Raw genomic sequence first — 72,089 nt, 5'->3', positions numbered from 1 at the left:
GTATTTTCGGATTTTCGATCGGGCGAAAATCCATCACGAAATCGAGGAGAGAGGGAGAGAGAACGTGAGGAGAGAGAGAGAGAGAGAGATTACAGAGAGTTGCAGGAAAGTAAAAATAAAAATAAAAAAAGAAGAAGAAGAAGAAGAAGATAGGAAATAGGGGGGGCCTGCCTGCCAAATGAATTCCTGAAGCTTCTAGCTTCAGGAATGATAATAATAATAATAATAATAATAATAATAATAATAATATATTTTATTAATATAATAATAATATATTTTATTAATAAAAGTAAAAATAAATTTTAATTAATTTTTTTTCTTTTTCTTTTAAATCCGATTAATTAATTAGTTAATTAATTAAAATTTTAATTATTTATTTATTTTTTTTTATTTTTTTTTTATTTTCTATTTTTAGAAATCATTCTATTAATCTTCTATATCTCTTTTTTCGGGTTTTTACAAGAGAAGTTTTCCACTTAAAAAATTGGCTGTGCTCTTGTGGCTTGGTGTGATTGATTATTTTTCTTATTATTTTCAGCACGTATAAAAGTAGAGATATACTATATTTGCTTGCATATAGGGAGAAGAATTATTCCGCTGTGGTTGTTTGTTGATATCTCTCCCAACAAAGTGGTATCAAAGCCCGGTTGACAAATTGTCAGGTTGGCAGTTTGAGTTATGGAAGCAAATAAAAGTAGAATGATTAATATCAATGATTCAAATTATCACATATAGAAAGGAAAAATGGAAGATCTTCTTTATGTGAAAGATTATTACCTACCGGTGTTTAGTGCTGAAAAACCAGAAAAAAAAAAAAAAAAAAGTCAGATGTGGAATGGACTTTGTTACATCGATAGGTGTGTAGGTATATCAAGCAATGGGTAGATGATAATGTTTTGAACCATATTAGTAGAGAAACAAATGCACATTCTCTATGGAGTAAGCATGAATAGTTATATGCTAGAAAGAGTGGAAATAATAAGTTGTTTCGGATTAAACAAATGATGACTTTGAGGTACCAGGACGGGACTCCTTTTTCTGATGACCTGAATACATTCCAAGAAATTATTAATCAATTGGCTGGAATGGGTATTAAGTTTAATGATGAGATACAAGGGTTATGGTTGCTTGGTTCATCACTAGACTTGTGGGAGACGTTCAAAAGTTTTTTGTCTAACTCCGCTCCAAAAGGTGTAATCTGTAACGACATGCTAAATAAATTTTTTTTATATATACATATAAACTAATATTTACACTGCTCTGTTACCTACTGATATAAATTTAATTATAACCTAAGCAGCAAGAAGTTGAAGTTAAGTATCCACAACCATATACATATAGAATACAATACCAAAGTGCTAAATACTCCCAAAATAAATACATTACTGAACTAGGGCTACACAAAAATACCCTCTTTCCCAAAAACGCTCACCCTCTTGGCAGGGTAACACGATAGCCCCTCTACCTGCGAGCTTGATCTGCTCGCCTAGCTGGATTACCTAAAAAATATCAATTAAATGGGATGAGGCGATGCTTAGTAAGAAGAAACATGCTATTACTAGGGTGTAGCAAGTGAGTCATATACTTGGAAAATCTGATCTAAACAAAATAATAACATGTATAACAAAACTGAGACAACCTGTATACTTGTTATCATAAAAAACATGCTTACGTAGCTTAATATAAACTAATTATTCAAAATGTTCTATTCATAAAACTGATAATACTTATAAGTATAACTATCGTCTATAAATCTGATCAATATATATATAAATAATAACTGTGAAAATTCCCTGGATGGATAACTGAAGTCATGAATTAAACCCTCATGACAGGGTTGTGCGGCCTAAAGTCGGGACCTAACCTGACTGGCTGACCAAGGTAAGTCAACTGAACTCCGATAGTCAGATCAACCCCCTCAACCCATATTTGGTGGGGAGCCTGTCCACAACAAAGGCACGATCGACTTCTAAATACCACTTATTATCTGAATAGGGGTTGCACTCTGCTACTAAATATGGTCCATTAGGGTCCGATACTATATATGTAACTGATATTTCTAAAATACTGTTTTTATCATGATTCTGTAACATTTGAAATAACCATTACATCATACAAATTGTTGAGTAAACTATAATAACTGGGATTCTGAGATATCTGTTGAACTGAATAACTGAAATATTTGATTTACTGTATGAACTGAATGTTATGGTTTTGAAATAGATATATCATAATATTCTGAAAATACTGCAAAATACAAGTTCGTGCGCATATGCTGAAAATCATGGTATTTTGAAAATTATGGAAATCTTGTGCTGAAATAATAATAAACTCATGTCACACAATTAAATATTGATATTATCAGGCTCTGAAACCGCATAAATAATCTGAATAATAATTTGCTGAAAAACAAATAATTTATACTGAATCATAACAGGTTTGCCTAGCATAGCATATTTCCCTTACTTGATTTCTGCTAAAATCTCCTACTATATCGGGTCCTACACCCGCAGGGCTTCCCACTCAACACCCTAAAAACCATATATTCCTGAACAAAATATCACTATTTCTACGTCTACTGCATTCCCTACAACTGTTGGAAAGTCAAATTTTAACAGAAGGGTCTTACCCTGAATCTGGGATGAAATCCAACTTCGTTCCACCGACGATCCACTCCGACAGACTTAGGGAGAATTTCCCCAGGAGCGTCATGGTGGCCTCAGATCGTCAATCTGGCGGTTAACGGGACCGAAATCGAGGAGAGAGGGAGGAGGAGCCATAGGGAGGAGAGAGAGAGAGTGAATTTCTGCCTTTTTCTACATAAAAAAAATTGAGTTTCACACTATTTATACTGCAGCCTTCGTCAATAAGCCACGTCATCTCGTCGACGAGGTCATGAAGAAGATTTGTCAACGAACACCATCTCCTCGTCGACGAATTTTAGAATTTAGAAAACAGTCTCTCGGTATCTTTTCATTGACGAAACATACCCTCGTCGATGAGACCCTGTGTTATCCTCGTTGACGAATCCCTTGTATTCGTAGACGAGTCCTTGATTAAATTCCTAGGTTATTACACTCAAAGTGCAACGTCGTTGCGTTCGTCGACGAAGTCTGCTGCCTCCTTCTATTTCTATTTTCATTTCCCTCCCTCTTTATTATTTAAATACCATTATTCTTCAGGTCATTACATTCTCCCTTCCTTATAAAATTTTTTCCTCGAAATTTACTATTCATATAACTCATCATCCTTTAAAGGCAAAATGGTCTACTTATTTTATTACCTGCCCTCACTTATAGCGGAAGAATACTGTGGTCCCACTTTCATTCAGGAATGAAAAGTGGCTGCAACTGACCAGTCGGTCTCTGGTGCTCTGCCTTAACCTCCTGGCATGTCAAGTATTGCTACACAAATTCTATTATTTCCCTTTTCATGCCACTCCACCCTAAATACTCCCGCGGATCTTTATACATTTTTGTACTATCAAGATGAACAGTGTATAGAGATCTGTGTGCCTCTTCTAGAGTCATCCTCCTAATACTGTCATCTGCAAGCACACACAATCTGGTGCGAAATCTCAGAGCCCCATCGTCAGAAATGCTGAATTCCTCTCCCTGACCATCCTGTATTCTGGCTATCACTTCTACTAATTCTGAATCATCCCCCTGAGTAGCTTTAATCCTTTCATAAAGTGTAGGCTATACAACTAGAATGGAAATAAGCGCCTAAGGATCATCCTCCACTAATTCCACACCAAGCCTTTCAAAGTCCATCTGAATTGGGTGTTGAACTACTGCTGCTAGCTGTGCTATATCTTATGATTTACGGCTCAAAACATCAACAACCACATTTGCTTTACCTAGGTGGTAACTGATGGTGCAGTCATAATCCTTGATGAGTTATAACCACCTCCTCTGGGGCATATTCAACTCTTTTTAAGTAAAGAAATACTTCAGGTCAGAAAATATTTCACATCTCTTACCGTATAAGTAATGTCTTAAGATCTTCAGTGCGTGCACCACTACAGCCAATTCTAGATCTTGAGTAGGGTAGTTCTTTTCATATTCTTTCAATTGCCTGGAAGCAAACGCTACCACCACACCATGCTGCATTAGTACACAACCAAACCCTCTCAAAGACGCGTCACTGTAAATCACATACCCATCACCTCCGGATGGAATCGTCAGTACTGGTGCAGTGACGAGCCGCTGCTTTAGCTCCCGAAAACTTTGCTCACATTCTTCATCCCACAAAAACCTGGCATTTTTCATAGTCAAATGTGTGAGAGGCCCTAACAAAGTCGAAAACCCCTCAACAAATCGATGGTAATAACCTGCCAGTCCTAAGAAACTTTTGACTTCTTGCACATTTTTCGGCCTGGCCCAATTCACCACCTTATCAATCTTGCTGGGATCCATTGAAATATCATATGCTGAAATCACATGACCCAAAAACGCAACTTACTTAAGCCAAAACTCACACTTGCTAAACTTAACATAAAGCTTTTCCTCCTTGAGTGTCTGCAGTACTAGCCCCAAATGCACCCCATGATCCTCAAAATTCTTTGAGTACACTAGTATATCATCAATAAAAACCACTACAAACTGATCTAAATACTGATGAAAAACTCTATTCATCAAGTCCATGAACACAGTTGGGGCATTCGTCAGACCAAAAGGCATAAAAAGAAATTCATAGTGCCCGTACCTGGTCCTGAAAGCTGCCTTCACGACGTCCTCTGCTTTTACTTTCACTTGATGACACCCTGATCTGAGGTTGATATTGGAATACACCCGTGTACCCTGGAATTGATCAAACAAATCATCTATACGAGGTAGAGCATATTTATTCTTAATAATAACCTTGTTGATTTCTCCGTAATCAATACATCTTTCTTCTTTACAAACAACACTGGAGCTCCCCATGGCGATACATTAGGTCGTATAAATCCTCTATTCAGCAAGTCTTGCAACTGATTCTTCAATTCTCCTTATTCATCTGGAGCCCTACGATAAGGAGCCTTAGAGATCGGTGCCGTCCCTGGAGGTAAATCTATGGAAAAATCCACCTTGCGTTCAAGAGGCAACCTTGGTAGCTCCTCTGGAAAAAAAATTTGGAAATTCTCGTACGACCGGGGTACTGTCGAGCTTCAATTCATTCTCTGATGCTTCCTTTACAAAAGCCAAAAACCTCTGACTTCCGTCCCGAAGTAGTTTGCTTGCCTGTATAGCTGATACTATCAACAACGAAGCAGGTACACATAAACCAACAAACCTGAATTCTTGCTCACCAGTGAGTCTAAAAATTACTTCCTTCTAATGGCAATCAATACTGGTGTGATTAATTGCCAACCAATTCATTCCCAATATTACATCAAACCCACACATAAAAAACACAATCAGATCTGCTGGTAGCACTCTCCCTTGAATTTTTATTGGATAATCCTTTAGCACCCTCTGACACCACATTACTGACCCTAACGGTGTAACTACTAATAATTCTATATCTAATGATTGAGTTTCACTTCCAAATAATTTGACATTGGATGCAGAGACAAATGAATGTGTAGCACCTGAATCAAATAAGACAATAATTGGATATGATAACACAGTAAAAGTACTTGTCACCACATCTGTGGCAGCCTCAGCATCACCTGGCGTCAAAGTGTAAACCGTCACCGGGGCTACATTCCTCTGCTAGCCTCTACGAGGCGCCTGATATCCTCCTCGATAAGGCCTGGGAGCTAGAACCTGATCAGGTGGTTCTGGGCATGCATGTGCCATGTGGTCGGGTCTCCAACAGTGATAGCACACATCTCTTCCTGCCCGACACTCCCCCAAATGACGTCTCCTGCACATCTGATATTCCGAGAAAGTCGGCGTACCCTGATTCTCGCGAGGTCCTGTTGTCTGCCGTTGATCTCCCCTATCACGACCTCCTATCCATGAACCCCTATTGGAGCCAGCCTGAAAACCCTGAGGCACAGGCCTCTTCCTCTGACTTTGAGCTGCTATACCCCTCTGTATACCACTCTCAATGATCGCAGCTCTGTCTACAACCTCCGTAAATGTCTGAGCCCTAAAACCAATCACCTGTCTAAACAAGTTCTGCCTCAGTCCCTCTTCAAACTTCCTTGGATTTTTCTCTTCATCAGGTGCTAGATGTGGAGCAAAACGTGACAACTCGATAAACTAAGTCGCGTACTGAGATACGGTCATATGCCCTTGTACCAGGTGCATAAACTCTGCTGCTTTCGCGCTCTGAATGACCGAGGAAAAATATCGCTCTAAGAACAATTCCTTGAATCGGTCCCAAGTCATGGGGACCAAAACCGGCCTCTGCTCCTCTATCAATCGCGCTGATCTCCACCAGCGCTTCGCCTCTCCTATCAATTTAAATGCTGCAAATACCACCCTTGTGCTCATCCATACAAGGAAGCACAGCCAACGTCTCTTCGATGTCCTAGACCCAATTCTCAGCTACAACCGGGTTGTCTCTTCCAGCAAAGGATGGGAGCTTCATCCACTTAAACTACTTAATCGAGCAGCTACGCTCCCCTGAGCTCCTGGCCATCTCAGCCATCACCTGCTGGGTGACGCTACGGAGTACTGCATTCGTATCACCACCACCCATGCTGGAAGGTCTTGGCCTGTCTCTCCCAGAATTAGTGCTACTGCTTCCTGGGTTCATCCTGAAAACAAAGAACACGCTTTAAGAATCTTATCTCCTGCATAGACCTAATCTATTTTATTCCACTCAAATCCCATATTCATAACTAACTACCTTCCCTGATCTTAATTCAGAATCCAATTCTGCAACCTAGACACACGACCCGACGATAGTTTACTATGGTTTTCTTAAAATCGTCACCCTAAGAAAAAAACAGAAACCACCACGGAAAAATCATGTACCCAAACTACAAAACAAACCTCAAATTAATTCATATGGTATGGTATTGATTTCACTGCACTCTAAAGTCTACAAAACCTAGCAACTTAGGCTTTGATACCAAATTGTAACGCCCTGAAAAATAAATTTTTTTATATATACATATAAACTGATATTTACACTGCTCTGTTACCTACTGATATAAATCTAACTATAACCTAAGCAGTGAGAAGCTGAAGTTAAGTATCCACAACCATATACATATACAATACAATACTAGAGTGCTAAATACTCCCAAAATCAATACATAACTGAACTAAGGCTACAAAAAAATACCCTCTTTCCCAAAAACGCTCACCCTCTTGGCAGGGTAGCTTAGTAGCCCCTCTACCTGTGAGCTTAATCTGCTCTCCTAGATGGATCGCCTAAAAAATATCAATAAAATGGGATGAGGCGACGCTCAAGAAGAAGAAACATGTTATTACTAGGGTGTAACAAGTGAGTCATATACTTGGAAAATCTTATCTAAACAAAATAATATCATGTATAACAAAACTAAGAAAACCTGTATACCTGTTATCATATAAAACATGCTTACGTAACTTAACATAAACTGATTATTCAAAATGTTCTATTCATAATATTGATAATACTTATGAGTATAACTGTCGTCTGTAAATCTAATCAATATATAAATAAATAATAAATGTGAAAATCTCATGGATGGATAACTGAAGTCATGAATTAACCCCTCATGATAGAGTTGTGCAGTCCGAAGGCGGGACCTCACCTGACTAACCGACCAGGGTAAGTCAACTGAACTCTGCCAGTCAGATTAGCCCCCTCAACCCATATCTGATGGGGAGCCTGTCCATAACATAGCCACGATCGACTTCTAAATACCACCTATTATTTGAATAGGGGTTGCACTCTGAACTGAATATAGCTACGGTACCGTTCTCTGCTACTGAATATGGTCCATTAGGGTCTGATACTATATATGTAACGACCTACTTAATAAACTGGGATATATATATATATATATATATATATATATATATATATATATATATATACTTTTGACATTCTACATGCTCTAATACCATACTGGGGGTAAACCCAATCATTAACCTAAGTAGCGAGAAGCAGAAATCAAATAAACATAACCATATGTAAATATATATATATATATATATATATATATATATATATATATATATATATATATACACACACAATACTAGAATACTAACATATTTCCCAAAATATACACATATATATATTCCCCAAAATACCCTCAACTATGCTGGGATATACAAAAATCCTCCACAATACTCACTTCACTGACAGGGCACTACTGAAGCCCCTCTATCTGTGAGTCTAGTCTGCTCACCTACCTGGATCACCTGAAAAATGATTCAATACTGGGATGAGTCAAAACTCAGTAAGACGAAATATGCTATTACTAACGTGTGGCAAATGAGCTACAATATTATGAAAATATGTTTTCATATAATCATGTATAACTGAATATGTAAATACAGTACATGTGATAAAATCCACCACCCTTTCCATGTTACTTAACATAACAGTATTGTAGGTTATTATATAAAATACTTCTAGTGTACATAAGTATGCTCCCTGTTTCTATAAATCTGTATATACGTAATAGCAACTGAAAATTTTCCCTCTGGATAACCGTGTGTCATGATTTAACCCCTCATGACAGGGTTGTGCGGCCCGTAGGCGGGATCTACACTGGCTGGCCGACCAGGGTAAATCACTATACTCCATTGGTCTGATCTGCCCACCTCAACCCATATCTGATGGGGAGACTGCCCACGTCAAGGGCCTAGGTGATCTACCTACTACCATGTATTTTCTAAATAGGTGGTTGCACTCATAACATAATATAATATCTGTAGCAACGGTACCGTGCTCTGTAACTGCATAGTCCAACAAGGTCTGATACTATATAATATATATCTATATACAACTATCTGATTTACCATGATTCTAAAATAACCGTAATAACCATGATACTGCATAAACTGTACTGTAATTCATACGTCATAATACTGAGAACTGTATAATCATAACACTGAAACTGCATAATCATAATACTGAAAATTTGTATAATCATTGAGATTCGTATAATCATGGTGCTAGAATTCGTATAATTATGGTACTGAAATTCATAAAATCATGGTATTGAAATTCGTAAAACATATCTTCGTACTATATTCATACTCTTAAGCCACACCATACTTTAATACATAATATTCATAATTTAATAAACTGTATAATATTTTAAAATTACCTACCATAGCATATTTCCCTTACTTGACTACTAAAAAGCCCCTATGGTTTACTAGCCTAACACCCGCAGGGCCTCCTACATAACACCCTGAAAATAATATTTTTCAGAACAGAATATCAGTATTTCTTCCCCTACATCATTCCCTATAATTGTCAGAAGGCCAAAAATGGGCTAAAAGGCCTTACCCTAAATTTGGGATGAAATCTAACTTCGTTTCACCAACAATCCGTTCCGGCAGACTTGCAGAAAATTTCGTCAGGAGCGTCATGGTGGCTTCAAATCATTGATTCGGCGATTAGCGAGGCCGAAATTCTAAAAGAGAAGGGAAAGGGACCGTAGGAGAGAGAGAGAGAGAGAGAGAGAGAGAGAGAGAGAGAGAGAGAGAGGGCACTGAAAATATGATAAAAATTCGAGTTTTCACTATTTACAGGGCCAGATTCATCGACGAGACGCATCACCTCGTTGACGAGTCTTTCAGTAAATTCGTCGACGAACCTTACCCTTCATTGATGAAATTTAGAGCAGCCCAAAGCCTTCACTCGGTATTTTCTCATCGACAAAATGGGACCTTGTCGACGAGATCCTGAAGACCTTTGTCGACAAATCCCTGTATTCGTCGACGAAGCTTGGAAATTCTTTAAAATTATATTCTCCAAAATGTAATGTCGTTGACGAAGTCTACTGCCTTCTTCTGTTCCTATTTCCATTTTACTCCCTCTTATTATTAAATACTATTATTTTTCGGGTCACTACATTCTCCCCTCCTTATAAAATTTTGTCCTTGAAATTTACTATCTGTATTTCCTTTTATCATCCCATAAAGGCAAATGGTCTACTTATTTTATTACCCGCCCTCACTTATGGCGGAGGAATACCGTGGTTACATAGGTAGTTATGGGAGATTACAATTATAAAAGAAAATTTCCCTTAAAATCAAAATACTACCTAACCTATACTCTACATTACAATTACACTGAACTCAACAAAATAAAATTACCATATTAGCATATACATCAATATTATAATTCATCAAATAAATAGGGATATTTCTGTCTGATTTCATCTTCAACCTCCCATGAGGCTTCTTCAATCGCGTGGTTTCTCTGTAGAACTTTCACTAGTGGTATCCTTTTGCTGCGTAATTCTTGTTCTTTTCTATCTAAAATCTGTACTGGAACTTCTTCATATGCTAGATCATCCTTGAGTTCCAAGTCTGCATAGTTGATGATATGGGAAGGATCAGGGACGTATTTCCTTAACATAGAAACATGAAACATGTCATGAATCCTGGATAGAGATGATGGTAAAGCTAGTCGATAGGCTACTGACCTAATCTTCTCAAGAATCTCAAATGGGCCAATGAACCTAGGGCTCAACTTACCCTTCTTCCCAAACCTCATGATTCCCTTCAATGGTGCGATTTTCAGAAATACATGATCACCCACTTCAAATATCAGTTCCCGACGGTGAGTATCCGCGTAGCTTTTCTGTCGACTCTGCGCTGCACTGATCCTGTCTCAAATAAGTCGGACTTTATCGTACGCCTACTGTACTATTTCTGGCCCCACAACTTGCCTCTCACCCAACTCACTCCAATATAAAGGGGAACAACACTTCCTACCATAAAGTGCCTCATAAGGAGCCATACCTATGCTTGCTAGATAGTTATTGTTGTAAGCAAATTCCACCAATGGCATATACTGAGTCTAGCTACCCCCAAAATCCAAAACACACGCCCGCAACATATCCTCGAGTACCTGAATGGTCCTCTCTGTTTGACTGTTAGTCTGAGGATGGAAAGTCGTGCTGAATGCTAACTGAGTCCCCAAAGCCTCCTACAGACTCTTCCAAAATCGTGAAGTAAAATGTGGATCACGGTCTGAGACTATGGATACCGGCACTCCATGGGGTCGAATAATCTCCTGTATATATATATCTTTGCTAACCGGTTTATAAGGTAGTTGATCTTAATAGGCAGAAAGTGCACTGTCTTCGTCAACCTATCAACAATTACCAAGATAGCATTCTAACCATGCGGCACCGGCGGCGGACCCGTAACAAAATCCATGGATACGTGGTCCCACTTTCACTCGGGAATGAAAAGTGGCTGCAATTGACCAGCCGGCCTCTGGTGCTCAGCCTTAACCTGCTGGCACGTCAAACACTACTGCACAAACTCTGCTATCTCCCTCTTCATGCCACTCCACCAGAAATGCTATTGCAGATCCCTATACATTTTCGTACTGTCAGGATGAACAGTGTATAGAGATCTATGTGCCTCCTCTAAAATCGTCCTTTTGATGCTGTCATCTGCAGGCACACCAATCTAGTGTGAAATCTCAAAGCCCCATCATCAGAAATACTGAATTCCTCTCCCTGACCATCCTGTATCATGGAAAGCACCTCCACTAACTCCGGATCATCTCTCTGAGCAGTTTTAATCCTTTCATATAATGTGGGCTGTACAATCAAACTGGAAATAAGCGCCTGGGGATCATCTTCCACTAATTCCACATCAAGTCTCTCTAAGTCCATCAGAATCGGATGCTAAACTACTGCTACTAGCTGTGCTGTGTCTTCTGATTTATGGCTCAGTGCATCGGTTACCACATTTGCTTTACCTGGGTGGTAACTAATGGTGCAGTCATAATCCTTAATGAGTTCCAACCACCTCCTCTGCTACATATTCAACTCTTTTTGTGTAAAAAAGTACTTTAAGCTCTCATGATTCGAAAATATTTCACATTTCTCACCATATAAGTAATGTCTCCAGATCTTTAGTGCATGCACAACCGCAGCCAATTCCAGATCGTGAGTAGGGTAGTTCTTTTCATATTCTTTCAACTGTCTGGAAGCATACGCCACCACCTTATCATGCTGCATCAGCACACAACCGAGCCCTTTCAAAGACGCGTCACTGTAGATAACATAACCATCACCTCCTGATGGAATCGTTAAAACTAGTGTAGTGACGAGCCGCTGCTTTAAGTCCTGGAAACTCTGCTCGCACTCTTCATCCCACACAAACCTGACATTTTTCCTAGTCAACCGCGTGAGAGGACCTGACAAAGCTGAAAACCCCTCAACAAAATGACGGTAATAACCTGCCAGTCCTAAGAAGATCCCGACTTCCTGCACATTTCTTGGCCTAGCCCAATTTACCACCGCATCGATCTTGCTGGGATCCACTGAAATACCGTCCCCTGATATCACATGGCCTAAAAATGCTACCTTCTCAAGCAAGAACTCACACTTGCTAAACTTAGCATAAAGCTTCTCCTCCCCGAGAGTCTGCAACACCTACCTCAAATGCTCCTCATGCTCCTCAAAAATCCTCGAGTACACCAGTACATCATCAATGAAAAATACTACAAACTAATCTAGATACTGGTGAAAAACTTTGTTCATCAAGTCCATGATCATGGTCGGGGCATTCGTCAGATCAAACCGCATAACGAGAAATTCATAGTGCTCGTACCTGGTCTTGAAGGCTGTCTTCGCGACGTCCTCCACTTTTACTCTCACTTGATGATACCCGAATCTGAGGTCAATCTTGGAATATACCCGTGTACCCTAGAGCTGATCAAATAAATCGTCTATACGGGGTAAAGGATATTTATTCTTAATAGTAACTTTATTTATCTCCCTATAATCAATACACATCCTCATGGACCCGTCTTTCTTCTTTACGAACAACATTGGAGCTCCCCATGGCGATACACTGGGTCGTATAAATCCCTTGTTCAGCAAGTCTTGCAACTGATTTTTCAATTCTCCCAACTGATCTAGAGCCATATGGTAAGGAACCTTAGAGATCGGCGCGGTCCCTGGAGGTAAATCTATAGGAAAATCTACCTCGCGCCTAGGAGGCAACCCTGGTAGCTCCTTTGGAAAAACATTTAGAAATTCTCGTGCTACTGGAGTACTGTCAATTTTCAATTCATTTTCAGATACTTTGTTCAAAAACGCTATAAACCCCTAACCTCCATCTAGAAGTAATCTACTTGCTTGTACGGCGGATACCAACTGCGCTAGAGCACATACCCATGAACCAACGAATCTGAATTCCTGCTCTCCAAGAGGTCTGAAAATTACTTCTTTCTTGAAACAATCAATGCTGGCGTGATTGATAGCCAACCAGTTCATACCCAGTATTATATCGAACCCACACATATCAAACACAATAAGATCTGCTGGTAGCACTCTCCCGTGAATTTCTATCGGATAGCCTTTAAGTACCTTCTGACATCTAATCACTGATCCTGATGGTGTAGCTACCGACAGTGTTATATCTAATGACTGGGTCTCATTCTCAGATAATTTAACATAAGATCCAGAAATGAAAGAATGAGTAGCACCCAAGTCAAAAAGAATAATAACCGGATATGATAAAACAGTAAATGTACCTATCACCACTTCCGTAGCAGTCTCTGCATCTCCTGGCGTCAGAGCGTATACTCGTGTTGGGGCCATATTCCTCTGCTGGCCACCACGAGGCGCCTGGTATCCTCCCCGAGCTACTTGATGTCCTCCCTGATAGGGCTTGGGAGCTAGGACCTGATCTTGCTGACCTGGGCATTCCCGTACCACGTGATTGGGTCTCCCACAACAGTAACATACACCTCTGCCTACCCGGCACTCCCCTAGATGACGTCTCCCACACATCTAACATATCGAGATGATCGGCGCATCTTGATTTCCCCAAGGTCCCGCCATCTGCCTCTAGTCCCCCCCTATCGCGACCTCCTCTCCATGGGCCCCTACTGGAGCCTGCTTGAAAACCCTGAGGCGTAGGCCTCTTTCGCTGACTCTGAGCCGCTATACCCCTCTGAATGCCACTTTCAATAATCGCAACTCTGTCTACGACCTCTGTGAATTTCTGAGCCCTGAAACCAATTACCTGCTCAAACAAATTTTGCCTCAGTCCCCCTTCAAACTTCCTCGCCTTCTTCTCTTCATCAGGTGCTAGATGTGGAGCAAAACACGACAATTCGAAAAACCAAACCGCATACTGGGATACATTCATTTGCCCCTGTACCAAATGCAGAAACTCTGCTGCCTTTGCACTCCGAATGATAGCAGGGAAATACCGCTTAAAGAATAGATCCTTGAATCGGTCCCACGTCACTAGAATTGGAACCGGCCTCTGCTACTCTATCAGAGGCGCTGCTCTCCACCAGCACTTCGCCTCCTCTATCAGTTTGAATGTTGCAAATGCTACCTTCTGCTCATCCGTACATGGAAGCACCGCCAACGTCTCTTCAATATCCTGGACCCAATTCTCAGCTACAATCGGGTCATCTCCTCCAGCAAAGGATGGGGGCTTCATACGCGTAAACTACTCAATCGAACAGCCACGCTACCCAGAACTCCTAGCCATCTCAGCCATCACCTGCTGAGTGACGCTACGCAGCACAGTATCAGTATCTTCTCCACCTATGCTGGAAGGTCCTGACCTATCCTCCCCAACATTCGTGCCACTGCTTCCTAGGTCCATCCTGAAAACAAAAAACACACTTAAGCACTTTATCTTTTATATAGACCTATCATGTACCAACTCAAAATTAATTACCTTTCCTAACCTTAACTCAATATCCAATTCTGTCACCTAGACACACGACCTGACAATAGTTTACTATGGTTTTCCTGAAATCGTCACCCTAGGAAAAACACAGAAACCACCATGGTAATCCTATACCCAGACACAGAACAAACCCTAAATCCTTTTCCTATACTCTGGTATTGCTTCTGCTGCACTCTAAAGTCCATAGAACCTAGCAACCTAGGCTCTGATACCAAACTGTAACGACTTGCTTAATAAACTAGGGTTATATATATACTATGAAATTCTATAAGCTCTGATACAATACTGGGGGTAAACCCAATAATTAACCTAAGCAGCGAGAAGAAGAAATCAAATAAACATAACCATGTGTAAATATATATATATATATACAATACCAGAATACTAACATATTTCCCAAAATATACATATATATCTATTCCCCAAAAAACCGTCAACTATGCTGGGATATACAAAAATCCTCCACAATACTCACTTCCCTGACATGGCAATATTGAAGCCCCTCTATCTGCGAGCCTGGTCTGCTCACCTACCTAGATCACCTGAAAAATGAATCAACAGTGGGATGAGCCAAAGCTCAGTAAGACGAAATATGCTATTACTAGTGTGTGGCAAATGATCAACAATATTATGAAAATTTGTTTTCATATAATCATGTATAACTGAATATGTAAATACAATACAAGTGATAAAATCCACCACCCTTTCCATGTTGCTTAACATAACAGTATTGTAGGTTACTATTTAAAATACTTCTAGTGTACATAAGTATGTTCCCTGTTTCTATAAATCTATATATACGTAATAGCAACTAAAAATTTTCCCCGTGGATAACTGTGTGTCATGATTTAACCCCTCATGACAGGGTTGTGCAGCCCGTAGGCGGGATCTACCTTGGCTGGCCGACCAGGGTAAATCACTATACTCCATCGGTTTGATCTGCCCACCTTAATCCATATCTGATAGGGAGCCTGCCCACGTCAAGGGCCTAGGTGATCGACCAACTACCACGTATTATCTAAATAGGTGGTTGCACTCATAATATAACATAATATTTGTAACAACGGTACCATGCTCTGTAACTGCATAGTCCAACAGGGTCTGATACTATATAATATATCTCTATATACAACTATTTGATTTACCATGATTCTGAAATAACCGTAATAACCATGATACTGCATAAACTGTACTGTAATTCATACATCATAATACTGAGAACTGTATAATCATAACACTGAAACTGCATAATTATAATAATGAAAATTCGTATAATCATGGTACTGAAATTCGTAAAATCATGGTAGTGAAATTTGTAAAACATATCTCCGTACTATATTCATATTCTCAAGTCACACCATACTTTAATACATAATATTCATAATTTAATAAACTGTATAATATTTTAAAATTACCTAACATAACATATTTCCCTTACCTGACTACTGAAAAGCCCCTATGGTTTACTAGCCTAACACCCGCAGCGCCTCCTACATAACACCCTAAAAAAAAAATTTGTCAGAATAGAATATCAGTATTTCTTCGCCTACATCAGTTCCTATAACTGTCAAAAGACCAAAAATGGGTTAAAAGGCCTTACCCTGAATTTGGGATGAAATCCAACTTCATTTTACCAATGATTCGCTCTGGCAGACTTGCAGAGAACTTCACCAGGAGCGTCGTGGTGGCTTCGGATCGTCGATCCGGCAACTGGAGGGGCCAAAATCGAAGAGAGAAGGGAGAGGGACCGTAGGAGAGAGAGAGAGAGGGCATTGAAAATATAATAAAAATATGAGTTTTCACTATTTAAAGGGCCAGATTCGTCGACGACACAAGTCACCTCGTCGACGAGTCCTTCAGTAAATTCGTCGACGAACCTTACCCTTCGTCGACGAAATTCAGAGCAGCCCAAAACCTTCACTTGGTATTTTCTCGTCGACGAAATGGGACCTCGTCGACGAGATCCTGAAGACCTTCGTCAATGAATCCCTGTATTCGTCGACGAAGCTTGGAAATTCTTTGAAATTATATTCTCCAAAATGTAATTTCGTCGACGAAGTCTACTGCCACCTTCTGTTCCCGTTTCCATTTTCCTCTCTCTTATTATTTAAATATTATTATTTTTCGAGTCACTATAATATACGTAACTGATATTTCCAAAATACTGTTTTTATCATGATTCTGTAACATCTGAAATAATCATTACATCATATAAATTCATGAGTAAACTGTAATAACTGGGTTTTTGAGATATCTACTTAACTGAATAACTGAAATATCTAATTTACTATATGAACGGAATGTTATGGTTTTGAAATAGATATATCATAATATTTTGAAAATACTACAAAATACAAGTTCCTGCGCATATACTAAAAATCATGGTATTTTGAAAATTATGGAAATCTTGTGCTGAAATAATAATAAAATCATGTCACACAATTAAATATTGATATTATCAGGCTCTGAAACCTCATAAATAATCTAAATAATAATTTGCTGAAAAACATATAATTTATATTGAATCATAACAAGTTTGCCTAGCATAGCATATTTCCTTTACTTAATTTCTGCTAAAATCCCCTACTGTATCGGGTCCTACACCCGTAGGGCTTCCCACTCAACACCCTGAAAACCATATATTCCTGAACAAAATATCACTATTTCTACGTCTACTACATTCCCTACAACTGTTGGAAAGCCAAATTTCAACAAAAGGACCTTACCCTGAATATGGGATGAAATCCAACTTCGTCCCACTGACGATCCACTACGGCAGACTTAGGGAGAACTTCCCCAAGAGCATCGTGGTAGCCTTAGATTGTCAATCTAGTGGTTAACTGGACCCAAATCGAGGAGTGAGGGAGGAGGAGCCGTAGGGAGGAGAGAGAGAGTGAATTTCTACTGTTTCTGCGTAAAAAAACTGAGTTTCACACTATTTATACTGTGGCCTTCATCGATGAGCCACGTCATCTCGTCGATGAGGTCACGAAGAATATTCGTTGACAAAAACCATCTCCTTGTCGACAAATTTCAAAATTTAGAAAACAGTCTCTCGGTATCTTCTCGTCGACGAAACATACCCTCGTCGACAAGACCCTGTGTTATCCTCGTCGACGAGACCCTATGTTACACTCAAAGTGCAACATCATCGTGTTCGTCGATAAATTTTGTTGCCTCCTTTTGTTTCTGTTTCCATTTCCCTCACTCTTTATTATTTAAATACCATTATTCTTCGAGTCATTACGTAATCACAATGGATATGACCAATGGTTGTTTGCTAAATGAAGAGATGAGAAGAAAAACATAGGGATCCTCTTCACAGTCAGAGATCTTGGTTACAGAAAAGAGGGGGAGAAGTAAGAGTAGAGATCCGAAGAGTAGAGATAACAGCAGAAGCAAGTCCAACAAGTTTGCAAATGTTGAGTGTCATCATTGGGGTAAAAAAGGACACATCAAGAAATATTGCAGGCAATTGAAGAAAAAAAACAAGAATGAAAAAGGGAAGGGAACGAAGAATAAAGATGACAAAGATGGTGATGATATAGTTGCTACCACCACTCCTGCAGAATTCCTCGTTGTTTATGATGATGAGATGATAAATGTTGCATACCATGAGACTAGCTGGGTGATTGACAGTGGTGCCTCCATTCATGCTACATCTCGGAAGGATCTCTTTACATCCTATAGATCGAGTGACTTTGGAATAGTAAAGATGGGCAATGATGGCTTGGTTAAAGTCATTGGAATTAGGGATGTGTATCTGAAGAAAAATAATGGCACGAGTTTAGTTCTTAGAGATGTGAAGCATATTCTTGACATTCGTTTGAATTTGATTTCTACTGGTAAACTGGATGACGAAAGGTACTACAACACTTTTAGTGATGGCCAGTGGAAGCTCACCAGGGGTGCTATAGTTGTGGCTCGAGGCATGAAGCACTCTGCATTGTACGTTCTGTAAGCAAAGATCTCCAACGACATAGTTAATGCGATGGAGGATAATGGTACAACAGAGTTGTGGCACAAGAGGCTGGCTCACATGCGTGAGAAAGGATTAGCTCTACTGGGGAAGAAAAGTCTACTATGTGGACTAAAAATTACACTTCTTAAAAGGTGTACTCATTGTTTGTCAAGGAAGTAGAGCAGAGTTTCCTTCAAGAATTCCCCTCTTTCGAGAAAGTCAGAGATACTGGATTTGGTACATTCGAATGTGTGTGGCTCTATGAAGACGAGAACACTTGGTAGCTCCAGATACTTTGTGACCTTCGTAGATGATTATTCAAGGAAGTTGTGGGTATATACCTTGAAGTCAAAAGACCAAGTATTGGCTGAGTTCAAGAAATTTCATGCCTTAGTTGAGAGACAGACTGGGAAGAAACTAAGGTGCATCCAGACTAATAATGGTGGAGAGTATTCTGGTCCATTTGATAAGTATTGCAGATACTAGGGTATTCGACATCAAAGACTCCTCCGAAAACTCCTCAATTGAATGACATAACAGAAAGGACGAACAGAACACTGTTTGAGAGAGTGAGATGTTTGCTTTCACAAGCCCAGTTGCCAAAATCCTTTTGGGGGGAGGCATTGAGCACTGTTGTTCATGTGTTGAATCTTACACCTTGTGTTCCTCTACAGTTTGATGTACCAGGTCGAGTTTGGATAGGTAAGGATGTTTCCTATAATCACCAGCGTGTTTTTGGGTGCAAAGCATTTGTGCATATTCCAAAAGATGAAAAGTCCAAACTTTATGAGAAAACGTGACAGTGTATATTCCTTGGCTACGGTCAAGTTGAATTTGGATACAAGCTTTATGATCCAATTGAGAAGAAAATTGTGAGAAGCAGATATGTCGTGTTTGTCAAAGATCAGACGATTCAAGATATTGAGAAGGTATAAAAGTCTATGTCTTAATAGGGTGACAGTTTGACTGATGTGGATCCAGTTCCTTTGTAGAATTTTCCATCTCAGGTTGAGAATGCTGTTTAGGATGACCACCAGGGTAAAGGTGATGTGGATGTTACCTTACAAGTTTAGGGAGATGTTGAGACTGATGAGCAGTTTACAGTGCCAGAGATTCCACCAGAGATTCCATTTAGGAGGTCAGCCAGAGACCGAAATCCTTCCACTTAGTATTTAGCAGAACAATATGTGTTATTGACTAACGGGGGAGAGCCCTAGTGTTTTGTAGAAGCCATGGAAGATGAACACAAGACAAAGTGGGTTGAGGCCATGCAAGATGAGATGCAGTCATTGCATGATAACCACACCTTTGAGTTAGTGAAGCTGCTTAAAGGAAAAAAAGCTTTGGAGAACATGTGGATTTACAAGAAGAAGCCAAATGAGTTCTCTTCACAGCCACGGTACAAAGCTAGATTGGTTGTAAAAGGGTTCGGTCTGAGAAAAGGTATTGATTTTGATGAGATCTTCTCTCCAATTGTAAAGATGTCATCGCTCCCTACAGTACTCGGCTTAGCAGCTAGTCTTGACTTGGAAGTTGAGCAGATGGATGTGAAAACTATCTTCCTTCATGGTGATTTGGAGGAAGAGATTATATGAAGCAGCTAGAGGGTTTTAGAGTGAAAGGGAAAGAGGATTATATGTGTAAGTTGAAGAAAAGCCTATATGGTTTGAAACAAGCACCGAGATAGTGGTATAAGAAGTTTGAGCCCGTTATGGGGGAGCAAGGTTACAAGAAGACAACTTCAGATCACTGTGTATTTATTCAGAAATTCTCTAATGATGATTTTATTTTCTTATTGCTTTATATGGATGGCATGTTGCGTGTTGGCTGGAATGCTTCAAGGATTGACCAGTTGAAGAAGCAATTAAGTAAGTTATTTGCTATGAAGGATTTGGGACCAGCAAAGAAAATTCTTGGCATAAGAATCAGTCGTGACAGGAGTGCCAAGAAGTTATATTTGTCACAGGAGGAGTACATTGAGAAAGTGCTTCAGAGGTTCAACATGGTTAAAGCTAAAGTGGTTAGCTCTCCTCTTGCTATTCACTTCAGACTAAGTACAAAGGAATGCCCTTCTACAGATAAGGAAAATGAAGACATGGAAAGAGTTCCTTATGCCTCAGCAGTATGAAGTTTGATGTATGCAATGGTTTGCACAAGACCAGATATAGCCTATGCAGTTGGTGTAGTTAGTCGATTCTTGTCAAATACGGGAAGAGAGCACTGAAATGCAATGAAGTGGATCATGAGGTATCTTCGAGGCACTTCTAGTTTGAGACTTAGTTTGGGAAACGAACAACCATTGTTAGTTGGCTACATAAATGCAGATATGACTGGGGATGTGGATACTCGTAAGTCTACTTCAGGCTATTTGATAACTTTTGCAAGTGGGGTATAGCTTGACAACCGAGATTTAAGAAGTGCATTGCTCTTTCTACGACAGAGGCAGAGTTTATTGCAGCAACGGAAGCAACTAAAGAGTTGCTATAGGCAAAGAAGTTCTTGAGAGAACTTGGTTTCGAGTAGTAGAGGTATGTGTTATTTTGTGATAGCCAAAATACTATTCATCTTGCTAAGAATTCCAGTTTCCATGCAAGATCGAAGCACATTGATGTACGATACCATTGGATCAGAGATGCGTTGAACGATAAGTTATTGGAACTTAAGAAGGTTCACACTGATGATAATAGTTAAGTTGACAAATACACTACCAAGGGAGAAGCTTGAAGTTTGTTGTTCGATCGCCGGGATGGCGATTCCCTCCACATGGTTGGAAAGGGGGAGATTTGTTGGGTTATTTCCTTCCATGTGGAGGAAAGCCCAAAACTCAGCCCTTTCAGTGTGAAAACCTAAAGTAAGTTATAAAAAGATAGGGGAGAAGGGAGGAGCCGTCACTTCTCAAAAGAAATAGAGAAAAACGTGATTTTTCTCATGCTGCTCAGATATCATCAAGACTCTGATCCTGCTTCGTTTGTGGTCTGATTGAGTTAAAATTTGGAGAAGAGGTTCATGACTCAAGGAGTTACAATCTAAACGGTGGAGATTAGATTTTGATTTTGGGAGCTGGGATTTTTTGCCCGTGAACAGGAACTGCGATTTTGGTATATTCTCTCAAATTCTCTTTATATTTGCCAAGATTGTCGATATCTTGATGAGATATATTTGTAATCTCTAATTAAAATTAGAGAAGACTTGGTGTACCAATTATTTGATTGATAGTGGAGGTTTCAACTGGATTAGATCCCGTGATTTTTCTTCATCGCATTGGGGAAGTTTTCCACGTAAAAAATTGGTTGTATTCCCTTGGCTTGATATGATTGATTATTTTTCTTATTATTTTCAGCACGTAAAAAGTAGAGATACACTATATTTGCTTACATATAAGGAGAAAAATTATTCCGTTGTGGTTGTTTGTTGATATCTCTCCCAATAATTTTGATTAACCGTTTTAAATTATTAAATTTTGGTTTGTATTTTCTAGTGAATCGAAATTTCAACTCGGTTAACAGTTTGAGGGATGAGGGTAATGGTTCTATTTACCAAACCATGCCCACCCCTAATATATTGTGACTTTAAACAAATTATTTATTCTTCTAAATAAATATGAATTATCACACTTATATTTGTAAATTAGTTTTTAATAATATATCATTAATTTGTATTAAAAATATATTAAGTTTGATAAAAAAGGTTGGTAGAATTTTTTATACAATATTGTACGTGCATATGATATATTACAAAGGGAACTTAAAGTAAGCCAAGACTTCTTTTCAGATTGCTACACGTGACGGCGCACAGGGCTAAGGATAACAGTGCATCATACTTTCGGTCCATACGAAGTACAGGCTAGATTTTCCTTTTTGTAAATGCAGGGAGCGCGAGTCAGAGACGCTGCCTGGTCTTCACCAGACTTGGGCTCCTGTTGGCATCCCTCGCCTCCTAAAATTCCTCTGCTCGTGGCGGTTCTGATCGGTGGATGCGTCTGATTGTGTGAGGGCAATCATAGTGAACTTGAATGCCGTTTCAGGTCAGCATGATACTCGTCGATTCTTGTGTCGCTGCTTACAATCGCAATCCCAGTTTGATGCTCGTTAGAATGCATTCTTTCATTTTCCACCAATTTTACTTCAAAATTCCCTTATTTGTGAATTTCCCTGAGGTTTTGAATTTGTTCAGACAGTGTTTAGATTTTTTCATTTCGGTTTTCTCGGTTACTCTTTATCAGTTTTCCTCTCTCTCTCTCTCTCTCTTTCTCTCTCACACACACACACACACACACACACACGCACACGCAAAAATCACCTATGATGATGTTAAGTTTTTGGGTTGTTTAACTCTGCTCTGTAGTGTGATTTTTCAGGAAGATTCCTTTGTTGTGTGCAGATTGTACAGACTGGCCAAACTTAGGAGGCAGGTGAGTTATGTCACCAGAGTTCTCTGCAGAGGGGTAGAAATTTCCAAAAATGGCTTCAAGGGCAATCCTACGAAGGAAGAGATGCCTCTTCAATTCATTGAATTCGCCCACTTGCTCAATTCGAGTTTTTTCTGAGTATGGGCAGCTGTGTAAGTGTCCTGATTTACAAGGTTTGAGATGGGCTAACAATCTTCCAAGTGAAAATATTAATTATGGAAAAGAAGGGGGTCTATCTTCAATAGCCAAAGATGAATCGTCAATCTTTTCTGCAATGGGATTTCTAAGACACAATCCATGCAGAAATCTAGCATTGGCTAACGGAAACAGAAGGGAGGATTTTATTGTCCCTTTGGGAGTCAGGTGGGCATCACAATCCGTACGCCATGCTTCCACAGCTGCGGCGGGTCAACCTGAAATGGGTAGTGGTAATGATGGGAAAGAAGAAGAGATTGCTACACAGATGAAGGAAGCATCACCAGAGGAATGCGACCAAGCAGTTGAGGGTTTAAGTACAGCAAAAGCTAAAGCTAAAATTAAGAAACTGCAAGAATCACAGAAGGGTGATAAATCAGTTATAGAGCGTGTGTGGGCTATGCTTTTGGGTATTGGTCCTGCTTTTAGAGCTGTTGCTTCAATGAGCAGGTTAAAAACTGTTCTCCTCGTTTTGTTTTTTGACTTATATCAATACATCTGTTTCTTACTTGATATTGATTTCTTGTTTCAGGGAGGACTGGGCAATTAAGTTTCGCCATTGGAAGGACGAATTTAAATCTACAATGCAGCACTATTGGTTGGGTACGAAACTACTTTGGGCTGATGTTAGGATATGCTCGAGATTACTTTTAAAGCTTGCCAATGGCAAGGGTCTTTCCAGAAGGGAGAGACAGCAACTCACGCGCACCACTGCCGATATATTCAGGCTAGTTCCATTTGCAGTTTTTATAATAGTTCCTTTCATGGAATTCTTGCTGCCAGTGTTCCTGAAATTATTTCCCAACATGTTGCCATCAACCTTCCAGGACAAGTTGAAAGAACAGGTAATTTGTGATAACTGTCATTCTGTATGTATTAAATGTTCTATTCATGATGCATTTTATGTACTATCTATGCCTGGTTTCCTTGGTCTTTTTCCTTTGATAAATGAGCAGCTCTTGAATTAGGCGTGCTTGTATTTTCTTATTACTCATTTGTGGGTCTGGCCATCTGGGTCATGGGTCTAGACCTAAACAGTGGAACAATATTTTTGGGAGTGGTGCTGCTCTTTAGTTTCAGTTGATGACATATCAGAAATGGGGGATTGAAGCTTAAAAGTTGTTTAATGTTGAGAATTCATTATCACTATGAGTACACATAATTTTTTAAAGAGAAACCTATTTTTTGATATATAACAATCACCTTAAAAATGTTCATATTGTTACAAATCAGAGTTTAATTTTTTTTTTTTTTTTTTGTTCCTTGATTTGATTCATTATGCTTTGTTCACTTTTTGCTAAAGTTTAGTCTTCTTCTTCTTCTTCTTCTCTCTCTCTCTCTCTCTCTCTCTCTCTCTCTCTCTCTCTCTCCTCTCCTTTTCTACATTTTATTGTGGATTGTTTTAGAAGGTGAAAGATTTTGAAAAGGAACAACCATAGTTCTTTTGTAAGACTAAAGGCTTGAATTCTTCTCTTTCTCTCTCTCTCTCTCTCTCTCTCTCCCCTCCCCTTTCCTCTTGTTTGCACATTTTAGCTTATCTAATATTATCTTTTTTTGTTTTTAATTTATCAAAAACATGGCAATTTTATCTTCTCCTCTTTTTGCTTCGGTATTCCTTTGCCATTTTGTATGAGTTATCAAAAGTGGTAATTCAATATTTTTCTCTTTTTTGTTTTTTGGCATTCTTTTGTTGTTGTCAGATCTTAGCTCAATTCAATCAGGGAAATAGAGACAAACAATTTCATTAAGTCTAAAAATGCTAATTAAAGTCCTAGTTTTTAACAGATGGGAAAGGTTAACACTCACTTTGGCTATATAAATGAAATTAAAGTTTTGATTGGTGTTGGAACTTGGATTGCTCCATCCTTAGAATTAACTCATTGAATCAACATTGGGGTGGCTTATTTGGTTCCATGTATATGCATGTGCTTTGATTTCAATTGAGGAAACAAGATATGCTGTAGGATGGTTTGATTTGGGCTTGAAAGTTTAGGTCCCGACAATCTTAACTGACCTTGCTTCAACCCTCAACTCCCACATCAGTTACTAATTTGAATGGTGGGTCGCAAATTTTTGTTGGTGTGGGTTTTGAGTGGTTTTGGATGATTTCCTCTGCCAAATTGAACCAAACCAATAAGATTCACTGTCCTAATTAAGACTTGAATTCCTTACTCTCCCCTGGTCACTGTCCTAATTGATAATCTTCCAACCACTTATTTTGGACACCTCTGGTGCTTCATTCTGATCCAAGGTTATATGTGGGATAGCATGCTGGATAGATTTGAAAGAAGACCCGTGGTAGAAAAAATTGAGGATGGGGGAACTGACTTTGATCAACAGCACCCTCTCCAGTCTGCCAGGTGCCAACTTACTTTGTGTGCCTTCACTATACGAGCTATGGTTGCTCATAGGTTGGAAAGGATTCAAAGGGATTTTTTGTGGGGCTGTGATCCTGAAAGGAGAAGCTTCCATTGGGTTAAGTGGGAATAAATTTGTTTGCGATGCAATATAGGAGCTATTTTGACACATATGTAGGTTTTTAATGAAGCACTCCTTGCCAAATGGTTACATAGATTTGCTGAGCAGGATGCATTGTTGTGGAAGAAGGTTATTGGTTTTGAAGTAGAGAACGACACTAGAATCAAATTTTGATTGCACCTATGCTTTTTGGGATGGTTTCCCAGTCCTGTTTCTCTCAAGTAATTTTGTTTCATTTGGAAGTAAACGTCTTGAGTATTCAGTTACTAAGGGATTGTAATGACTTGGATTTAATAGATGTGAAAAAATTGTTGGAGTTCTGTGTAGGTCAAAACCTGACAGGTTCAAGGAGGATGTAATCAAACTGAAGGGTGGTAAGTGATAGCTTTGGTGTATTCCCAAGAGAGGGGGGGGGGGTGAATTGGAATTTCAAACTTTCCTTGGTCAAATTCAAATCACAATTAGTATTTCCCAACCTAGGGTCTTTCTAACCATTAACCAATTCAACAGAATTCAAACTGAGCAAGAATGTAAAGCAATTGAAGCAATCTCAGTATTTCTGAACCATTCACCATAATTCAAATGACAACATTCAAGTGCGGAAATTAAATGCAACACAAGAAATGTTATCAGGGTTCGGCCAATACTGCCTACATTCTCGCTTTGACTCACCAACACAAGGATTACACTATAGGCTCACTTAACGGGTGGAGCGGCACCTAATACAAACAGGTTAATTAGCACAGTGCTGACCTCAACTTTGACAACCAGATCAATTAACACAGGGTTGACCTCAATCTTTACAACCAATCCTTACCGGGATGGATTACCGCCCCCTCAGGCCATGCCTGGAATACAACAGATTTCACAACACAAACAGTGTACAAAGTGTATGCTTCTCCAACAAGCAGATTTGTACCAATGTCAATCAATCAATGCACATCAATAATATAGGTAAATGTAAGCTCAGTGATGGGTATCTTTGTCCAAACAACACTCAACAAGATATGATAACAAGTATGCTCAAGAGTGTTCTAATCAAGCTATATCTTTGAAACAAGTTATATCAAATTTCAGCAACAAATCAGAGTTTCAAAGATGCTAATCAAATAATCAAACTATCTCAAAAGATTTTCTTCAATGAAATGAGTACAAGAGTAGTTTGAAAAATGTTATAACTTGTAGAAAATATTTTTGCACAACAAAAACAAAGCTATAGGAATCTTGCAATGACAATGCAAAGATCCTTAAGTTTGCTAGTTTATCCCAACACAAGATTTATAAAGTTCAAATCTGTGAGATAAAACTTAGCCAAACTCTCCAAAATCAATATCAAATAATCAATCAAAACTATGGGAGTATTAGCTATATCTAGTAATCACAAGCACAATAAATAAGCTCTCACACTATTAAGATGTATCAAGGGAATGAATATTTGAGAGTATTTGAGTAAAATAGGATTTTGAAATAGAGAGGATTTTGACTAATGATTTTTGCTAATCTCTGCTTAATCCTTACAAATGAACACATATTTATAGACAAAAGCAAAAATATAACCGTTTAGGACATGTAGGGTATTATTAAGATTGTTTAAAAACGTTTTAGAAAAGTTAACCCTGTTTAAAAATTTAACCGTGGTGAAAAAAATGTCCAACCCGAGAGCACCGGTCGACCGAACTTGAGGTTCGGTTGACCAAGTGACAAAGTTCGATCAACCATGCAAAAAATGAACTGAGAGTTCGATCGACCGGACTAAGGGTCTCAAGGGCAATTTTTCCAATTCCACACGGTTCAGTCGACCAGGTGATTTTGAACTAGGTAGTTCGGTCAACCGGCCAGTTGGATTCTCCTATGTGGGGGTTCGGTCGACCAGAGCGTTGCCCATATAAATTTGGTTGGTCGACCGAGGAGTCAAAACGTTGACTCAGTGGGAGTTCGGTCGACCAAGTTGTGTGAACTTGGCAAGGTACGATTGACCGAGCTATGGTCAAATTGTTGACCTCTGACCGGTTCGGTCGACCGAATGTTTTTATACATTCCGGTTCGGTCAACCGAACATGCATTTTTAATGCCTTTCGGTTCTAATCCTTTTATACATTAGCCCTATTCATATAAGCACATATGTTTATGCATGTATGTGGGTCCTAAGGTCATTTTAGGGCCTTTTGAGCTTACAATTTAACCTATATGCATGATATGCAGATAATTATTACAGACCTTTTCTCCTAATTACTATTACAGACCCTCATTGAATTAAAATGAATTACAAAATGAAAATAGTCTTCAGGGTCTTTATTTTCTTCAAGTCCATGTGCATCATATAGAAACCTCCAATTGATCCTGCACACAAACTCATCAAACATTAGGTACCAAGGTATTTGTCATAATCAAAATGGGATCTGACCTATAAGGTCAACAGTAAGAATAGAACCTTTTCAGTTAAATCTTTCTACAACCTCATAATGAAGAGGGAGGCTAGGTCTTTTTCTTGGCAATCTGTTTGAATTTCAACCCTGAAAAGTCAGTTTTTTTAGTATCTCTGAAGCTGCAAGGGAAGCCATATTCACAGGGAACAATCTCAGAAATAGGGAGGGTAATCCTAGTCATCTGGTGCTTCATGTGTGAGGAAAATGGAAAATCCTCAAGTCACGTTCTTCATCATGGCAGAGTTTGTGCAGGAAGTGTGGATTTTTACCTGGCTGTGGTTTGGAGTTCAGTGGGTCAAGCCAGACAATGTTAAATCCCTTCATTCCCTTCTTCAGCTTTGGGGCATGGCGGGCACTACAACAACCACCCCCAAGCCTTAATTCCCACCAGCACAGACCTATGTGATGCACGGACAAAAAATAAACACTTAGAAGAGTGAATATAGTGAAAGTACTTTAATTAAGATGCTTAATTGTATTATTTTTATTATTTATATAGTAAATTATTGAAAATAATAAAATAAACGTTTTTAGAAAATATAACTAAAACTATTAACTTAATTAGTAACATTATTTACACAAATTAAAATAATATTAAATTGATATTTTTATGTTGAAAAAATAATCTTTAATATCGAAAACTATAATAGTTAAAAATAAATGGCACTTCCAATAATCATAAAAGAATTCTCATTCTCCTGAATTTAAATTTACCCAAAAATTTGACTATCTTATAAATTGTTAGATTTTTTAAAAGTACAATAATATTACCCTCCCTATTAGATTTTTTCAATGGTGGACGTTGCAAGAGGAAAAAAGAGACCATGGGTTTGGCTCCTCTTTGCGTTTTTTTTTGTGCTTTTGGAGAGAGGAACAGCAGGGCCTTCAATGGGACAGAGGTGCCAGCTTGAAAGGTGAAAACTTGCTAATCTAAATGTTGGTTTACTGGGACGCCAGAATTCTGTATCCAGACTCTGGACCATTTATATCTTGGCTGATTTTTTTTTTTCAACTTGTGATTGTTTTGTATAGCCCAAGCACCTTTTTGTACCTGAGTTGGCGCGCTAGTGGTGTCCTTTAATGCAACTTGTTACTTATAGAAAAATACGAACTGAAAATTCATAAAAATTTTGGTGAAGTTAGATGAAATTTGGTGACATTAAAAAAAAAAAAAAAAGAAACCATGTGGACTATGAAAATACTAAATTCTCCGAAGTCATTCACATTACAATTAAATAAATTTTCGTGGTTGATTGTGCTTGCATGAGTGTATTATGTTGATTTGCAGACTAAAGACTATTTTAAACTGTTGTACATAAAGATATTAACATGTTAAAGTATTGGGTGATGTTGATGGTTGTTTTAGTTATTTAGCATTATTAGTGTGTTAGTGTTATGTTAATAAGTGTGAGTTAGTAAGGGTATTTTGGTCATTGGTATGTACTTGATATAGAGGGAGAGACATATCATTATGATTAGGTTGTCCATTTTACGCAATTATTCAACATGGTATCAGAGCATGATTCTGAGTCCTAAACCCTAACTGTCACATTCAACCTCAAAACCGAAGCCTAAAACCCTAAATCTGCTGCATGTCTAACATCTTAGAAGAATTTCCAGCAACCCCATGGCCCTGAAAAAGAGCCAGCAGCTGCCAGAAGCCAGAGCAGTTGCCAGGAAGTTCCTGGGCCACACTGCGAGTTTAGGAACACAAAAATCACTATAGATTTTGCAAAAGCAACACCATATTCACCCACAGACACTGCCGACCTGCCCCCCATCGAATTCCCATCTCCAAATCTTCTCCCACACGCCCTCACATGCCAGTGCATGAAGCTAATTTAAGGCATGATTCTGGTATGAATTCATCCAGCAGTGCTCAAATCCCTCTGTAAACATTTTATTGAAGTTTTTTGTGATGCTTTTTTGTCCAAAGATCTCACCTTCTTTAGTTGCTCATGTGCTGCACATGGAGAATGGTTGTTTGATGCTTCCTGAATCCTGAGGTGTTTGTCAATGATTATTGAGTTTATTGTGGCATGAAACAGTGGTATTTGTTGTGTTGTTTTATTCGTTCATTGTGTGCTTGTGGTTTGCATCAGTTGTTAAAGTTTGTATGTTGGGATGGAGTTGGTGAATTCCAAAAACATGTTATACGCTTTTTTTTCTGATCTGCTGCTCTATTGAGGTGGTATGCGTGTAGGGATGGAGTCCCTACATCCCAAAAATGTATTTCCCTCATAGTTACTTGTTCGAGTGAACAACATACTATAACTTTCTTAGAGGAGGAGTATCCAAGGTTCTTGTAGTATCAGGCATCCCAACAAGCATCTCATCACATTGCATCTTTTGCTGAGAAAATAATCACATCTTTCATATTTCATCAGATATCTCTCCCACTAGTCATTAGTTTATCGACCGTGCTGCTACTGACCAAATGACAGGTGTCACAAGCTTCTTTTCTGCTCTCAGGTATTCTAAAAATCTACCTCAAGTTACTCTTGCTGATGGGTCCACGATTGCTCTTAAGGGGATAGGAACAGTAAATCCCACTACTGATGAGACTGGGGTGTAGGGATCCAAACCCATTGATACACCTACGGATCCTATTAGTAAGCTAGTGTCTAGATATGGGTGATTTGTTGCCTAACATAGGACAATACCGGAGACTTGTTGGAAAGTTGAATTAGCTCATGGTCACTTGGCTGGATATATCTTTTGCAACAAGTGTTATGATTCAGTTTCTTGATTCTCCGAGAACAAGTCACTGGGATGCAGTAATTCACATCTTGGGATATTTCAAAGGTGTACCTGGGAGAGGTCTCTTATATCAGGATTGAGGCCACACTCATATTTAGGGATATATTGATGTAGATTGGGCTGGGTCACCTTGTAACAGAAGATCAACAACTGGCTGTATCTTTGTTGGTGATAATTTTAGATGAGTAAGAAAAAACTGTGGTGGCTAGGTCAAGTGCTGAATCGGAGTATAGGGTCATGGCTCACACTACATGTGAACTTGTTCGGCTAAAGAACATGTTGGAAGAACTGGGTTTTCCACATTCTCAGTCTATAGAGTTGATGTGTGATAATCAAGTTGCTATTCATATCGCCTCCAACCCGGACTTCCATGAGCGGACAAAACACATTGAAGTTGATTGCCACTTTGTTCGGGAGAAATTTGTGCAGAAGCTCATTACCACTACTCATGCGAAGTCTAATTTGCAGCTTGGTAATTTATTTACTAAAGCCTTGGGGGGGTGCTCGTGTTAAATTCATTTGTAACAAGCTGGTAGCATATGATATATATGCTCCAACTTAATGGGGGGGGTGTTGATGGTTATTTTAGTCATTTAGCATTATTAGTGAGTTAGTTTTATTTTAATAAATGAGAATTAGTAAGGGTATTGTGGTTATTGTATGTACTTGATATATATTATTAATAAAGGGAAAGACCTATTATTGTGATTAGGTCTTCCGTTTACCCAATTATTCAACAGTTGAGAAAATAAAGAAGCTTCTTATAATATTCAAATTTAATTTCTCATATCTATAAATTTCTTTATTTGACGCATTATTATGCCTTGATTTTTTTTTGATTGCTTGTTTGATCTAGAATATGACTACAAATGAAGAGCTGTGAAAATTTTTTCTCAAGATTTGGTTTTGGGAGGATCCTTGGGCGGGGGAGAGGGTTCGATGGAGTCGTTGGTGCCTTGCCTGATTAAACTCTCTTCCCTGTACAATGCACCTATTAGCACCTTTTTTTTCTTCTGGCGGGGGCTGTCCTTGTTGGGATTTCCACTTCTTCAAGCCTCTAAGAGGTTGTTTGGAAGGTTAGAGTTCCATTTAAGATTCTGACCACTTAAGTGGACTGTGACTTAGAATAGGATTAACACGCATGATTTGCTGCAGAGCAGAAGGCCTTACATGATTCTCAAGCCTGATATCTGTGTGATGTGCCACGAGTCCAATGAACAAGTGCTCACCTCTTCCTACATTGCAGTGTTTGCGACCTCACTTTTTCTTGTTTTGGTGAAGCTTGGGTGTGGGCGACTTTTTGCTTGTGAAGTGCTATGGCGTAGTGGCAGTGTTTGCTATTTTTCGGACCTTATGGGTCGAAAGGAATGCAAAAACATTCATTGGTTGCATCAACTCACCGGGTTTGTTGTGGGATAGAGCAGCCTTTTTTTTTTTTGCCCTTTTGGTCCATTCTTTTGGGTTCTCCAGGGGCTTGCCGCCGCCTGATCTTCTTAGGGGTTGGCAGGCATTTCATTTTTTTTTTTTTGGGTTAATGGATCTCCTTTTTCTCCCCCCCTCCCCAAAATAGTCTAAAATGAAACCTAAATTTGGACCTTATTTACACAAAATGGAAGGGGATGCAGGAAGTGAGGGAAATGAAGAAGATAAGTGTCTAGGAAGTGTATATTTAAAGTTGTATAAAATTGTGAAAAATATGTTATGAGGGAAAAGTAACATATAATATTTTCAAATCAATAAATAAATGTTCACCTCCAACTCATAAACTTACATAATTGCATAGAAGATAATATTTTTTTCACAGATCTATGTGTAAGAAGTTGCAAAACTACATTGTAACTTCATCTCTATTTAATCTAATATTAAAAATTCGTAGGAATATGGACTGCTAAAAGTATTTTGGGATTTATAATTGTTACTAGTTAGTGTAGTTATTTAGTGTTATTGCTGTGTTAGTAAGCTTGAGTTAGTGCGTGAGTTAGTAGGGGTAATATGGTCATTGTTATTTACTTGGTCTATATTTTAAACAGAGGGAGAGAATTATCCATGTGATTAGGTTTTCAATTTACCAAAGTCTTCAACATGGCATTAGATCCCACAAGCACTGTCAGTTTGAAGCCTAAAACCCATAATCCACTGCATGTCTTACCATCATAAGAGAATTGCTAGTACCACCGTAGACCGAAACCCATAATCCACTGGATGTCTTACCATCGTAGGAGAATTGCTAGCACCACCGTAGGCCTAAACCAGCCAACAACTGTTGGAAGCCACAACAGTCACCGAAAATTCCCTAGACGACATTGCCAGTTCAAAAACACAAAACCACTTTAGATTTCGCAAAATCAACACCATACCACCCACAGACATTGCTGATTTGCCCATCACTGAAATCCCATTGCGGAGCTATTCCCACATGTTCTCAAGCACCAGTCAAAGGCAGGGATGACCCCAAGCGCTGATGCGTGAAGCTTCTTATAGGCATGTTTATGTTACTACTAAACTATTTGAATCCCCCTATAAACATATTATTGAGGTTTTTGGTGATGTTTTTTGTCCAAAGATCCCACCTTTTTAGTTGCTCATTTGAGGTACTCCATGAATGATTGTTTGGTACTGCTCAAACCTGTTTATCAATGTTGATTGTGTTAATTGGAGCCTGAAACGGTGATATTTGATCTTTTTTGTGATTCGTTCAATTATTTATCTTGTTCGTCTTGTGTTTGGGTTGCTTCGGTTGTTGAAGGTTGTGTGTGTTGGAAATTGGCATCAAGTCCATGAATCCCAAAAGTATGTTGTTCACTGTATTTTTTATTTGTTGCGTTATAGGTTGTGTGTCTTGGGATGGAGTCCACAAATCCCAAAAGCCTATTTCCCTCATCAATCACTTGTTTAGCCAATGGTGAATAACATACTATAGCTATCTCAGAGAAGAAGTATTCAAGGTTTGTGCAGTATCAGACATCCCAAAAGCATCTTATCACATTGCATCTTTTGTTCAAAAAGGTAATCCTACAACATGCATGTTCTCTATTATTTCTCCCACCAGTCCTTAGGTGTGATTTTGCCGTCACCAGTTATATGACTGGTGTAACTAATTATTTTTTTGTCCCCCAGTATTCTAAAAATCTACCTCAAGTTACCCTTGCTATAAGTCCAACCCTACAGTTAAGGGGATACAAATACTAAATCCTAGTCCCTCAATATCTCTTTCTTTTATTTGTGCATTCCTTAATCCCCCCTTAATTTTATGTCTGTTATTAAGATTATGAAGTTACTAAATTATTTTGTAACCTATTTTCTTGATTCTGTTGTTGTTTAGTATTTGAAAACGAGGAAGATGATTTGCACAGGATGTGAGGCTCGTCGACTTATTAAGTTTTCCTCTCCTCCAATTGCCTATAGTGCTGCCGCTACACCACTTTAAATCCATTTTTACCTTTGTTGTCCTTCATTTGACAAGTTAAAACTACTAGTCCCTACTTTGAGTTTTGTGTTTAATGTTGGGTGTAAGTCTTGTCAATGGGAAATCATTATTGTGTTCCCTTTGTTCCTAGTCAATAGTTTGGCGGTCAGCCCTTTCATGTTAGTCCATTTTTATATTTGGGGGCCTAGTTGTGTCACACTAAAGTTGGGGTTCCATTTGTAACATTTGTCAATGACTACTTCAGGATGACTTGTTTGTATCTAATGCAAGATCATTCTGATTTATTTATTCATTTTGTATCTTCTATTCTCAGATAAGGACTCATATTAAGATGCTTTGTAGTGATAATGCTAAGGAGTACTCCATTTGTTACATTAGTCATCTTGTACCCGCACTGCATAACAAAATGGAATTGCAAAGCAGGAAAACAGACATTTCTCAAACTCACTTGTGCCATATGTATCAAATGAATGCCCCCAAAGTTTTTTTGGAGTGATGTCGTACTCACTGCGTGCTCTCTTATCACTAAAATGGCATCCTCTTTTCTAGTTGGTAAAATCCCATATTCAGCTATCTTCCCAAAGGCTTCTTTGTTCTCACTTCCTCCTTGTATATTTGGCAATGTTTCCTTTGTCCATTAGTTAAATCCAGGAATGGATAAGTTGGACACTTGGAACCTTTTGCTATCAAATGTATTTGTCTAGGCTACTCTTGTACTCAGAAGGGATTTCGATGTCATAACCTTACTTTACATCAGTTCTTTGTTTGTTTTGTTGTTACTTTCTTTGAGTCAACACTATATTATTCTGATTCCTTGAGTTTTGTTGACCTTGATGAGTCCTTTCCTATGCCTAGTCTTCTAGATCCTAACCTATTATCTTTGCTTAGCCCTTTTGCATTTTCATCTAGTTTGCGTTCTTCTCATCATTTGGGTCATCCCAATTTGCAAGTGTACACATGACGACTCAAGGGAGGAGAGCCTTCTCCAGCTTTTCTACTTCTACAGCCTTGTCCAACCTCTAGTTCCCTTGCATGATGATCGTATTTCTCGAGATATTGATTTCCTAGTGCTGTTTGTAAAAGTAAATGCGCCTGTACCAAACATCTAATCTCCAATTTTGTTTGTTATGATTTCTTGTCACCCTGGTTTTTGTTATTACTCTATCTTCCGTAACCTATTTATGAAGCCCTATCTCAGATGGAGGACCGCCAATGGTTGAATAGATGCTTGTATTATAGGATAATGATACCTAGGAATTGGTACCTCTTCCTCTTGATAAGTCTGCAGTTGGTTGTTGCTAGATTAATCGAGATGGTTTCATGGCTCATTTGAAGGCATGGCTTGTTGATAAGAGATACACTAAAGTCTATAGTTTGGATTATTTTGAGACATTCTCCCAATTGCCAAACTTGTTTATTCATCTCCTTAGTCATTAGGTGTCAGCCTTCGCATCAGTTAGATGTGAAGAATGCATTCCTACATGGTAATCTTATATGGAGCAACCACTTGGGTTTGTTGCTTAGGGAAGTCATGATTAGCATGTCGGTGCAAGAAATCCTTAAATGCTCTAAAGCAGTCTCTCAAAGCATATTTGGTCGCCATAGTACTTGAGTTTGTCGGCAGTGCACAGTTGTTTACTTTGTATTTTATCTTTATATTGTTTCTAGTAGGATTCTGCTCATTGTTTGTGGATGATATAGTGATTACAGGTGATGATGATCGAGGTAACCAGCACATGAAGAATTTTCTACAAACTAAATTTCAGACCAAGGATTTAGGGCTGTTGAAATACTTCTTGGGTATAGAAGTATCTAGATCTCATATGGGACTGTCTTGTCATAGATGAAGTGTGTTCCAAACCCTTTAGATGAGGCTGGATTGTTGGGATCCAAACCTATCAATACACCCATGGATCCTAGCAGCAAGTCAGTGCTAGATGTGGGTGATTTGTTGGCTGAGTTGACTAGAAAGTTTTATACCATATTTACTTGACCTAATACCGAATATATCTTTTGCAATGAGTGTTGTGAGCTAGTTTCTTGATTATTTGAGAACAATTCACTGGGAGCCATTCATATCTTGAGACATCTCAAAGATGCACTTGAGATAAGTCTCTTACATCAAGATCAAGGGCACACTTATGTTCAGGGGATGGGTCACCTTTCGACACAAGATCCACAACCAGGTATTGTGTTTAGTTGGTGGTAACTTGGTATCATGGAAGTAAGAAACAAAAATTGTGGTGGCCTAATTGAGTGCTGAGTTAGAGTATCAGGCTATGGCCCACACAACATGTGAGCTTATTTGGCCAAAGAACATGTTAGAAGAACTTGGTTTTCCACATTCTTGGTCTACGGAGTTGATTTGTGAGAATCAAACGGCTATTCATATTGCTTTGAACCCAGTTTACCTTGAGGGCAGACAAAAGGCATTAAGTTGATTGTCACTTCGTTTGAGAGAAGCTTGTCCAGAAGCTTGTTACAACTTACAATGACTCGTGAAGTTTGAATTCCAACTTTCTGATTTATTCACTAAAGCCTGGGAGATGCTTGGGTCAAATCCATTTGTAACAAGCTAAGAGCATATGATATCTATGCTCGAATTGAAGTGGGAGTATTACTAGTTATTGTAGTTATTTAGTGTTACTGCTGTGTGGTATTGCTGTGTTAGTATTTATTAAGCATGAGTTTTAGTTTGTTAGTAAGGGTAACCTCGTCATTGTTATGTACTTGCCGTATATTATAAAGAGAGGGACAGACCTATCATTGAAATTAGGTCTTCCAATTTACTCAATTCTTCAACAATAATGATAGGTGTCATGATAGGAGGGAGACTCTAAGATGATTGAAGCAAGGTACTAGGTGAAACTTGGAATTGAGATGGTGTTGCATAAAGTTCCTGTAACTGAGTTTTGAACTTGTTAAAGGTTGATATACATTGTCAGCTCACAACCTAACAACTTAAGCTTTTAGGTAAAGTAGTAATCTAACATAACTCTTCCATTAACATCAAACTTGAGTAATAGTGGAAACCCTCATGGCTTATAAGGCTTTATCTCCAGATGTTTGTTCTTTATGTTTCGATAGTTCTCAATTTGTCTCTTACGTGTTCCTTCATTGTTCCTTTTCATGAATGGTGTGGAAAAATTTATTTGGCCTATTTAGAGAGAATTTGGTGTGTTTGGAGATGATCGAGGACCTACTGGCTATCTCATTTTCAGGTTTTGGGAGGCGTAGAGATGGTTCGGCCTTGTGTGGTTGTGCGGGCTTTTTTCTGTTCTGTGAGAGATTTTGTTGGAGGGGAACACATGCATATTCACAGGAAAGAAGGTGTTTTCGTTTATGTGTTGGATAGGATTTAGTATTTTAGCCTTCTTGTAAGCTTTTGCAGCTGGTTGTTTCAGAGGATGGTCTTTTTCAGACTTGCAGCATGATTTGCGGGAAGTGCTGTTTCTATTTATATATATATATATATATATATATATACACAGACACACACATATTTCTGTTCTTATATATTCTAATGAGGATTCCGTTTTGTACTTTATCTTCTCTTGAATAAAATATTTACTTTTTCTATAAAAAAAAAAAATTGTGGAGACCCTCAACTACAAAAATATTTGATTAAAAGGGGGAAATTAATCTAAAGGGGTTTTCTTGGTGTTTGCTTTGATCCCGAGATTTGCCCCTAGTCTGATAGCATCTATTAATGTTTTCTTTAAGGTGCTCTTAGATATTTTTTGCTTTTCTTTAGTTCAACTTCAAAGGTTTTATGTGGTAATGTTGATGTTTACATATTCTGTTACAACTTTTCCCAATTATTCTTATTAGTGCTAAAGAAATATCATTATATTGTGTAATAAAATATTTAAAGCACCAGTTGTTAATTCCTGGTTTGTTATACTGGTAATATATTGCACAAATTGTAATTTCCCTGGGTTTGTTGGTACTGATAATGTGATTTATTTCTGCATTTAGTGTGGTCATTTACCTACACTTCCAGCAAAGTCCATTTTAGTCAAACCAATGCTGACCAAGTTACTTAGCATTGGTGGCTCATTCTACCTGAATACCTATGGATTGTGGTTCTGTGATTTATACGTTCGTCTATGATTGTTGTAGTAGGAGGGAAACCATAACTGTCATTTTGGGTTCATTTAGTCTGCATTTGTATAGAATCATAGATGTACATGCTTCTGTGTGCACAATGTGCCTTGTAATGTTGTGTGCAGTGTGCCATGTCATGTTGAGAGAGAGAGAGAGAGAGAGAAAGAGAGTATGCTAATGTTACATTTTGATGATCCCGTTTCTCAAACATAACTTTTGCTCAACTTGTAGGAGGCCCTGAAAAGGAGGCTGAATGCAAGAATAGAGTATGCAAAGTTTCTTCAGGAAACTGTAAAAGAAATGGCTAAGGAAGTCCAGAATTCACGAAGTGGAGAAATCAAGAAGACTGCAGAAGATCTTGATGAATTTATGAACAATGTAATTTTTTCTTCTTTTCTTCCTTTTGTGTTGCTATGTTCTGTAGGAGCTTCTTTATATTCTTCTATTTTCCCCTTGTTTGGAAATATATTTAGATTGATATAATACTTGCATTGAAATAGGTTAGAACGGGTGCCCAAGTTTCCAATGAGGAAATTTTGGGTTTCGCCAAGTTGTTTAATGATGAGCTCACTTTGGATAACATAAGCAGGTGAGTGTTGCTGTTATAACTTTCAGCATTCTGCCCTCGCCTTTTGGTTTATATTTTGGTATAAGCTATTTTGACTCAAATATCTGCTTTGATTGTTAATAACAGGCCTCGATTAGTGAATATGTGCAAATATATGGGCATCAGTCCATATGGTACGGACGCATATTTGCGGTATATGCTTCGGAAACGACTCCAGCGGTAAGACATTTAAACTATGTTCTATGGGTTGAAAGAAATATGGGACTATGCTTTCTCATAAATTTATTATTATTGTTTTTAAATAAAAGAGAAGAAATATTGTGTGTGAGAGAGAAAGAGAAAGGAAGAGAGATTACATCCAAGGCAAGGATGGGTAAACCTAAAAGAAAAAACCAATAATTAACCAAGAAATCCCCTCTTTAAACCCTTTCCACGATGATCCATCAAACACTTCAAATTTTTTAGGCCCCTTACCCTTCTTCACCTTGGCTTACCACCATCTAGCCAAATTTCGTTTCCTCCAAGATCAGACTTCTATAAACCCAATTTATCCATCAAAATCTGAGCTTCTATATCCTTACTAGAAAAGTCCTCCATGGGGGTGGAAAAAATTCCATCCTTACACATTTCCCTTTTTATCCATACCATCATTTTCGAAAACACTAATCCCTTCCAATCTTTCCATTGGAGGTGGTGTTGTATATGTTAATTCCTTAAGCAGACAAGATGAGTCAAAAACATACCATCCCGAATCTCATCCAAAAGCAACTAAAAGATGTAGTACATATAATTAAAACAGGTTGAGTAAAATGGAGGAGTACGTCATGCGTGTTGTGTCATCATAGAATACCCCTAAAATTAAAAGCAAAGTTTATAATATGGCTGTGAGACCGCCTATGCTTTATGGTTCATAATATTGGGCAACTAAGAAACATGTGCAAAAAGTAAAAGTTGTTGAAATGCGAATTTAAGGTGAATGAGTGGTATAACATTAAAAGATAAAATAAGAAACAAGCATATATGCAATAATTTAGGCATAGCACTGATCAAAGAGAAGATAAGGGAGAGGTGGCTTAGATGGTTTGGGCATTTGAAACACGGGCTTAGTAGAGCACCTCTGAGGAGGAGTAATTTATTATTTTTGGCATGAAAAGGGGTAGGGGTAGACCTAAAATAACTTGGAATGAGATAGTAAGGATTTAATAGCCCTTAATCTAACAAAGGAAAATGCTCTCAATCAGGGGAATTGGCGGAAAAGGATTCATGCAGACAACCCCACCTAGTAGGACTTAAGACTTGTTGTTGTTGTTGTTGTACCTTTTCAACATTATTCACTATTGCCACAACCTGACTCCATGGCCGTTGACCTTGCTGCAAATCATAGACCATATCTACGGCCCCCTGATGCAGACCCCTAACCACTTCACGAGATTCATTCCCAAAACTTCGAAACCCTACATCTTTAGATCTGCTAGGAACAAAAACCGAGTACTTCTCATGTTTCCACCCCAGCCGTAACTTTAGAAATTTCCCCACCTTTGCTAGATGAATCTTCAACCAATATTGTACACTGCCCAACACACCGTACGAAATCCTCTCCCCAATCGATTGAGAATAGACAACCCATCAGAAAACCATTTCATGGCATCTAAAGGAAACCTTACTCACTTGTTGCGATTCTGATTGTGTTCGAGCACAAACATATACAACTTCTCCCCCACTTTATCTAACCTCAGATAGAAGATCTTTCCCTTCGATCCGAGTCAAATGCTTGCGCAAATTACTGTCATTTTCTAACCATTCCATGATGCAATACAAAGTGACAGAGAGAAGATGGTTTTGCAAGAGAGTATTCCATGAAAAATGTTTTGTTGGTAGACTCAGTTTTATTAAAAGCACCTTGACAAATCTTTCGATTTATTTCATGTCACTCCTCCCACTCCTAGCTTTTGTTATTAAGAGACTGGAAGGAACTCAAAGGAAGTTCCCATGGGGAGCTTGGGGGTAGAATTCAAGTTACACTTGGTCAAATTGGGCATCATGAAACAACCTATTTGTTCAAGAGGCTTGGGTTTAAAGTCTCTGCACATCTTCAATAAAGCACTTCTTGGGAAATGCTTGTGGAGATTCATGATTGAGAAAGACCATCTTTGGTGGGAAATCATTACCATGAAATATGGGCTTGAGCATAATGAGTGGATCTCTTGGGCTGGCAAAGCTGCAGAGGGATCACATGGTGTAGGCATGTGGAAATACATCATGAAAGGCTGGAAATGACTTCTTTTTTCCCCCTTTTTTTTGATTCCAAGTGGCAAATGGTGACAACATTTATTTTTGGCATGACGTGTGGAGTGATCAGGAGGCTCTTAGTGTTTTATTTCCAGCCATTTACAACTTGGCTTCTGATACAGATGCCCGCATAAGTCAACACCTTGAAACATCAAATCAGAGTTTTTTTTTGGAACATCCCTGTCCATAGAAATGTGGAAGAATGGGAACCACAATAGCTCTCCAATTTCTACGATAATATTTACAAGTTCTAGAATCAGAACACTCTAAATCTTCATGTTTGGACCTTAGACAAGAAGGGGGTCTTCACTATCAGATCCTTCAACAAGAAACTTTTTCCTTTAGATTTAAACACTCACTCCCCTTGCTGTTGTAGGACAAGAAGGAAGACTTTGGAAGATTCTTGTTGGAGATTAGTGGAGAAGATTAGACAAGTGTTGTTGTGTTTAACTAATTAGTTTATCATGTATGTTTAGTTTAATTAGCATAAGATTATGTGTATTTAGGGGCTTATTTGTAATTTTTGTGTCTTTTGGGGTTTGTTTTTAGTTTCATGTAATTTTAGGGGTATATGTGTAATTTAATTTATTAGAGGCTTTCTTGTAAATAGTGTTTGAAAGCCATGTAGTAGGCAGTTGTTGATGAATTTGAATTGAGAAGTTAATGTGAGATTTCCCCATTGTATCTCCTCTCTCCTCTCCTATCCTCTCCTCTTTTCCTCCTTCTTCTTCTTCTTCTTCTTCCCCTCTTCCCCCTTCTATCTCTTATGGCTGCAGATTATTGATGCTGCCCGCTGCATCAATTGCTATTTAAAAAAAAAAAAAAACTAAAATGCAGCCCTGTACCATGAGACATGCAAATAGCGTGCAACACAATTAAATCATTTGTATCAGAACTGATTATTGATGCTTAGTGAAGAAAGCTTACATTGATCTGAGTTTTTTCTTAATAAAGTTGTGTTTTCCGCCCTCAAAATTAGGACAATTTTGCAACCATTTTGCTACTTGATAAACATTAGAATGAGGGATAAGATGAAACCCAAAGAAAATATGACTTTGTCATAATGCAATTTTGCTTCATGAATATTGTTTTATATTTGTCTGGTAGGATCAAGAATGATGATAAGTTGATTCAAGCAGAGGGTGTGGAGTCCCTTTCAGAATCTGAGCTTCGGCACGCCTGTAGAGATCGAGGCCTACTTGGGCTTCTTTCAGTTGAGGAAATGCGGCAACAGGTTTTTGATCAATCATATGTGTTTCTTATCTATTTTTTCACTGTTCAATAGGAAAGCTTGGATGATTGTGGTTGGAATTGAAACTATATTTATTTAAATCAACAAAAAATTAAAAAAATAATATATTTGATAATGTCATTTCTTAGGATATTCCCAGTTATTTATTTGTGTGAGCACAATAATCTTGGTTCTAAGATTTTCTTTATCCTTGTAAAAAAAATGAATTTAACTTGTGTTTTGCAAATGTTCTCAAGTTATACTTGTATTTTTATAGAAAAAGAAATTTTATCATCAGAGAAAGATACCTGAGGACGATACATCCTCCTAAAAGAATGAAAAATGGAAAGAACAGAGCAACAACAATAAGAAAGGGGGGGAAAAAACACACACACAACACAAATATCCACCCTATAAAACTATCTAATCCCATTGGAAGACAGTAAAAGTAATTCCCTTGGGGCACCTTGCATGGCTATGGACATCATGATCCTCTAGAGAAGCAAGTTCCAAAACCCCACTCCTTGCTCTTCCTGCTGTTTCTTGCCCAGCTAGGGTTGCACAACTTTTTGCATGTTGTAGTGGGTTGAAGAATGAAAGCAGTTTTTCTCTTAATAATTTTTGGGGGCAAAAGTCACTGACATCCCTGAGGTTTGGCAAAAAGATGCAGACCTCCCATGAGATTTCAAAAGTTTCACAAACCTCCCTCGAGGTTTGGCAAAAATATGCAAGCTTCCCTTCAGGTTCCAAAAATCCCACTGCCCTCCTTGTTTGGCCAAAAGACGCAAACATCCCCCGATATTTGCAAAATGGCAAGCTGGGGAGGGGGTATAAGTGTCCCAAAAATCAAATGTTAAATGGGTTTTGTGGGATTTTTGAAACCTCAAGGGAGGTATGCGTCTTTTTGTCAATCTTTGTAGGTGGTCTATGAGATTTTTGAAATCTAAAGGGAGGTCTGCGTTGTTTTGCCAAACCTGAGCTCAGTGCCTTTTGCCCTGATTTTAATGAAAGAAGTTCGTGATTGGGTCGTGGTTCAGGAAGGTAGAGAACTGCAACTTTATTGTTGTCAAAGGATCTAGGAGAAGAAATTTCAAGCTTGTGAAGAGAAGTCAAGTTTGTTTGAGTTAGATCTTGGTACACTAAGATCTTTAGATCTATAACTATCTAAGGGAATTTGAGAAGATCTTTATCAATCACCTAAAAAAATTTGGCCATATTGGTTTGCTCGTGCCACTATTAGGCAAGGACTAAATTTTGATACTGATGGAAATATCGAGTGTCTCAATTTACTTAAATTTTGCAAATTTTCAATTTAGATTGAAACTTCTATTCATTGGAAACAATAGAAACTTGTAATTAATTTTGGAAATTGTCAATGAATTTGTTTTGAAATTTTAAATATGTTATTATGAATAATTTAGAAACTGTTGGAAGAGAATACGCTATTTTAGTAATTAGGTTGTGTTAACAGGGTATTTTTGTCCTCAAGATTGTATTGTTATTAATCTATATATATAAAAGAGTGGATGTTAATTCGTGTTATTGGTTTCCTAGTCCTTCCCACGTGCTGGTTTTTTTTTACCAGATTGCCACTGCAAGCTTCCACCGCTCTCCTCTGCTCCCTTGCTCTTTCACCCCCAGCAACCAGTAGACCCCTTGGTGCATTGAGGAGGCCATGGCAGCAGGGATGGTCATCCTCTTGGGTTCGACGAGGGCGGTGATGGCCATGGCAGTAGTGGAGACGGTGAGGCCAGCGAATGGCACATCTGGCGGTTGGGTTGGCAAAGGGATTCTGGAGAGTGGAGACGGCATTCTCACTGCTGGTGGCGGTGCTGCAGGACTTGCTGGAGGAGCACTGCCGCATTCTGGTGGAGCAGGGTGTGCCTGATCCATGAAATTGAGCCTGTGTACCTGCCAGAGGGTCAGAAGATAACGAGATGCTGCTTTGTCCTGTAGATCTGGGATTATTGATGGCCGAAAGGGGGCTCATGCATTCATTTTCTCTAAATTTTCTCTCACAGCAATATTGCAGTTGCATTACTGATCTGTTTGTTGTGTTTTGGATTTTTTATCGGGATTTTCTTTGACTCATTACATATTATTTATTGTACATTAGATCTCTAGTTTTCTTCTTGTGATGATTACATTTTTCCACAGCTATTATATTTCTTATTGTACACTACTTTTAACTTATATTTTTTTTAAGTAGCTTTCTTTTGTTCTAAATTTTGATTTTTTGAACTTATTTGTTTTGAGATTAGGGTTTATCAAACCCAGCATTGTAAATTGAGTTAGGACTGATCACGAAATTCATAACTTTAAGTGGTTTTGTGATTTTGTTTTTCTAATTAAGGAATAACTAAAAAAAAGTAGAGCCTTTCTTTTGAACAATCTTAAATTAAGTTTGTCAAGTTAAAATGATCTCCTTTGAAGATAATTAGTCAATCTTTAGCTACCCAACAAACGGTCTTCAAAAGATCATCCATAAATCATCGCAAAGTTAAACCTTTCGCAAGAAAGCAAGAACCACTCCAACAAAAGAGAAGCAATTCTTAATCTTTAATGTTATTGGTTGAAAATTGTTGATATTTTAAAAATATTTACTTTATAAGAAAATTTAGGCCCTATTTAGAATTTGAAATTAATGAAAGGAAATGAAAATTTGAAATAATCTACTTTTTCATATCTGGTTATATATATATATATATAGATATAGCAAATTAACGAACAAAATTTTTATTTTGCACATCATTAGCATTTGATTTATCTTTATTTTTTTTAATCACATTTTAACAAATTTTTAATTTTAGTAATATTAAATGTTAAGAGAAAATATACTGAAAACTGATTTTTATTCTTATTTTCCTTTTCTTTCCCCTATTCCAAATAAAATCCTTGATCTGAACGGACCCTTACCTATGTTTGGGAGCATGAAGTTTGGACCTTGGATTTGGATTTATGTGGATTCAAACAAAACATAGCATAACATTGCATTGTTTTTTTTTTTTTGTTTTTGTTTTTGTTTTTTTTTTTAAATTCATACAAATCCAAATCCAAGAAATCCGTACTCCTGAACATTACCTTAAGGTAGTCCAGTTGAACAAGTAGAAAACTTGAACTAACTTTGTTATACAAGTTTTCCTTTCTACCTCTAGCGAATTTTTTTTCAGTTTAGGTTGCTTCTATATAAGGCAATGTTGTTCAATACATTATCCTTCCTACAACTACAATAATTAAGTTTTGTTATGCTATATAACCTTACATTTGGGAACATGCAATTTGGACCTTAGATTTGGATTTGTGCGGATTAAGGATTTAGATAAAATGTAATACAAAATTGTATTGAGATTCTTCCAAATTCACACAAATCCAAATCCAAGTCTCGAAATCCATGCTTCCAAACACTACCTAAGTGTTTTCAACTAAGTTATCTAAATTGTATTAGCACTCCTAACCTTTCAATATGCTTATAGTTATGCTTAAACTCAAATTGTCATTTTTTTATTCAGTATTCTTACATATGACTAATTGAGGCATGTTCCTTCATCTAATGAATTGAGAAAATATCATATAGTTATGCCTTCTTAAAATATACATATGTATATTAGATAAATTAGAAAAAAAAGTTGAATCTTGGTTCTTATGTTGTTATCAATAATAATTCAATTGCATATAAATAATGAAAGTAAATCTAACAAATCATATACACCTTTATGTACTATAATTCAATCACGATAATTGTGTCAAATAATGCATTTTAATATTATTTATTTATGTCTATCTAAAGAAGCTCAACATTGCATAAGAATATATATACTTATATATGTGTATATTAATTTCATATAAATTGTATTTAAATGAAGATGGGCACGTGCATAGTACATGGCTCCAATAGTAATATATAAGAGGGCAGACCTGGAGCTTTTTTAGACTCCAGGAAACTGCTGCCCAGTTTTTCCTTCTCTTCTCTTCTTCTCCTCTTCTCTTGTCTTCTCCATCTCTAACTTTACAACTTAGTATCAGAGCATTGATCTCCTTCAAATCTGATTTATCTGTATTGAGTTTCGTACTCTGTTTTTCTTTTTTTTTTATCCTACCCTAATCAGTCCTGAAAATTGATTTTCTGGTTGGTTTGAGAGTCATTTAAGGACGCCCTTCCTCTTGGTTAGGTTGTGCAGCATTCTTGGTAGGAAACTCTGTTTTCATGGTGATTTGTTGATGTGAAGTTACATTCAGTTTCTCGTATGCCGCCGTTACTGTTCCTCTGTCCCACGGGCTGCTATCAGTTGTACTCTGGTTATGGTTTTCTGATGATGCTGTTTTGATGCTGTGTCTCTGTGTTTGATTGGTTACAATCTTGTATTGATTTCTGGTTGGTTTTGATTGGTGTTTAAAGACTTATTTTCTGCATTCATTTCCAGTTGCTGCCAGTCATAATGCCTGTTGCTGCTGCCAGGTTGTTTATTAAATACCTGCAGTAGTTTGTTTGGGTCTGCCCTGTACTTTGTGGTTAAGTAATTCCTCCTAAGGTATTGGAAACTCAGTTCTATGGTCATAGTTGCCTCTTGAAGTTCTGGATTTTGGAAGCTCTAAAGTGTTGTAAGTTCTGGTTTTTCTTTAGGTCCTGAAAGTGCTGTTTTGTGCTAGTGTGTGCTGTCTCATTTCTTCTCAAGATCCTTCTCGTGATAATTCAGCCAAGGATATTGCCTCTAACTATAGTAGGGGAAGAGGACGAGAGCGAGGTTTGGATGTGGTCATGGCAGTGATTGTGTATTAGGACAAGGAACTCGATGTAGCAATTTTTTCATTTGCATGCATTGTGATAAGGAAAATCATACCCTGTAGGGATCTCCTTGGGAAACCAGCTTGGGCCAATAAGTCTCTTGCCAAGGGCAAATCTACTATTGATGCTCACCTGCCCACTCCATTGGAGAGTTGAATACATGCGAGAGGAGTTTGACAATCTTTTTTTTCATGGTTCAAAAACTCCAAACTCAATTTTTTACATCCAGTGGGCCTATTCAGGTACAATTGGGCTTCTTGCCTCTTCATCCTCCTCACCTTGGGTTTTAGATTCTGGTGCCTTCCCCCATATGATAGGTAGTTCTAATTTGTTTGAGCCCTTGAACCCTACTACTTTACACTCTAAGGTTACTCTTGCTGATGGTTTGGTTACATTGATTTCTGGTTCTGGCAACATTTTGTCAATTCCATCTATTCCTCTTTCGTCTATGTTATATGTGCTTAAATTTCTCTCGAACCTGCTATTAGTTGATCAATTAACTAAGTCTCATAATTGATCTGTGACCTTTCCTTCTCATTGTTTTGTTTAGGATTTCCGGAAGAAGACAAGAATTGGTGGAGGGCTTGAGAAGGATGGCTTATACTATTTCAATGGTGGTCATGGTGGGTCCAATTCTTGTCGTATGACTTATGGTGTTTCTCTTGATTGGTGGCATCCTCGTATGAGTCATCCATCCCTTCAAAAACTACAAGAAGTTTGTCCTATGTTCAAGTCTATTTCTCATTTTGAGTCTTTCTCATGTCAGTTGGGAAAGCATAGTAGGACATCTTTTCCATCTGGAATCGAACCTTGTAGTCAATCATTGTTTTCTCTTATTCATTCAAATATTTGGGTCTCTGTCAAGTCAAGAATTTGATTGGTCATCAATATTTTGTGTCCTTTGTGGATTTTTTTCCCTTATGACCTGGATCTATTTGTTAAAAGATAGTTCTGAGTTTTTGTATGTATTTACTCGATTCTACTAGGAAGTAAAAACTTAGTTTGGCAATTGTATTCAAAATTTTGGATCTAATAACGCACTTGAATTTGTTCAAAATGAGCATCAACCTTTTTTCTTGGCAAAAGGGGATTATTCATCAAACGTCCTATATACATACCCTTCAGCAAAGTGGACTAGCTGACGAAAAAATAGATATTTACTTGGCATAGCACAGTCTCTACTCCTTCATATGCATATTCTAGAAACCTTTTAGACTAATGCTCTTCTTACAACCTGATTTTTGCTCAAAAAACGCCCTCAAGTGTTCTAGGGGGACAAATTCCCTTCTCCATCATGTACTTGAAAACATCCATTTTCTCTATTGTGCCTTGTGTCTTTGAGTGTACATGTTTTGTTCATGTTCCACTTACTGGTCAAGACAAGTTCTCTCCTTGTGCTGTTAAATGCGTCTTTGTTGGGTACTCAAAAACTCAGAAAGGATATAGATTTTTATAAACCCCACACTCATAGAAAATATATTAGTGTCGATGTCACCTTTTTTGAGGGGACACCTTATTTCTTTAGCGCTGGGTCGTCTTTGAATGAATCTAGTTTGATTTCTTTAATGATTTATGGTCCTCCCTTCTGTGTTGATCCTCCAATTCCTATCCTTAATGCTCTGAGAAATCTTCTGCTCCTCTTCCAAATTGATTAGCTATTGATCCAAAGAAACAATTAAGGGTTTATGAATGGCGGAAAGCAAGCACAGACATCACTACCACCATGTAGGTGCCTCCTTTTCTCATCATTTTTTCGACTTCTGGTTTTGGAGAACCATCTTAGTATCACTTGGATTTGCCCCTTGCTCACCGGAAAGGTACTTGAACATGTGCTCAGCAGTCCTTAGTTGCTTATCCTTTTGCTTATTATGTTTCAATTCTTCACTTTCCTAGTCCTATGTTCCCTCTTGTGTTGTCTATTTCTTTGATTTATATCCATTCCTCGCATGTTGAAGCACTTTCCAACTCTATGTGGAAGCATGCAATGGATGTAGAAAAAGGGATGCCTTGACCACTCAGAGGACATGAAATTTGGTGAATCTTCCTTCATGGTAAGGAGTTGGTTAGGTGTGGTTGGGTCTATATCACCATATATCTTCCTGATAACTCTATTAAATGGCTTAAGCCTTGATTGATTGCCAAGTGGTATGCCAAAACATATGATATTGATTATTTTGGGACATTCTCTCCTATTTCTTGACTAAATTCTGTTCGTCTGTTGATTTCATTGGCAGTTAATTTTGATTGGCCCTTGTACCAGTTGGATGAGAAGAATGCCTTATTGTATGGGGATTTGCAGGAAGAGGTACACATGGAACAACCTCCTAAGCATGTTGTTCAAGGGGAAAATGATGATGTATGTTGGTTGCATAAGGCCATTCATGGTCTTATGCTGTCTCCTTGAGCCTGATTTGACAAATTTAGTGTTGTAGTCTCTGCATCTGGATTTATCCAGTGCTACTTTGGTCATTTGGTTTTGTCCACAAAAAGGAGGCCGGTGTGGTACTTCTAGTAGTTTATGTTGATGATATCATCATCATTGCAGATGTTAAGCAATGGCTTCAAGAAAAATTTCAAATCAAGGACTTGGGTAAGCTGTGTTATTTTCTTAGTGTTGAGATTGTACGGTTTATGGAAGGGTTGAATCAATCTCAGCAAAGATATATGTTGGACTTGCTAAGTGAGACGTGTTTGTTGGGAGTTAAACTAGTTGATACTCCTATGGATCCCAATGTGGAGTTGTCCAGACTAGACTTTAAAGACAAACGTCAATATGGGCAGTTGGTTGGTAAGTTGATCTAGTTGATTGTCACTAAACCTGACATATCTTTTGCAGTGGGGGTTGTGAGTCAGTTTATGGAAAATCTCAACAAACCACATTGGGATGTTGTTTGTAGGATTTTGGGCTATCTCAAAGGCTCTTCTGGCAAAGGTTTGTAAAAATTGTGAGATCAATATGGATATGTTTCTGACTATAGTGATGGTTTAGAGGACTAATCATATGTGCATCCATCCCCTTTGGAAGGATTGGAGGGGGTCTCTATATTTGAAAATGACGATTTGGTTAATGAGCTGCAGCGCAAGGATCGTGTTTTACCAACACCAGTGGAAGAGATTTTGGGGAAGGATATTGAAGTTCAAGATCTCATGGATAAATTGGATTTAAAGTGTTGTGATCCTGGGGAAAATGAAGTGCGTCTTGATGGATGTAAACATAGAGCTAAAAAAGGTCAAAAGGAGTCGGCTAACTCGAAGAGTTAGGTGAACTATGAAGGAAAAAGGATTGAAGTGGGGGTTCCTTGTTTAGTTGTTAATTTTTCATTTTATTTTTTATTTTTTTTATTTTTTCATTTTATTTTATTTTTTTATTATTTTTTAATTTTTTGGGGATGAACTTCTTGTCCTCTTTCATTGTAATTTCTCTTTCTCTATCTAATATACCTTTTATTATCAAAGAAAGAAAAAACAAAAACTGTGAGATCATGGGCTATTATGATGCAGATTGGGCCGGCTTTGTTTATACTATGCATTTGTAGGAGGTAATGTTGATACTTAACATGGTAAGAAGCTAACTACTATAGCAAGATCTAGTGCGCAATCAAAATACTGAGCTATGGCTCATACTGTGAGTGAGCTTCTGTGGTTGAAGTCTCTAATGTTATGGATGGGGTTTCTACAACAAAGGCAATAGATATGTTTTGTGATAATCAAGCTGCCATTTATGGTGCTAGTAATCCAGTATTTCATTAGAGGACGAAGCACATAGAAGTTAAGGATGTAAATGGAGTGGATTTGGAGCGAGAAGGGCAGAACCCAAATCCACCCTGCCAAGAATTACCCGCCCTACCTATTGCCTTGAGTTCATATCAGGGCATTATTTTTGTCCCCATCACAGCCTCATTAGCGGATCCGCCTCCCACCAGGAACTTGAATCTACCCTCCCAACTATTAAAAAAAATGCAAAATTTTGAAAAGAAAAGCAATTCATGTTTTTATATTATTAAAATAACTGAACTTACCATAATTTTAATATAATCATAGATAACACAATCTTTTAATATAAAAATAATGCATTTAGAAGCTATGAATAATTGAATGAAAATACTATATCTATACAAATGTATATAGACACTAATGCATACACACACACAGAGATATATATATATATATATATATATATATGTTTATTAATTTGTATTTGGAGCAAATTTGGGGTGGGTTTTGATTAAGAGGAGCAGTATTTGGGCCATATAGCAGATTCAGAGTGGGAAATACGTTTTCCACTTATTGCTCGAATCTGCCTCAGGTCACAAAATTCATCCCAACTACCTCAAATTCATCATGATCACTTACTCTTCACTGCTGGTGCTCTGGTAACTTAAACCTGACCTTTGCTATTGGTTAGATTTTTTTGACATGTGATTTGTTTATTTTTTTTATGAGATTTTGTTTCTTGTGTATATCTTTTTTTCTATCCTTGAACTGGCACCCCCTTGGTGCCCTTCAATGCGACTCTTCACTTAAAAAGAGTTCCCTTGAAAGAACCAGTTGGTTAAGCCCATAAAGATAAATTTATTCTTGGATTCTAACCTAAAGCAACTGATGAGAAAGAGCTCAGCCCTTGAAAGATCAAGTGTTTCTATCCAACCAAATACCCAAATCACCACAAGACTGCATAACTCCGCAATCTTAGCATCTTTCCTCCTTCAAAATCTCTGAAAGAAATGCTTGTAAAAGTGCCTTCAAAAACCACGTGGATCCTCTCCCCCAAGGCCCACCCAAAAAAGAAGGAAAAGGTAGGGGTGGAAATAGCTTTTTGGATTTTGAGCAAAAAATAAATAAATAAGAAGGCTTCTATAATAAAGAAAAATGGAATTGTTCTTGGGAGAATGGGGACTTCAGAAAACATGAGTTTTTGTGTGGAAAATGGTTTTGAATTCTTTTGCAAACCTTGACAAAGATAAGCCATTATTCCTAAGTCACCTAATCAAAGAGGTAGGACCATAGGAACCTTGGTCACCCTTCTAACTTTGGTTAACCTCAAACAATAGGAGCTTTCTTGGGTTGCACAGGCCACTATTCCCTTTATGAATAATAGGAATCCATAGTGATAAGAAATCCCATGGGGCCGATACTAATAATTGGAATCCATAAAGTTTCAAAGGAGTTGCTATGTTTTTGTTTTTAAAGAAATTTTTTAAAAAAAAAAAAACTAAATGTTTTACTTCAAGGTTATGAAAGGCATCGTGTGGAAGACTAGGGTTCAAGAATTAAGTTATGGATTGAGAAGGTCAACGCATCCTGTTAGGAATGCATTAAGTACCTCATTCTGCCCTTGCGGTATTCTTTTTAGCAAAACGGCAACAAAGAGACCTTTTAACCAATTTTAATGTACTGATGATAATTGACTTCAAACATATAAAATGAACACCTCAATGAAAACTATTTTTTGCATACAAAGAGTTGCTATCAAGATTAGCCTTTTGTTTTGGGGACCAGTTTGACCACCCCTAAGTCTACTTGGAGGACTTAGGTTTTGTAACGACCTGCTTAACAATCATATTTTTTTTTTCCTTTTATAATAAAACCAATATAGTAAATCCAGCAGATCATAGTCAACCTGAACCTGTGGGTACCAGTGATACATCAGAAAATAGCATGGAAGCCTAAGCAACAGGAAACATAAAATCATACACATCATGTAATACCATGTACCCAACATCACTCATCACAATACTAGAGTTACTACATCCATTGTATTTATATATACACAATACACAGCCCAAGAAAAATGTCCTAGGGTCACTTCTCAAAAGTCCATCTGACCCTTTCAAAGTACTTACCCTTTAGAAAGGGCAGATCAGCAATAACTACCTCAGCGGAGCTTTATCCGCTCTCCTATCAGGGGCTCCTGAAATGATCATATAATTTGGGGTGAGACACCTCTCAGTAAGGGAAGATAAACTAATACCATTGTGTAGCAACATGAGTTTTCCGTATTATACATAAATCATATATACACATATTTAGTAAACTGTTATATCATATTTGGGAAAACATATATCATCATAACATGGCAGAACATACTGCATTTTCATAAATATAATTCATCTCATCTGATAATAATACAAAAACAACCCTGGTAGGTTAGCTGGCTGTTGTCATGTATTACCCCCACATGACTGGGTTGTGTGGCCCGAAGGCGGGACCTGACAATGGTTAGCCGACCACTGTTAAGTCAAAAGTACAGTTTGTAAGTCCGATGGGTCTGTCAGACCTGGTTCGTACACCAGGGGCGCTCACACTTCTTAAAACCACATCGACTATCCTTCCTCACGCTACTCCGTACAGCAGCGTTAACACAATATCATGATGATCATGAACACATAGCAGCGGTATCGTGCAAGTGCTAGCCTAAATCAAGCCAATCAGGTTCTGATAGCATATAACATATAATCAAACTGTGATACATGGATATTTCATACTAATATATTCCAAGTTAATATCATCACATCATTTTGCATATATATATACATCATGAAAATCATCTGCCCATACGCCGACATTTCATATTTTACCATAGCTCGGCCCTTACTCCGGCAAAATATATCCATAGCTCGTCTCGTACGCCGGCAAATCATATCCATGGCTCAGCCCGTATGCCGACAAAATATATCCGTAGCTCGGCCCGTACGCCGGAAAAACACACACACAAATTCTCGACCTGTACGCCGATTTTTCATTATAAAATCCATATCATTATCATATTCCCAGAAAACAGTAATTTGTCATAAAACCTACTCATGCCACACCAAAATGGGTATTATATAAATATCCAGAACATATCATCATTTTTAACAGTATTTTCCAACATAATGCATAATCATATGTGTGTGTATATATATATATATATATATATATATATATATATATATATATAAACATATATTTCCCTGAAATCAAATACTATAAAATTATAATTATTTTTCATAAAACATCTGGCTTAATTTATCCCCTTACCTAATTCCTGAAGAGCCCCTAAGAAAAACAGTCCTGCACTCGCAAGGTTCCCCGTTCAAGACTCTGAAAATAATATTCCCCAGAACTAAACTTCAGTATTTCTACGCATACTACGCTTCCTACAACTATCAAGAAGTCAAATATTGAGTAGAAAGCCTTACCCTGGATCTGGGATGGATTCCAAACTAGCCCCACCTACAATCCACTCCGGCATATATGCAGAGAACTTCCCCAGGAGTGTCATGGTGGCTTTAGATCGTCAAACCGGTAAGAGATCGGCCCGATATCTTAGAGAGAAGTAAGGAGAATCGAAGGGAGGAAGAGAGAGAAGTTCTGCGGCAAAAATTAGCCAAGAAATGGCGTTTAGGGCTATTTATACTATGGCCTTCGTCGACGAGCCACGTCACCTCGTTGACGAGGTCTAGAAGGCAACTCGTCGACGAACTCTCCCCCTCGTCGACAAAATTCAGAGTTGCCCAAATATTCTCTTGGTATCTTCTCGTCGATGTATCGCACCTTCGTCGACGAGTCCAAACTGACACGTCATCGAAAAACGCTTCGCTGCCGCCTTTTTTTTACTATTTCTATTTTCCTCTCTTATTATTATTTAAATACCATTATTCTTTGGGTCATTGTAGGTTCAGTGAAGGATTTATTTAAAAGAGAAGAAATAGAACAAACATGTTTTTTCTGATCGTTGAAGTTTCCTACTTTTTCCCATTCTTGAATTGGGAATCAAATTCATAGTAGTTCAGTTCAGTATCATAAAAGGGATAAAAGAGAATGGCTCGGCTGGCTAGGATAGCCGAGCCAAAAAAAGAAAAGAAAAAAAGAAAAGAGTCTACAGGACATAAAAAGTGAGGAAGAAAAGTAGCTCTTGCAAATTGGGGGGTAGAAAGCACACAGGCGCTAGAGGGCGCCCCACCTGGCCCTGAAGCTGACACCATGTGATACCTAAGACCATGCTGGCAGGTGCCCCTCTGTTGGAATAGTTAACCATTTTTCTAGCCTTTTTCCCCACCCCTTGCCATTTTGGTACTTGGGTGGGAAATGGCCAAGTCAAAGCCATTAATTCCCCACTTTGGGCTTCAAGAAGGTTCCCCAAGCTGCTCAGAATTACCGTCATGTCATTATCCAAGAAAGTCCCTGAATTACATTGAATTTGCACTCAAACCTTTGAAATTTGGTGACATTGGAGTATCCCTTGGGAAATACAATTTTGCAGAGAAGTGTCTACATCACGATGCACCCAACATTTCCCGAAAAATGCAATCTGTTCCTCAAGCTCCAAGCAGCAAACTAATGCAAGAACTTATGAGTGTGATTCCTCACTGCTGAAACACATCACACAAATGGCAGGAGATAAAGACTTGTGTGATCTAATTTGAAATATATTGTTGCCTAGCCAGGTTTGGGCTTGCCTTTTATTTAGCTTGCCTAGTGGGATGTTGGAACAGGTTTGGTTTGGTTTGCTGAAAAATTAGTCAATTTAACTTGTTTTACAAAGCTGCTGAGTTCTGTGTTGCATTTTTTCCATACTGGTTACTGGTTAGTGGGCCTGTCTGACTAAGGTTTCATTATACATGTTCAGGCCGAGTTTGCTTCTCATTAATATTCTACAATTTTGCATACTTCTGTTGGAAGAATTTAGTCACTCTAGTCCACTGGCCAAGTAAATGAACCCTACAGAAGTAAACCCTGGACTGAAAATTCTGGACATAAAGTACTATAATTTAAATTTTAACAATAGAGCTGAAAGTTTAGGTAGGTACAAACTCAACCAGAAAATATCATCTTCTAGTCTAATACTGTTGTTATGTAACCCAATGAGGCAGAAAAAATTTTGGTTTATGAACACTGCAAAGTTTACTGATAATTTGGATAAATGCAACATAACAAAATTTCTGGTGGATGATGATTATTGAAGCATTAATATATCGAACAAGTCAGCCTTTGTTGGGACTGATATCTTGTCTTCAGTTCAACAGCCTAGCAAGAATTTTAGTGTTTGAGCCTGTGAATTAAGTAGTTTTGAACATAGTAGTGCCTAAAAACTTCCATTCTGGATGATGTAGATGCTTGCTTCTTTTGCAACCTGCTACTGAGAGCCTTTGGAGGGCAGCATCCCAGATTTTAAAGATGCACTCATGCACATAACATGAGAAAGCTAGAGAAGTAGCACCCTTCCTCCCTCCTCTCTCTCACAGTGATGTTTTCTATTTAAATAATAAAAGTTTGATTTCTTTTTTTAAACCAAACTGTGTAGGTACATGTGATAACCTATGTCATATTATTTCATAAATGCCCTTCATTTCCAGCTTGGCTTTCCCCAACTTATAAATTATAATTAGACATACATATTAGAAAGATTGCTAAATTGTTTCTTACTGTCATTCAGTGGGTATGCTAATGTTAAAAACCCTACTTAATCTCCAGTTGATCCTGTGTAATTTAATCATTTAAATTTTTTTCTAAAGTGAACCTGACATCTGCAACTTGCCACCTTTCCATCTTCATTTGCAAAAATGCATAAAGAAATTTGGCAACTTCCATAATTCGAGCTTTCTATTTATTATCATCTTAATAGGAGGTGAAGAAATAAATTTAGTGTATCTGGGCATTTAAACTGCAATATTTCTTTGCAGTTGCGTGATTGGCTGGATTTGTCTCTCAACTACTCTGTGCCGTCTTCTCTTTTGATTCTATCTCGGTAACTTAATGCTTTGCTTGTTCATTTGTTATAAGATGTAAGGCTGCATATAAATTATTCATTTTGATCGAGCACCTTCTGCAGAGCTTTCTCCGTGTCTGGTAAAGTGAGACCAGAAGAAGCTGTTCAAGCTACACTCTCCTCCCTGCCAGATGAGGTTGTGGATACGGTGGGGGTTACCACCTTGCCATCTGAAGATTCTGTTTCCGAAAGGAGGAGGAAATTAGAGTTCCTAGAAATGCAGGAAGAATTGATCAAGGTTACATATACTGAGCTTAATTTCTTTTGAAATATGTAGGGGCTTTTTTATGGTGCTTAGGAACTCTTATGAAACTTAAGTGTTATTTTTTTGTGGATTCTGAGTCTGCTAAAGGACTATGTTCGTTCTTTTGATTCTTGATGCATCTGTTAGTGCTTATTAATCTTATGCTTTTTACTGGGATTCCACCCTAATTTTCTCTGTACATATGTTATAAATTAATGGAAAATACTATTTTCAAACTTAGTCTCAATGCCCAAAATATAAAAATGTTGCCCATTGAAAATGACAATAAATATTGCGCAAGTACTTAGTTGTTGTGATGTTACTGTTGATGGGACAAGCCATTGTGGCTTCCCTATCAGTTCATCCTTAATTCTCTGATATATGATCTTTGGTAAGCTAGTGGTAGATTCAACATATCTAACCCTATGTGCATTAAGTCTGTCATAAGGGCTTCTCCCTGTTCTTATAGTGCAAAATTGTCTTCATTTCTTTAGTCCATGTAATATGCTATTCATGTGTTACATATTAGCATGACAATGACTCCTTGCATGTTGCTCATTTCTGTTACTTTAAGATCATGTGGAACATTTAAATTCTTTTTTTCTTGTTTCTCTTTCATTTAGGTGGATTAGAATTAATCTAATTTTGCATGGAAGTTGCCATGGGTTTGCCAGACATCGCAATTTCCATTGTTTTGAACATTTTCGTGGATGCATCCTGGTGGTAGTTTACTGTTTTAGTTCCTGGATCTGTTGTGTAATGTTATCTCTCATGTTATGTTGTTTCAAATGGTGATTGAAAATAAATATATCGTAGGAGGAGGAAGAAAAAGAGGAAGAGGAGCAAGCTAGGATGAAGGAATCTGTTATTAACCAAAAGGATGTAGCTTTAGAAGAGATGAGTATTCCAACATCTAGAGAAGCAGTAGAGCTAGCAAAATCAAAGACATTGGAGAAACCAGAGCAACTTTGTGAGCTCAGTCGTGCACTGGCTGTTTTAGCATCAGCATCTGTAAGTATTGATGAAATCGGTTCTTGTGAGCAAGTGTTATGTGTTTAGGTGATGCCATCTGTTCAGAATGTTGATTTTGTTTTCCTGTTAATTTTATCAGTCAGTGAGCTGGGAGCGTGAAGAATTCTTAAGACTTGTCAAAAAGGAGGTACTTCTGGAACTTGATTATAACTCATTGATTGCCCTTGACATGTAAAGCCTTGTATAATTCTTGAAGGCTGACAGTCAAAGGATGCATTATTTTCAGATTTTTTTTTTAGGACTTTTGAATTCGCTTTTATAAGAACTAGTGATAAGCCTACTTTTTTGCAGTTGGAGTGAATAAAAATTGGATGCTGTCAATTAATTTATCACATATGGCATGATGGCAATTTATAAATAAAAATTAAATAATTGGTGTGAATTTTGAGTCATTATCGTTAGTGGACACACGATACAAAAATATTAATAATGCTCTTAGTTAATTGTTTTTCTTCTTAAGACTCAACTCATCATATTTATGGGTGGCAAAAGTGGGCAATAGGCCAAGTACCCAAGTTTTTTCAATTAAATTAACGGTCAAAAAATTGTAATAAATTTTAATTTTGTACATTTTCCTTCATATGTTGGTGGAACCTTGGAAGAATATTATACTTTCTCTTTCCATATATCCATGTTATATTTTAGAGTTCTCTATTAAATGATATTCTTTTCTTAAATCTGATTCTCTCTTCTCTAATTATCTGGTCAACAAATTATAATAAATTTATTTTATAAATTTTCTTTAATACTCTACAAATAAATTCAGTTATGGACAGTGCCTGAAAAAAATAATAAAAAGGAGGAACAACTCAAATAGTTTGGACTCTTGCAAGTCAACATAGGCCAATCGGAGTGAACTAGTTACCCTTAGTCACGGGATAGGGGTAGACCTAAAATAACTTGGAATGAGATGGTAAGGATTTAATAGCTCTGAAATTTTTAGAGTAGATTGCCCATGATCTTGTAATTGGTGGAAAATGATTCATGTAGCCAACTCCACCTAGTGGGACTTAAAACTTGGTTTGTTGTTGTTGCTGCTTATATTTTCCTTGAAGACACAGATTCCTTTGGTAGAGACTCCTAAAATGTAACATGGAAACTGAAAGGAATTTCCTTTGACATTGTCTTAAAATAAAAAATGAACTCATCGAAAGTGAAAAGAAGTAATGCACACATGCATGCACATGGCAGAATATGGGGCACCTGAACTCAATTTTTTATATCGATTATAGAGATGTGATGGATTGCTTCCTTCGATTTTTTTCCACTTAAGGTGCACATTGCAAGGGAAAACTGGCAACAAATAGAGAAGACTTGTTGGAGAAAAATGAACTAAATCTGCCCCAAAATATTATGCTCAGATCCAGATGGGACTATGGGTAAAAGAGAGTGCCATGTCGCGGCGTCATGGCCAATTGAACTCATTTTTAATATAAGATTATAGATAATAGTAATCCTGTTTCCGTATATCTTTAATAAGCTTAATCTCTTCAGTATCGTGCTTCTTTCTATTTGACATTGGGTTCGTTTAATTGTTGGCCATATTATACTAATGTTTTCAACACGGCTTGTTGAAGGCCCTAAGATAAGTTTGGGATTATCATAACATGGCTAGGCAAATCCCAAAAGAAATGCCACATGCATGTTATAGTTGAATGCATCATCCTGTCTTCCTGCCTCTGCAGTTTGGTACTTGCCTGGTCAATTGTGATACTCATAAAATGTGACCAGCTGTCTTAGCTATTTTTTCGTTGCATTCTGCTGTTATTTCATGTTATATGATGCATATTTCATGTATGAATCAGTGACTGCATCTGTGGGTTGAAAAATCATTTCCCTTTCTATGATACAGAAGTCATTTTCCCTATATTGTTGTTAGGATTTGAATTGTCTTATATAGTTATATTCAACTTAGCTATTGAAGACTGGAATAATGATTAATCCTAGAAAGACCTAGTTTTTGTCGTTGCCAGAGAATTATTTGATGCACAATAACAGAATAATTACAATTTAGGTGGCATATAACAATTAAAACTTTGTATTTTTGAAAGAGTCCCTTCCTTTCACCAGGTTTAAGATATTTACAGTACTTGCATCTTTTTATTGCTATTATGTTATTGCAGATAGAATTGTATAATAGCATGGTGGATAAAGAGGTTACTGATGGTGAAGAAGAAGCCAAGAAAGCATACAGAGCTGCCAGGGAGGATAGTGACCATGCAGCTGAGATGGATTTAGGTGATAAGGTTTCTTCAGCGCTCATAGATAGGGTATGCAATTTTAAAGCATCTTCACTTGCCTGATCTCATGCTCACCAATATTTTTGGCTACTAACTCAAAAATTGCACTGCATACCATTTGCGCTTGGAAAGTTACTCGGTATATTGCTGTTTATGTTTTTTTTTTTTTCTCTTTTTGATATTTCAGGTTGATGTTATGCTCCAAAATCTTGAGAAAGAAATTGATGAAGTGGATGCCAAAATTGGTGATCGTTGGCGTTTACTTGATAGGTATGTTCCTTCCTGGAAAATGCATCTTTTGATGGGTAGTTTCACAATCACATTGAGAGGATTGTCTATTTAATGCTATATATATGTTGCATTCCTGGGCAGGTGGAAAAATTCAAAGCATCTTACTGTCATTTTACTCGTCTTGAGGGTTTTAGTCCTTTTTACTTCTGTTGCTTTTAATTTTGTTGATCAATCCAGAGAAGTTTGTCTAGCTTATTGTGGATGTATTCAGATTTCCTATTCTGCATGACAGAGTTAGCATTTTTAGACTTGATATGCAGTCATCTTGATGGAGGACTACCTATACCCCCTAGGCCACTCATTCAGCACATGTATTTTAGGCGTAGGTTTAGGAAGGTTTATAAATTCTAATATCTGTCCTACATCACATCTATTAAGAGGTGTAATTAAGTGCAAACAAACACCCTGAATTGTGCTTATCTTTTGTAAAAAATTAGCATCTTTTTTTCCAATGATGGAGAGATTTGAGCTCATCAATCATCTCGCTGAAAGATGGGAGGGTGAGCTGAGCATACTGAGTTATCCATGAAATGGAAGAAACTGCCGGTTTTATATGGCATATATGTCGAAGCTGTGGGCTGCCTTAGGGATTTTGGAGAAGAAGATTTGCCCATTGAGGTGGTTTAGGTAATAGATCAGAAGATTTTTTTTTTTTCCCATATAACCCTGATAAGGACATAAAAATGGAAGAATAGCATAATTGTTGATGAAGTGAAAAAAACATGGTTAGTTAAGTCTGGAACCCTGAAGTTCGGTGGTTAGCTTTGAGGGTGAAACTGAGAGTTGGCAAAGAGAAGCGTCTACGTGTCACAAAAAGATTGAAGGGGAATTGTGAATTTGTGGGAGTCTCAGTAGCAGGTTACAGGGAAGAAATAACAAGTCTGTTACTGAAACCAGAGAAAAAGAGGGAGGGGACAACAATACTAGAGAAGATAAAAACACAAAGAGCCCTGCCTTGAAGAAGGGAGATGAGAAGGCTAGAATTTTCCATCGATTATGAGGGTAAGGTTGCACAGGAAGGGGGAGTGAAGGGGAAGGGAAATTATTTATTAAATCATGATTACTAATGAAGTGCAAAATTCTTCTGTGGAATGTCCAGGGCCTTGATGAGGTGAGGCTTATTAAGGGGTTGTTGAGATGGTTGAACCTGGAGTTGGTTTGGCTTCATGATTTCAATGGAGAAGAGGTTTCTGAGAGTTAGTAATGTCCTTCTGCAGAAGCAGGAGGGATAAGTGGTCTGTGAAATTGCTATGGTATGTCATGGGATTATTCTCATAATGTGGAATAGTAAGGTCGTCAAGAAAACTGATGAGATCATAGTGGATTATTCTATTTTTTTGTGAGTTTGAATTTGTAGAGAACCAACCACAGCGAGCATTGTGAGTAGTACGGTTCTGTTGACAATAATTTGCAAACTGTTTTATGGGAGGGTTTATATTTATTTAGAGAAAAATATGTAACTCAAAGAGGAGGTCTTCCTTGAAGTGGTCAAAGTTTAGTGGAATGGTTGTGGTGTGGAAGGATCTCCAAGTTTATAGGGAGCTGGGAATCACTTGCCACGTCAGATCATTTTATTTTATTTATTTATATTGAATTGCAGATCTTTATTTTTGTACGGAAAGCTGAATTGTAAAGATAAAACTGGGAATCTATCTCCATTTCTGCTTTCCTTTCAAGTTTTATGAACTTATGAAGCTGTAGAATTTATATAGAATGTACATCTCTTTACATTATCAATATGTTATTGTGGGCAGTAGTTTAAAGTTCTCCAGCTTTCTTGTATCCACTGAAGTGTTTATGGTTGGAAAAAATGAAAAATTTAGATGTTTGAGCTGTTATTTTTCCTTTTTCCAAAAAAGGATGAACAATTAATGTAAATTCTGGAGATTTTGCCTCCCAAAATGAGTTCCTCCATTCTAGATCCAATTGCCGTCTGCTGGAAAATATTGTGTTGCAACTGGTTCTATTTTCCTGGAGGATTGGCCATGTAGGTTTATGTAGTTTATGATCCGATACATGTAGAAGGATATATTCACCCTACTTCTCCATTAAGAACTTAAGGTTCTTCCTAGAAAGGCTTTGCTTTTCTCCAGCCCACCCTCCTTGTTATATGATGAACATTTTTTGCTTTTAGTAAATAACAAGCTAGAATCAACTTGACAGTTTTGTGTGAACTCAGCATTGAAGGAAAGACATCTTCTGTTAATAAAACTGCAAGTACGCAATGAAGGCAATTTCACTGTTTTACTACAGCTGAACAATATCCTGCTGATTGATCTTTATATTTCTTTACTCTGAGCTTTAAACACAATAACATTCTTATGCTGTTCATTTTTCCCCCTTCTCCATATATAATGTTACTGTTCCAAAATTGATTTATTCACAGCGGTGCTTAAGAGCTTTAGTTCCATTAAGATAGCCTCATTTTTTGTTATCTAGAGATGGCCTGAGTTCTTTGTTATTTAGATAAGTGGAAGAGATCATGTCTTTGTACATATGCTTATAATGCCTTCAAAGGACTCACATGGTGATGTCATCAGTTAATAATTGATCTATTGGGTGATCACATCAACCAATGTGGATTATCTTAACATCGCATAACTGGTGTAATTTTGACTTGGGTGGTTCATTATAAGTTGTAACCACAACCCCAGGGTTTATGCATGTCATGTGCTGGTATTTTATTCAGAATAGTTGGTTAACATTTTTGCTATATGAAAACTTCAACTTTTTTCCTAGCATTGGAGTGATTACTTCCATTAACCTAATGTTTATAGCAATTTGTAATGGTGTTTCAAATTTTCAGTTCAAATAAATCACACAATTAGTTTGCAGGGATTATGACGGCAAAGTAACTCCGGAGGAAGTAGCATCTGCAGCTATGTACCTCAAGGACACCCTGGGGAAGGATGGTGTTCAGGAGCTTATCAGCAATCTTTCCAAAGATAAAGGCCAGTGATCTTTGTTCTCTCTCTTTTATATCTATTGTGATTTTTGTCACTTGATAATTTTAAAGTTTTAGACTTTTCTCAACATGCCAACAGCTTGTCACCAGTTTGTGACCCTAAATAAATGATATCCAAAGCCCAAAGCTGATAGTGATATTGACCCTCATGGCTATGAAATTGCCCTAGTCATGGCAAAAAGTTATTTCCTTATTTATTATTACTTTTTTATGGAAAAAGAAACTTTATTAGCAGCAACGAGAAAAAAAGTACATAGAGAAGGAGTCCTCAAACCCAAAAGACTAGAAATAATAAAAACTAACCAGCTCAAATAATGCCACTCAATCACTATTGACAATCCTCAGAGCAATAACCATTGAAACAACCCACTTTAAAAAGCAAAGGCCCAAAGAGATGCCAAATACTGCACTCTGCCCCCGAGTAAAGCTAGAGAAAATCTCTTGCAGTAAAGATTCAAGCAGTCTGTTCCAACTAAATTCCCTGTAAAACAAAAAGAGCACAATTTCACAAGCTCCTAGCATCCTTACCCTTCCCAAATTCAACAAAAGAAATACTCAAAAAGTTCCTCAAAACAAATCTATTCCACTGGCCCAAGCAAATGAACGGTGCAGAAACAAATGGGGAACATTCTCTGAACTCTAGAGACAAAGCCCGAGGAGGCCTCCACCCTGCATTAGATTGTTATTCTTAACTCTATTAACAGCCGCCAGCCGAACAAATGCCACTATTTTTGTGGGGACTTTGGCCTTCCCATATGCACCAACAAAAGGGAAAGACACATCAGACTTAACAAGGTGATGTAAAAAAATGAACTTAAATGAATAACCACCTGAAGAAACCAAAACCCATTTCCTACCATCACTATGCAACAGATGTGGCAATGCTCCAACACAACAAGCAAAGAAGAAAGCTCCTCTGACTCCCTATCATTCAAATCCCTCCTAAATGAAAATCTTGAGAAAAGGAATCACCATCTGGAATTAGCAAGGAGGAAATCACATCATTATGGAGAGAATAAAGACTATATAAATGAGCAAAGGAACACGACAACACAGAATCCACCATCCAAACATCCTTCCAAAAGCGAATTCAACCTCCAAGGACTCAGATGACCATCTAAGACCCAAATCAGCGTCCCACTGATTCACCTGCTAGCCGAACATCTAAAACCAAAGTTCTCAATTTTATTTCTTTATTGAGCTTGCATTTGGATGTGCATGGAAAAATGGAAGCTCTATTGTGATTTCTTAGCCACTATCCTTTGTTTAGACTAGAATCATAATGCGCACAGATAGTGCTGTGCAACGCTTCGTTCAAACCGATTTAGCTGACCAAACCAAACTATATTGGTCCAAACGGTTTGGTTATGAAATTAAAATAGTTTGGTTTTAGTTTTTGGAACCGAATTGAGTTAAATTCAGTTCGGTTTTGGTGGTCCAAAAACCAAACCGACCAAAAACCAAAACATTTGCAAACTAAAAATAAAAACAAAAAAACAATTAAAAAAACGAGCTGAAAAGGATTATATATGGATTACATTTTCATACTAATAATAACATGTATATTTTTATTAGTTTCCATATTAATATAGGATTCTGGTAGTTGTAATTATTTTATAATAGGGAATTTTTGAAGGAAAAAAGAAGAAAAGAAAAAGAATAACATAAATTTCAGTAGGTTCGTTTTTTATCATTGTTGAACCTACTAGTTCGGTCAGCCCGGTGATCGGTTTATATGAATTTTGGTTTGGTTCGATTTTATATTATACAAGACCAAAAAATTTCGGTTCTTAATAATTTACCCCCGGAACCAACTGATTTTACAGCCCTACATCATAGAAAATGATAATTTTAAAAATGGAATGGTAACATCTACTACATGACACAAAAATGGCATGATTCTTTTTTACTTTTTCAATCAATCATCCTTAGTGCAGTCGTGATAGCTATTTATATGCACGTGCATCCTACAAGTGATTGGTTCTAATGGGGGCATTGAAAATTATATATTTGAAAAGAAGTGGAGTGGATTTGAAACTGTATCCAGAAGGCTCTTCAATCTTTTGCATCTCAGTAATTCTCTTTTTTTGTTTGATAGAAAAAGAAATTCATTAGATAGAATAAGAATGTACAATCAGGAGAAGAGACATCTCCTTAACAAAGTCTGGGAAGCCCCAGGAAAACAAAATAAGAAAACCAAAAGATGTAAAAAAAACAGCCTAAAGAAATCAGCACATCCTAAGAAGTCAACAGGGAAAGCCAATCTGGATGAATATCTGAGAATCATATCCCTTGAAATTACAGAACCAGAGAGAAGCCAAAAAATAGATGTTCTCCCACACCATCAGAAATCTTAATTTCTTTCCTGAAAATATACGCAAGTTGCTTCCCTTCCACAAACCCCAAAATACTGCAAATAAAGCACTATTCCATAGCTCTTTTCCTTCCTTCTTCCTACCAAACCCAACAAAAAATATTGCCAAAAACTCCTCCATTGTCCTTGGACAAGCCCAATTTTCTCCAAAATAACTAAATAACTTGTTCCAAACCTTCCATGCAAAATTAGAATGCAAGAAAAGATGCCGAACAGATTCTAAGCAGTTAAAACAAAGCATGCATATATCTAGAGAGAGAGCCTTTAATGGCCTCCTAATATGCAGCATGTTATTAGTATTTATCCTATCAAGCAAAATCAACTAAATAAACCTTTGATTTTAGGGGGGGATTTTGGCCTTCCAAATAGTTTTGTTGAGAGGGAAGGAAAAGCTAGTGCTGACCAAGATCACAAAAAGATTTGCAAGAATAGATCCTCGAGGGATCCAAGAGCCAAGATCAGCTATCAGCTTTTGAGGACACCCAACAATTATTCAACAGGATCAACAATGAAGATACCTCATTGTTTCCCTATTGTTCAAGGATCTCCTAAAATGAAAATTCTTGGAGGGTAAAGGACCATTTGGCTCATTATGGAAAGAGGAAATGGAATCATTTTGTCCTGATCTCAATCGAAATAGGCGAGGAAAAGAAGTGGACAAGACAATATCCCCCAACCAAAGGTCTTTTCAAAAACAAATAATACACCCCTTACCCAACACAAATTTAGTATGGGAAATGAAGAGAGGGTGTATCTAAGAAATAGCTTTCCACAAACTTTCTAGAGAGCATCTGGAACCCAAAGTGGTGTCTCATCCATTCCCATCAAGTCCTAACTTGCTTTTAATTACTTTATGCCAAAAAGAAGGATACTCTAATGGGAACCACCAAAGCCATTTGGTGAAAAGAACCGTGTTTTTAAACACCAAATTTCCACGACCCAAACTGCCATCCTGTTTTGGTCAACAAACTACCTCCAAACCCACCAAATGATTCCTAAAACCCCCTACCCTTGACCAAAGAAAATCTCTCATAATCATCTCGATCTTGCCAGCAACACCCACTGGAATTTTAAAAATAGAAAGAAAACACAACAGGATACTAGAAAGACAAGCTTGGATTAGAGTAGTCCTACCTCCCAAGGAAATAGGAGCTCCCTTCCACCCATCTAGATTCTTGGACACTCTCAATTATTGGGTCCCAAGAGCTAACTGCCCTAGGTTTATCCCTAGAGAAACCCCAAGATAGGACAACAACCAATCCAACTTAACGCACCCTATCTCCAAGGATAACTTTCTCACACACTCTGCAAGCACGTTAATTGCTGCAGTACAAAATCTTCCTCATATTAATCTTAAGCCCTGAAATCCTTTCAAAAATATGGAGAAGCCCCAAATATTCAAAAAAGAAGGCATATGATCCTCTAATAAAAAGACAGGATAGTCAGCAAACTGCAGGTGTGAGACTGTAATCTCTTCCGTCCCCACTTTCAAAGCTTTCACTAAACCTCTATCCATTGCCCTATCAACCAACCTACTCAAAACATCTGCCATGGGAAAGAGGATCAACTTGTCTAATCCCCTTCGTGGCCCTAAACCAAGATTTAGGTTTGCCATTTACTATCACTGAGTAAAGCACGTTAGACATACAACATGTCACCCTCTTCGCTATCTCTCTCCAAACCCCTTCCTCATAAAAATCTTATCCAGGAAGCTCCAACTCACTCTGTAGTAAACCTTTTTGAAATTCAGCTTAAAGATGAAGCCCTTCTTCCTCTTCATAATGTCTGCAACAGCTTCATTCACAACCAAAATGGCATTCGCAATTTGTTCCCCCCGCACCCCAAAAAAGCATTTTGGGCCTTAGAAATAGTCTTAACAAGCACTCCACTCAACCTAATAGCTAGTACTTTGGTGATTATTTTATTTACACTGATACTAAACTAGTAGGCCTATAATGAGAAATCTTAATTGACCTACTTTTCTTCAGCACCAAATTAATACTCTTAAACCTCATTTCCATAAAATTTGTTGAAAACCTTCATCAAGTACCGTCCAACAATCTTAATAAAAAGCTAACTTAAAACCATCCGGCCTGGGAGCTTTATCCCTCCATTCCGAAACTATAGATCTGTCGTCCTCTTCCTCGAAAAGTGTCTCTAACCAGGCTATCTTGTCAACAAACAAGGGATCCAACTCCAAGCCTTCCATCATCAGTCTACTCCCATCCTCCTTAGAAAACAAGTGATAGAAATCAGTGACCTCGGAGGCAATCCTATTAGTATCCGAGATAATCACCTACCTGTCCACCATCAACTCCGTAATTAAATTCTTTATCATTTTTACATTGGCTATCCTATGAAAAAAATCTAGAATTACAATCACCCTCTCTTACCCACTTAAACTTCTTCTTCTGCCTTCAACTTCTCATTTCCTTGAAAATCATATCTTCCAAGCCATTCTTCGAAGAAACCCTTCTAACCTCTCTTGAAAGAGTAATGCTTTCTTCCTTTCTATTCATCTCATCCAATTCATCTAAAATACTAGTCTTTTTAATCCTAATATCTTCAAACACCTCCTTATTCCATTCTTTCAGTTTTTCTTTCAGCCTCTTCAACTTCTTCATAAATCTAAACCCCTGCCAACCCCTTTCCACAACCTCTGACCAAGAATTTCTTATCAAAGTCCTGAAAGAGCTATGAATTGATCACATATTTTTGAACCTAAAAGGAGTGGGACCCCATGGCACCTTCCTAGATTCCAATAAGATGGGAAAATGATCGGAGGTGGTCCAGATAGCACAACTTGGGAGAGATTAGGGAACACCTCCTCCCACTCGTTTGTACACCAATAATTCTCTTATTATACAGCATATTAAGTAGGCATTGTGTAAATCATTTGCTTAGGCAAGTGGGTGGCCTGATAGCCCTCAAAACCTATTCCACCGACTGATTTGATGATAGCCATATAATTGATGCTAGTTTAATTCCTTGCACTAAAAGGATTTCATGCAATAAAACTATCTCGTGCATTAATGTGCCTCCACTACTCCTTCAAGAAATATAAATTTAGATACAGAGATTTAAATTTATTTTTAAAATTATCATGCTTCCTGTAATCCATGGCAATTGCTGCAATAATAGAATATTGTCTATGTTTTTACTTTAATTCTAATTTTTAGGTTAGTGTATGCCTAGGATGGAGGACTGCTGTAATTGAATTTAACTCATCCCATTTACCATTTAACTTGTCATGTTTTTAATATTTTTCACATGCAACACGCATGCATCTAGATTTTAAATATATATATGTGTGTGTGTGTGTGTGTGTTATATAATCATTATCTTAGCCTGCAAAATGTGACTGCTACCTCATTGAATTTCCTCGCAACAGAAGGGAAGATCCTTGTTGAAGACATTGTTAAACTGGGCAGCCAAACTAAAGATGACAATATGGACGAAGCTGGAAGAACATAGAAGGGTATATGCCAAATTTTAGGACTTAATTTTGATTTATTATCCTAATTCAGTTGGATGGTCCGCCAAACCACCTCACTTCCAACACAAAATGATCCTGTATCTGAGCCATCAAGAAACTGGCTTCATGTTTCCAAATTCGAATAAGGTATTTTTTGTAGTTGAAAGATAATAGGGATACATTTGTTACTGCTATGAAAATTAGTACCACAAAGGAACGCTAATAGTGTATACACAAATACAGCAGTTTAAACTCTTTGCTTTTGGCTTGCAGTTGTATATGCATATACATTAACAAGAATGTTTTATATGCACAACATATATAGCAGAGTGAATGTTTATTTTTTCCTCAGTTATAACTGAAAATAGGAAATTTATCCCTCAGCTTCAAGAAACTACATCTAAGAAAAATGAGCCCAAGTGCAAACTATACATGTTACGAAGGGCCTCCATGCACCAACTGATGAAAGAGCCCAGTATTCATTTTAACATGAGTAAAAGATATTGAAGTGAAACTGGTCTTTTTGGCATTTAATTACGTTGACATTTGCATCTCTTTTTGTTTGTCCATCTTCGATGTTGGCATGATATGTTGTTCATCCTAGTTACAAATTTGACTCCCTTATATGACAAGTGATAAAAGATGGGCTATGTTTAGCCTTGTTAGGGGAAAAAAAAATTTTAATAATGTTAAATTGGCATTTCACGATATTTGCAAGGTAAAAAAAAATGGAGTGAAAGTGGGCAAAGTTGGTATGATTTAAGGGCGATTTTACAATTTTCTCCATTGTTGAGAAATCACCGACGGCAAGATCTTCAATTCAAAAGTCTCTCCGACTTGAAAATAAGAGAAGAGATGCTCTTTTCAAAATTCTCAAAGATCTATTACATAAAAATTTATATAACTAGGGGCTAAATTAAGCATAAGAAAGATTTTCTTAGACGCAACTCAAGGCCTTTCCAGCATTTCCCTATTCTACAATTTCTACATTAGCAAGTGGATGCCAATTGATGGTTGATCGAAGATCAAATTATCCCATTTGGGTTAGTTTTCACATTAACACCTTGATGCCATTTGACAAAATTTCTTTGCATCCCAATGTGAGCTACGGTTTCCATGACCAATGATGGAATCGATAGCAGAGGATAGTGTGTGGCAGGCTAACAAAGGTGCATAAAAACAATGTCTATGTTCGGCAACCTCTGTCTGTGTGGGGAATTCTCAGCCATTGAAAATTGCAATTAAGCCCTCTCGAGTTTCAATAAACTCCACTAGTCAAACTTCAAACTGTAATTCAGGAGGAGAAATCCCAAATGGGCAAAAAATCTCAAGGGGCTAGCTATGCTTGGAGTGGAAGAAACGATGAGTTAGTCCAGAAAAAGTTTGGGGGCGAAATTTTCCCTAGGCAACAAGCTTAGAAAGGAGAAAGCAACATCAAGCCGTAGCACAAACACACAAACACAAACATATGCACGCACTTCCTTTACCCAAGGGAAAAAAATATGCATCCTTACCCTTAACTACGCATAATCTCCATAAAATAAAAAATGGAAAGTGGGAAATTGAAAAAGCCTCCATGATCTAAGGGTAATTTTTTTAACTCTTCCATTAATCAAGAATCACCCATGGCACGAACTTCTATTTAAAGATCTCCTTGGATCAAGGGTAAGGTGCTCTTTCTTCAAAATTTTCAAAGAATTTATTATATATTTTTATGCGAATGAGAACTAACTTGAGCATCATAAAGGTGCCCCGGAGGCCGCTCAAGCCCCTCAACCATCTCTTTTTTCTATAATCGCAAAGGTAACAAGTGGATGTCGATCAACTATTGAATCAAGAATTGGAAGCAAATAAGCAGCATAAGTCCAAAAAAGTCCCAAATGTGCAAAAATTACCTGAGGCTACAAGCTAAAAAACAAAAAAAAAAAAAATGATAACATAGACCCAAATAACGGGAAAACACATTGGCTTTGGAGATGAGGATCATTGAAATGGGGGAAAAATAACTCTCTAACATAATAGAGTCACCTTTGCCATATACAAAATTCTCAAGGATTCATATATATATATCATCTAATAGCTAGTGAGAGTGGTCTACACATATGCCTCCCAAGAATAACTTTATTCTATGATTGTAGGGGCAACAAGTGGATTCCAATTAATTGTTGATTGAAGGATCAAATTTGGTTTGAGCTAATTTTTGCATTAACAAATTCCTAAAAATGCTTATTATCAAGAATAGAAAGGAATAAGATAGGAATGTAATAGAAATTATATTAGAATATAACAATT

General features: G+C 37.6%; 1 protein-coding gene across 1 annotated transcript; it reads left to right on the top strand.

The window, feature by feature from the left end:
• Positions 1-22,578: 22,578 nt before the first annotated feature.
• Positions 22,579-70,110, top strand: LOC131153368 (uncharacterized). Its single transcript, XM_058105638.1, has 15 exons — positions 22,579-22,777; positions 23,134-23,806; positions 23,889-24,201; positions 38,786-38,932; positions 39,055-39,143; positions 39,249-39,341; positions 42,519-42,645; positions 57,091-57,155; positions 57,240-57,414; positions 58,237-58,431; positions 58,532-58,579; positions 60,576-60,722; positions 60,880-60,962; positions 63,819-63,934; positions 69,714-70,110. The coding sequence occupies exons 2-15, from the start codon at positions 23,214-23,216 to the stop codon at positions 69,794-69,796; spliced, it is 2,274 nt and encodes a 757-aa protein (XP_057961621.1). The 5' UTR covers positions 22,579-22,777; positions 23,134-23,213; the 3' UTR covers positions 69,797-70,110.
• The last annotated feature ends 1,979 nt before the right edge of the window (positions 70,111-72,089 follow it).

The sequence above is a fragment of the Malania oleifera genome, chromosome 4 (assembly GCF_029873635.1).
Source record: "Malania oleifera isolate guangnan ecotype guangnan chromosome 4, ASM2987363v1, whole genome shotgun sequence".
Lineage (NCBI taxonomy): Eukaryota > Viridiplantae > Streptophyta > Magnoliopsida > Santalales > Ximeniaceae > Malania > Malania oleifera.
Note: the sequence above shows the minus strand (reverse complement) of the source record. Positions and strands in the feature narration are given on the sequence as shown.

What these genes read in the sequence shown, in the direction of transcription:
- LOC131153368 (XM_058105638.1), top strand. Translation starts at nt 23,214, where the DNA reads ATGGCTTCAAGGGCAATCCTACGAAGGAAGAGATGCCTCTTCAATTCA. An exon ending in AGGACAAGTTGAAAGAACAG is followed by an intron (nt 24,202 to 38,785) that starts GTAATTTGTGAT and finishes CTCAACTTGTAG; the next exon opens with GAGGCCCTGAAAAGGAGGCT. An exon ending in TCTCTTTTGATTCTATCTCG is followed by an intron (nt 57,156 to 57,239) that starts GTAACTTAATGC and finishes CACCTTCTGCAG; the next exon opens with AGCTTTCTCCGTGTCTGGTA.